The sequence below is a fragment of the Ambystoma mexicanum genome, chromosome 3p (genome assembly GCF_040938575.1).
Source record: "Ambystoma mexicanum isolate Mex_15411 chromosome 3p, UKY_AmexF1_1, whole genome shotgun sequence".
NCBI classification, from domain to species: Eukaryota; Metazoa; Chordata; class Amphibia; order Caudata; family Ambystomatidae; genus Ambystoma; species Ambystoma mexicanum.
This window is the reverse complement of record NC_090925.1, coordinates 729,093,590-729,165,678: the sequence shown is the minus strand read 5'-3', so window position 1 is coordinate 729,165,678 and position 72,089 is coordinate 729,093,590.

Below are 72,089 nucleotides of genomic sequence, written 5' to 3'. Positions count from 1 at the left end.
GATCGGAACAGTCCCTTCATAGGTACGGCAGCACTTGAGAGGCCATAATCCGCAGAGGGTTAATCTTCTGTGCATGGCACCAGACAAATAACCTCTTCCATTTGTGTCCAAAGCACTTGAGAGTTGAGGACACCCTGGCCTTTGCAAGCACCTCCTTGCAGTCCGCCGGGATATCGTACCCTCCAAACCCTAGTGCTGCAGGAGCCAGGCCTGCAAGTTCAGCGACCCGGGTCGTGGTCGAGGATGGCGCCTCCTTCTCTGGCGAGGAGGTCCGCGTCCGTTGGCAGTTTTACTGGGGGGGACATTGACATGCCCAGAAGGTTCAGGAACCAGATCTGCCTCGGCCACGCCGGTGCAACGAGGATCATCCTGTACCGGGACCGTCTGAGTTGGTTGATGAGTCGCAGCAGCAACGGCAACGGTGGGAATGCATACAGGAACAGGCCGTCTCAGGGGAAAGAGAAGGCATCGCCCATGCTCCCCGGCTGGGGAAACCTGCTGGTGAACATCCGGCACTTGGTGTTCGTCGCCGTTGCAAATAGGTCGATCTGGGGAGCGCTCCATCATTGGAAAAGTAGATCAACTTGATCCTGACGCAGTTCCCACTCATGGCATGAGCACAGCTCCCTGCTGAGCGAGTCAGCGATGGTGATCTTTATTCTTGCCAGATGGAAGGGTACTAGAAACATCCCTTGGGCGATGGCAGCAGTGCCACAAATCCTGGGCTTCCTTGGATAGGGCTGGGGATCTGGTGCCTCCCTGCTTCTGGATCTAGAACATTGTGGTGGTGTTGTCGGTGAAGATCCTTACCACCTTGCCCTTGAGGGACGGGAGGAACGACCTGAGGGCCCAGAACACGGCTCAGAGCTCCAGGACATTGATGTGTAGTGACCTCTCCTCCGGGAGCCAAAGGCCTCTTGCGCGGAGATCTCCGGTATGCGCTCCCCATCCCTCCAGGGAGGTGTCCGTCATCACTGTCTCCTGATGTGCCGGGGTCTGGAAGTCCATACCCGCCGCCAGATGCGCGCGGGTGCCCCACCACCGGATCGCTTGGCAGAAGGTCTCGTTGAGCAAGATCCTGTCTTCGAAGCTGCCCGCCGCCTGCATCCAACGGGCGTCGACGAACTCTTGCAGTGGACGCATCCACAACCTGCACAGGCGCACAAGGTAGATGCACGAGGACATCATGCCGAGCAGGGACTTGATGGACCTCACGCTGGCCTCCTCCATGGTCGACAGCCGTTGCACCTTGCCCAGGATGGCCTTCGTCCTTTGCTCCGACAGAGAAGCCAATCGCGCCACAGTGTCGAGACTGGCTCCCAGGAACAGGGCGACTTGCGACGGCACCAAGTGGGATTTTCACAGCAAAGATCTGTGAGCAGTTGGACAGTCTTCGCTGTGTGCACGACGGCGAGTTCTCTTGTCTTTGCTCGGATGAGCCAATCGTCCAGGTAGGGGTAGACGTGGATCCCTGTCAGGCACAGCGGTGCCGCCACTGGTGCTAGGCACTTGGTGAATACCCTGGACACTGACTTCAATCCGAAGGGAAAGGCCTTGAACTGGTAGTGTCGCCCTTGGACTACGAATCTCAGGAACTTTCGATGTCTTTTTAGAATGGGGATGTGAAAGTAGGCATCCTCCAAGTCCAGTGACAATAGGAAGTCGCCTTCCTCCAGCTGTCCCAGCACGTGCTGGAGGGTGACCATCCAGAACTTCTGAGACTTGATGTATTTGTTTAAACGACGTAGATCCTGGATGGGTCGCCAGCCGCCGGTCTTCTTTCTTACGAGGAAGTATCGTGAGTACACTCAAGAGCCCCAGAGCCTCTTTGGGACAAGCTCGATTGCTCCTTTCTTCGGCATCGCCCTTACTTCCAGCAGCAGTTGAGGGATGTTTTTTTCCTTCCTGGCCATGGGCCAGGGCATCCAGCACCCATCGGTCAGTGGAGATGGACTCCCACACGCTGACGAACTTCGCCAGCCGGCCTCCCCCTGGGGTGCTGAGCTGGGGGCCCGACGCTACGGTCGGTTCAGTCCTGATTGGCAGCGGCCTTGCCGCCTTGGCCTCCTTGGCGATGACGACGAGATCCTCCTCACTTGATGCGTCCTCTGTAGGCCTCCTGCGACGATGAGCAGGCCGCCTGGTGGTACGTCGAGGAGTCGCCGCCGAATCCTTTGGAGGCACCTTGCTTGCCTCCAGAGTTCCAAAAGGGCAGCTGCCATTGTTGCAAAACCCCCAAGGCCCGAGTCGTCTCCGTGTCGGCCTTGATGGCCTGCAGTGACTCGTCCACTGTCTTGCCAAACAGGTTGTTCCCGTCGAAAGGCATGTCCAGAACTCTGGTCTGCACATCTTGGCGGAAATCGGTTGCCTTGAGCCAACCACGCCGGCGAAGGCAAACGCTGTTGCCCATCTGACAAAACCCGGTTTCAGCAATGTCCGTGGCCACCGTTATGGCGTGGTCTGACGCCACGTCTCCTTCCTGTAGGATCTCCAGGGCATCAGCCCTCTTGTCATCCGGGAGGAAGTCTAGCAGGGGAGCGATCTTAAACCACAGCTCCCTGTCGTAGCGGGCAACAATTGCGAGGGCGTTGGCTGCTTTAATCATCGTCGCCGCCGACGAGATGACCGGCCGTCCCATGGTGTCCAGTTTCTTCCCCTCACCGTCCGGCGGGAAGGTCGAAGTTGAAGCCGCGCCGCTTTCTTCTTGGCCGCCGCGGAGACGACTGAATCCGGTGTCGGCTGCGCCCTAAGGCACATGGGGTGAAATTCGGGACCCGGTACTTCTTCACGACGGGTTCTTCAGGAGCGACAGCCCCTCGTCCCAGATGTCGTCAAGTAATGGACCCGAGACGACCATCTTCCTCTTGGCCTCACGCCGTTGATAGAGGAAACCTTCCTTCTTCTGTTCCTCAGGGCAGAGCTGGAAGAGCTCGGGTGCCCTGGCGATCATGGCGTTGAAGGAGCCAATTTCGTCAAGTGGGGAGGCCCAAGGAGGTGGTGATGTAAGGCCCATCCCGTCGTCACCACCATCATCATCCGTCCCCGTCGTGGCCGTCTCCGCTCCCATGTCATCCCTCGGATCAGGAGAAGGAGATGAAGGCTGTGAAGGCCGTGAAGGCTGGAAGGGCGGGGGGGGATGAATTCTCCTCCGCTTGCTTGGAAGGCTTCCCGACTGTCCAGGCTCCGCTGGATCGTCTGTTGTGGGTAAGGGCAAACTTGTCCTTATCCCCATACACAAGGCCTGGATCACCATCAAGATTGCTCCCGAGTTGTCCTGTGGCCCAGGTACCAGCTGCGACGGGCGCGACGGTTGGGGAGTGGAATCGTCTGCCTCCACGGGCTCCTCATCAGCACCACCGTCGCTTTCTTCGTCCGCCTCGTCGGGATCCCTCCCATGGGACCGGACCTCCTCGAACTTCTTGTTCAGGATCTTCGTGACTCCAGCCAGCTCCTCTTCAGAGGCTGTATCTGTGTCCGTGATGGCCACCGTGCCCCCCCTCTTTTTCCACCGGGGTTTTCATGGGGGTCTTATCGATAGGTTGTAAAGAGGATTCCCTCCGCAGTGGCAGGGAAACTCTAGGCCCCGAAGTCGCCTCCACTGGGGTAGCCTCCACAGGCTTCGCAGGGCCGCCACGACTCCTTCGATAGAGGCCTTAGCTGTGTGAATCAGGGCCTTCGTGACTTTGGGCGCGTTTGAGGCCTTCTTCTTGGGGGGAGGGTCACCGCCTCTCTCCCCCTCGGCTGTCACCGTCGGGAACGACCGGCGCTTCTCCCGAAGCTTACCCAGGTTCTCCGATTTCCTCTTCCCCGAGCCAGAGCGTTGGCTCGTGGTTAATGGCATCAGTGAAACTGCGCACTGCCTGGCAGCCAAGGAGCCCAACTGATCAGCGCTCCTGGTGCCCGCAGACTCGCAGTGCTTTGCCTTTTGTTGGGCCCCTGTCACCGGAGTGCCCTCAAAGGTCTTAGAAGACCGCTCAGACTTCTTCTTCTCACCTACCGCTGGGCTCTTCCCTTCCAGCTAGTTGGTGAGGCGGATACGCCGATCCTTCATAGTCCGTTCCGACATGTTCTTTCAAAACGCACAGTCCTTCTCCACGTACGTTTTGTCTTCGTGAAGGCAGTAGAGGCATCTGGAATGCTCATCCTCCTTGAAGACATTCTGCAATCCGCATCCAGGGCAGCTCCTGAACAGCTTGGATCCGGGCGGCATGTTTCCTTTGTCCTGGGCCATGTCCACGCGGGGTAGGCCTCAAAGATCCTCTGGAATCCTCCAAGAAGCGAAACTCGATGAGAACTTCGCCCTTGAGGGGCGTAGAAAAATCCGAAACGGATCCGCATTGATCAGAAGTAGAAACGGTTAAGCTTGAGGCTCGATTGACTGAAAAAATTAGATTAAACTCTTTGAAAAATCGCAAAACGCAGTAAAAGCTCGAGAGCTATAGTATGAGGACTCCCAACACTTGAACGTGCGGTAAAAATCTGAAGATGGCTGCCAGAGGAGGGGCTTAGGTAGAGGGCAGTCATTGGCTGGGAGCAGTATCACCCAGAGACCAGTGATTGGTTATTAGGAGAAAGATGTCAGGTTGCCCACATCGTTGTGTGGGCGGACCCCTGTTGGGTCCCACAGGACATGACGTCCCGGACGTGACGTCAGGGGAAGGGGGAGGGACGAGGGCGGGTTCGGCAGTTCCGCCGAGGTATTGAATAAAGTAGGTTGTACGATACTCCGGGCTCCTGCGTATCATTGCGGCGCACGCGCAGGACCATCGGCCCGGGTTCGCTTCAGAGCGAAGCGGAAACCCAACACTGGCGACGAGCGGGCGCGGACCCCGCAGGCACCGTGACGAGGTCTGCGGCCGAGCAGTTCAGCGCATCGGCGCACCTCGGGCACGGCTGCCGACTCTGCACGGCCCCGCCTCCCGCATGACAGAGGCCTAGTATTCGGCCTGCAGAAACTGGGTGCGCCGCATGAGCCAAGCCCCGGCTCCCGTGTGACGCAGCCCACAAGCCGGGACACGGGCGATCCAATACCGCTGGGGCACTCGCCACGAGCGGCCCCGCCTCCCGATCACGAGTGCGTCGTATGAGAGCGGCCCCGGCTCCCGTGTGACACCGCCTGCAAGCCGCACAAAGGCGCCCACGGGACACGGGCGCTCCGGTACCGCGGAGGCACTCGCTACGAGCGGCCCCGCCTCCCCACACGTGGGTGCGCATGACAAGACGTGTCACCGCATCTGGCACATAGCTGGGGACGGGGGAGTACAGAAGGACAAAGGCCACACCACGAGGAAGCCATAACGTGGAGGAAACGTCACCGTCCCAGCACAGCCTAGACTCCACAGCATAGAGCTGCACGAATCTCTTACTGCTGTGCAGCCATGTCGGACACAGCGACCACCCCAGCGTCCTTCTCAGGAGGAGCAGGACAGGCATCTGGAAGCGTTGACACAGCGCAGGACAACAACCAGCGGGCACACCAGGAAGGAGCGGCCCAAGTCATGCACATGCCCAACCCGTTTGAAATCAGAGACACCTCCAACCTGGGGCCCAGATGGAACATATGGTTACGAGACTTCAAGTTTTACACAGGGGCCATAGGATTGACGGACGACACGAGGCTGAAAAATACACTGTTCATGGCAGTGGGACCAGCGGTAAGAGACATTGCAGGGGAGTTGCTGAACGTAGACACCGTCACATATGGAGAGCTACATGCCAAGCTGTCCGAATACTTCGCACCACATACAAACGTGGATTATGAGCGCCACATGTTCCACACAACAAGACAGGATAGAGGGGAATCCATAGACAGTTTTGTGATGCGACTACGCATCAAACTGAAACACTGTGAATTTCACAGGTACTCCAATGAAGAGGCGCTCAGGTCCCAAGTAATAGCTGGATGCCTCTCACAGCCTTTCCACAATCAACTGTTACAGAAACAACGGTCACTAGAAGAAATTCTGGCGCTGGCCCGCATGGAAGCAGCGGTGGACTCGCAACTGGACAGCCTCGGCAAAGTGTCCATACACCAATCCAGTGACAACGCTGAAGCAATCAATAAACTATACACGCACCCAAGCCAGACCAACAAACACCCCGCTGCCACATGCTTCAAATGTGGCTATGAATATCCACACACGGGTACATGCCCGGCCATAGGACAAAAGTGTGCCGCGTGCGGGGGAATGGACCATTACAGGGCCATGTGTAAGAACGCCCCGATTCACTCAACGCCCAAACACCGCTACCAAGAAAGGCGCAGACCCACACCACAGAGCCCGCCCAGGCCGGCAGCGGACAGCGAAAGGCGGCATGCCAGGAAAGAAGAAGGAGACCGCAGAAATCGATACACACGCGAAGACAAACGGTCATCTGAGGACACTAGAAGATTACACAGGCGGCGTTTCGTAAGGTATGTGGAGACCCGATCCCCCACCAGCACAGACACCCTCTCGTCAGAGGAGGACCAGAGAAGGAAAGGGTACATGTGGGCCCTACAGGACAACACGGCGGCCACCCAACACAGCCCCATCCTGACACTCCAAGTAAATGACACACCACTGAAGTTTCTCGTGGACACCGGAGCGACGGTCAATATCATCAGTGAAAGTGCATATCAGTCCTTGACCACCCCGCCAAAGATCCGAAAAGCCACAGTTGACATATACCCCTACGGATCCAGGACACCCCTGCCATGCAAAGGCATGATCACAGCCATATGCACACACAAAGGACACTCGGCGAAGATCCCACTGTACATCCTAGACACAGAAGCCAACAGCGGGTGCATACTGAGCTTTCGGACAGCAGTGGACATGGGACTGGTACACATCTTATACCAGTTGATGGCCCACAAGTACTTCACCAAACCGGACTCAATTGAACAATCATTCCCTAGACACTTCACCGGCCTAGGCAAACTACGCAACCGGAAAGTGCACCTCCACATGAACCCTCAGGTCAAACCGGTGGCTCAACACTACCGAGGCATCCCGTTCAATATCCAGAGACAAGTAGAAGAGGAGCTGGACAAGCTCATCGAAATGAATGTTATAGAACCCGTATCAGGCCCGACGCCATGGGTATCACCCATCGTCCTTGTCCCGAAGAAGTCACGGGAAGGATCCATACGGCTATGCGTCGACATGCGCAGAGCCAACACAGCCATCGAAAGGGAGCGACATCAAGCGCCCAGAATCACGGACATGATTCACCTCCTCCACGGGGCGAGGATCTTCTCCAAATTAGACCTCACAAAAGGCTACCACCAAATTGAAATAGCACCAGAATCCCGTTACATCACCACGTTTGTCACTCATCTCAGCCTGTTTCAATACAAAAGGCTCAGTTTTGGCATATCCTCGGCCGCCGAGATCTTTCAGGAGGAGATTCACAAAGTGATCAGGCACGTTCCCAACTGTCTGAACTATTCGGACGACGTTCTAGTATACGGCAAGTCACAGGAAGAACATGACCTGGCACTGCACAGAGTATGTCAAGCGCTAGACGATGCATGGCTCACCCTAAACAAAGCCAAGTGCGAGTTCTCCGAAGGGTCGCTGAGGTTTTTCGGGCACATCTTCTCAGATAAAGGCATGAGACCCGACCCAGAGAAAGTGGAAGCCCTCAACTCAGCCATGCCCCCTGCAAACACTACCGACCTCAGATCGTTTCTGGGACTAGCCAGCTACTGCTCCAGGTACCTGAAAGACTATGCCACAGTCAGCAATCCCCTACGACTACTCACCAGGAAGGACACGCCGTTCACGTGGTCGAAGGAGTGCCAAGCAGCGTTCGAAGCGATGCGAAAGGCCATCACACAGGCAGAGGACATGGCGTACTTCGATGCCGGCCGTGACACCGAGCTGATAGTGGACGCCAGCCCGGTGGGACTAGGCGCCATATTGACACAAAAAGACCCCAAGGAGCCACGGACCAAGCACGTGGTAGCATACGCCAGCAGGAGCCTGACGATCACAGAACAGGCATACTCTCAGGCGGAAAAGGAGAGCCTCGCGGTCGTCTGGGCTTGCAAATACTTTCATCTATTCCTATTCAGCAAAGAGTTCACCATCATCACGGACCACCAGGCACTACTCACCATATACGGCAGCCCAAAGGCCAGGATGCCACCAAGGATTGCCAGATGGGGCCTCCGCCTACAGGACTACAGATTCATCATACAACACCGGCCAGGAAAGGAGGAAAACCCAGCGGACTATCTCTCCCGGCATCCCATGCCCACGACGGCGTCTCAACCGTCCATAGCGGACGCGTACATAAATTACATCATCCACCACCTACAACCATTTCCGGTTGGATGGCTGGAGCTGTCCATCCAATCAGAAGCAGACCCAGCGCTGCGAATTGCCCGGCACTGCCTGCAGGTGGACAAGACGGCCCTCATGAAACAGCAGGCCATAGGCGAATCGGCCACCACGGAGGAAGACATCAAGTGGCTGGATCAAGTCCGCGACGAGCTGACCGTAGTGGAGGATAACGTCATACTAAAAGGATGCAAGGTCATCGTCCCGAGAACGCCCCGGGAGAGAATAATACACCTAGCCCATGAAGGACACAGGGGCGTAGTCGCCACAAAGCGCCTCCTACGCCAGAAAGTCTGGTTCCCTCAACTTGATCGCCTGGTGGAAAATATAGTGGGCAACTGCCACGTCTGCGCGCAAGTGGCACCCCCGCCGCACCCGAACCCTTTACAATCCTCACCGCTGCCAAACAAAGTGTGGGAAGAGCTGGCAATAGACTTATTCGGACCACTGAATAACGGGACACACGTGGTCGTGCTCATGGACGAACACTCAAGATACCCGGACGCCCAAATAGTAGAGAGCAGCGCCACAGCATGTGTCATTCCAGCTATCGACAGGATGCTCTCTGCCTATGGCATCCCTAAGATCATAAAGTCCGACAATGGTCCCACATTCATCAGTCAAGACTTTCAGCAATTCGCAAAATACATGGGGTTTCAACATCGACGCATAACCCCCCGATGGCCACAGCCCAACGGCATGTTCGAGAGATTCATGGCCAACATAAATGGGACCCTACAAATAGCCCGCGTACAAAACAAGCCATTCGAACAGGCCCTTAATCAACTTCTACGAGAATACCGGCACACCCCCCACAGCACGATAAGTGTATGCCCGGCAGACCTGATGTTCCGAAGACCAATCACCACGCGACTACCTGAGGACCCGAGACCACAAGATCCAACACCGCTGGAATAAGAAGCGCAAGCAAACGACACCGCGAGCAAAGCAAAAACAAAAGAGATCACAGACAGGAAAAGGAGGGCTCGGGAGAACATAATGCAACCAGGAGACGAAGTATGGCTAAGACAACCCAAGAACAGGAAAGAGGAAGCCACCTTCGCACCCACACCGCTGGTCGTGACACACAAGAAGGGTTCTATGGTCACTGCACAAAGAGATGACCACTCAACGATAACCAGGAACAGCTCGCATTTCAAACGAGTCAGACTGGCTCCAACAGGCCAATGGACCTGGGACAGAGATAGCGATGAGGACAGACCACGCGAAGAAGCGTATCAGGGAGACGGAGAAGAGTCAGAAGGCGAAGCGCCCCGCTCCCCACCCGCCAGGGATAAACCGACCCCGAGCAAGGCAACATGACCGCAGAGGAGTCGCATGAAGCCGATGCGACTCATCGAGGAGATGGGGTAAGAGGGGAGCCCCTCAACTAACATGTTAAAAAGGGGGGAGATTTCAGGTTGCCCACATCGTTGTGTGGGCGGACCCCTGTTGGGTCCCACAGGACATGACGTCCCGGACGTGATGTCAGGGGAAGGGGGAGGGACGAGGGCGGGTTCGGCAGTTCCGCCGAGGTATTGAATAAAGTAGGTTGTACGATACTCCGGGCTCCTGCGTATCATTGCGGCGCGCGCTCAGGACCATCGGCCCGGGTTCGCTTCAGAGCAAAGCGGAAACCCAACAAAAGACAGTTCAGAAACAAAACTGAAACTGATTTTTTCTTTACCGAGGATTCCCAGCCTGAAGACAGGGAATATTCATGAGCATGTGAATCCATGCCAGACCCCATGCTGGAGAAATGGCAATTCCTATTTGGGCCTGTTTGGACCAGGAGGACTCAGGGCCCTAACCCCTGCTCAGACAGCAGGTAAGCAAGCACCCACACGTGTTTACTTCCTCTGTCCCCATAGGCCACCCCCACCACCTCTGCCCCCCCCTTGATGTTCCCTTGTGCCCCCACCCTTCTCGCACACAGGTGTTGCCTGTTTTGCTTGATTCTTCTACCCAGCTCCTCCTCCATCCCCTTCCTCCCCCTCTGCAGGAGTCTGTCCTGATACATTCTGGTTTGACCATCACCGTCTTGTGGCCAATGCTGAACTTGACTTTTATGGACTTCATTGTTTCCCAGTGCGTCACCCTTTCTCAACTCTCATGCTGGACTTCCTTTGCATCTTGTACACATGGTGGCCCTGAATCACGCTGTTCCCATCTTCATCTTGTATCCTGGCTTACAACATTATGTGTTGCTACTGACTTCTGCAATTGCACTCGCCCTCCCCTCTTGCTTCTCCACTCTTTTTGGCTGCTTACTCTCTGTTCTCTCCTCCTCTCCCTTTTCCTATCTCTTCCCCTCCTCCCCTTACTTTCTTCTATGCACTTACTCTATCAGAATTGTATGTGGACATACTATGTTAGCAACCTCATCTGACTCCTCCCCCTCCCCTTACTTGCCCCCCTCCATCCTCCAGCACTATCTGAAATGTCGTCAAGCCTAGTACGATAGTCGCTTGTTTTGTTCCTCCCCTCCCTTTCTGCACCCCTTCTTCCCCTTACCTTTTGTTTTCTCCGGCTCTACCAGAAATGTCATCAGGCCTAGTACGGTAGTCGCATGTCTGTTTCCATTTCCTTCGCACTCTCCCCCTCCCTTCCTTATCTATGTCTTAGCACTTGTACTATCTGAAATGTCATCAGGCCGACTACGATAGTTAATTTCACATCCTTACTGTTCATGGCCTGTAAGAATGTCATTGTATTTTCCCTTTTTCCCTCCCTGGCCTTGAAGCGCTTTGAAACACATTGGCCCTCTTTCTGAGTTTGGAGGTAAGTACTGTCCCTTACCGGCATGGCGCAAATAGCGTGTCCGAGCTGGCTGCAGCACAAGCTTTGCGCCTTGCCGGTAAGGGACATAGCGCCATGCCGCAAAAGGGCCCCAAAAAGCCCCTACCAGCATGAATCGCACCGTAGACAACACTACCGCCATAGTCCAACGCAGCATTAGCGGTGACCGCAAATAGTGGTCACCATACTTTACGGTCACCGCTATTTACAGTCACCGTTAAATAGCGGAACCGGAAATAGCGTCATCGCACAGGAACGTGAAGGAGCACGGCGGCCATCTTTAAAAACACAATCCATTGCCATTCTCACCACACAGGACCCCTGGCACACTGGTGATCGACCGGAAAAATCCTACAACCACCCAGTAATGCCCAAAGCACCAAAGAAGGGATCTGCCCACCTCCGAAAGGAGTGGTTGAGCCCAGATGAGCTGCAAATGCTCGTAGGCACCCTACATGAGCATGCTGGGACTGTGTTTAGCAGCAACATGAGGAGGGAGGCTGTGTTGCGAAAAAAAGAAATCTGGGCACTAGTATGCCAGAAGGTGAACGCAGTGGGCAACACGTCCCGCACGGTCAAGGATCGCCGCAAAAGGTGGGATGACCTGCGGCTGAGGGTGCGGAGCATCCTTTGTGCAAACCGAACCCGGGCCTTGGAGACCGGAAGAGGACCAAGTTCTCCAATGAAGCTCACACTGTAGGAGGAGACATGTGCGACCATGATAGGGCCAGAATCCATCAAAGGGGTCAGAGAAATGGAGTGTGGCGCCACGTCATCCGCTGATGGAGGTGAGTGTCCAAAGTAAAAACTGCTAAGCCAAATGTGATGAAAGTCACTGCTAACGTCTGGCCAAAGAGTGACGCCATGGTAGGCCACACACACACCCCCTGTAAATTATGCCGAAGCAAGTGAGACACAAGCCAGTGCATGGTGCAAGGCCGTAACGTACATGACACATACCAGACAAAGTTGCAAATACCATGAGGCACACAGCGTCCTTGATCCAAACAGTGTGCATGTCAGACAGCACATTACCTGGCCAACATGAGTGACACCGACATATGCCTGCATTTACCACCCATGTATGGAATGACGTGCCGTTCCCTACACAAATGCTGATTACCCACAACTGTGTGGATGTGCAATCGTACGTACAAATGTATGTATGCTGGCTATCCAAACACCACTCATGCCGTCACTCTCTTTCACCCACATAGCCAGTGAGCATGACAGTGAGGAGCATGACAGCAACCGTCCCACCACAACCAGGGGCCAAGGCAGGGGCCGCTGTGTCCCAGCGAGGAAGCCACCATTGGGACATATACCACCAGCAAGGCCCGTGGAGGGTGCACCAACCCCACCCCCGCCCCTCGCTGCACTGCCTGCAGACACCTGCCCAACACCACGGTCGGAGGAGTCCAGTGTGGCTGGGGAGGTGGCAGCCACGGCCCCCCTCGCAGGTGAGGACAGCCCCAATGACATCTGGGGCACCATTGAGGACGACTCTGTGGAAGTTGTCCACACCCCTGCAGATTTGTCAACCCCCCAGGTATCCTTCAGTGACTCTGGTGATGACAACACACCAGAGCAGTCTGTGCAAGAACAGACACAGGGACATGGCAGTCCTGTATACAGTGTTAAGCGGAAACCTGTGCAGTTCCCTCTGGGACCACTGCAAAAGATTTAGGCCTACAGGTGTTTGGCAGTAAACCCACTTGGTAGCAGTCTGTACCACACAGATTCACTTGGTAGCTGTGGCTGAGCAGTCAGACTTCCCTCAAGAAGAGTTAGGCAGTATGTGGAGTATACAAAATAGGGCAATTTACACAGTAGAACAAGCAGACACGGAACAGAGCTTGGGTGTAACGATATATAGTTATTTATTTATAAAAACACATCTATGAAAACACACTGGCACTAATACGGCAAACAACTTCAATTACAATTACTATAATTATCTCACTCTTCTAACAAGATTTCGACAAGTCTAGGTTCAACGGCACCACCTATTTGCAGACAGAGGTGAATGCTTTAACCTAGATGGCACTCTAATATTCGTTAGAACGGGAGAGAAAAGGCAGGGTATGAACCCAACTCAGTACCAACTCTTTTACGAAGCAAATGCAAGGCAGGTAAGGCAGGGTCTACTGTGGATCACAAAGTTCAGAGGCCAGGCCCACTCGGAAAGAGGCAAGGCGATATGTCCCAAAAAAGTATCACAGTGGAAATGCACTTCGAGTCTTTGTAGCAAATTGTCACAGAAAGGTTGGACCAGTTTAGAACAAAAAGTTAAGAATGTCTGGAGGCGACCCAATGGAAAGGTAAGGATTAAGACACCTCACGCTAACCGTCACCAGGGAAGCCAGGCGGACATGGTACCTTGTATGTGGAGAGACAGCTCGGGCGGGGGCAATTGTTCCTGGTGGTGGATGCAAGTTGGGGCTTTGCCAAGAGATGAGATGATCTCGTCGTCGAAGGAAAGTTGAAGATCGTTGCACCACCAGGGAAGAGACCAGCCGCGGAGTGCTCCATCACAAGGCACCACCTTTTGGTCGCGGTATGGGCTAGTGGCTATCCGGTTGCCGGGGTGCTCAGCACGGGCAATTCGACCACTATGCCCTGCAAGCAAAGAAAAAGAAAAGGGACTGGCTGTTCCCACCAGTCAGAGGAAGAAGACTCTCCAGCCGGGAGATCTCCTCTATCGTTGGGAAGTGGTGAGTCGGTTCAGCAGGGCTCCACAGGAGGTGTCGTCGTTGCAGGTCGGCTCAGCTTTACCTTCGTCGGATTCTTAGGTCCTGTGGTGACTTCTGAAGATCCAGTCCCAAAAGCCCTGCTTTTATGCAGCAAACCCCCATTCATTCAGCCTAGCTGTCAATCAAAACACGCGAAGTGGTGAGCGGGGTGGCTCATCACTTGGGCCAATCACACCAGAGTGCGACTTGAGTTGGCAAGGCAACTCAGTCCAGGGTGCCTAAACCCCCTCCCACACCTCCTGTGGTACCCAGACAGAATGGCACCACTCTGGAGGACTTCTGTGTAGAAGCCCGCCAAAAGTGGAACAAAGGGCTCAACCTTTGGTTCGGAGTTACAGAGGTGAACACAGATGCCATTTTAAAAACCGAGTTCTGGCAGAAAATACCGACCGGTAGATTTATTTAAGACAAATAAACTGGCGGTATGTTAGAGACTAACGGGAAAAAGTATTAGCCTCCAACAATGGGAAGAATCCCATAGAGTTATATTTGGGGTCGAATATAACAAGTAGTTTCCACTGCCACCAGCCAAAACTCGACGAGGGGGGACGGGACAGTGCCCCCTTGAATAACAGACCCAGGGGTAATCGAATTACCCCTACTAGTACGTCCACAATAGGATGGTTTGTACAAGTTCTGTTAGTAAATTTAGGTCTAGTAAAGCCAATGGTGACTTTACATGCCCTGGGAGACAGTAGTCCGTCCCAGGGTATGGAGTCTATGGTGGGGATCCTCTAGGACACCCCAGTGTTACGGCACAGAGGGTGCGGTGTAACACACATTGCAAAACACATGAGACCCTATGAAGTAAAAGACCCCATAGCCCATAGAACACATTGACTTTCACAGGAATTAACCACATTCATGCCCAAGAGTGGGAGAAAAGAGTCTCACTCTTGGCAGGATGGACAAAAACAAACTCCAGAAATCCAGCAAAGCTGCTGGGGGACTCACTAGGTTAGGAAATTCAGCCTAAACAGAGAATTCTCCCTAACACTGCCCCCCCCCAGACTAAGGGACAGGAGGATTTAATCCACTACTGGATGAATCTCATACCTCTAGTCAATGACATATCCTAGAGAGACCATGAGCATTTTGGTGGTGACACCCTGACCTGTGCTCAATGGTGAAATCAAACCCTTGCAGGCAGATTGACCATCTCAGTAGTTTTGGGTTTCCCCTTTCATTTGCATTAACCATCTCAAGGGTTGGTGGTCAGTCTGAATGACAAAAGTAGAACCATACAAGTATGGCCTAAACTTCTTCAGAGCCCACACGATAGCAAAGCATTCTCTTTCGATTGTTGCCCGGCTTGTTTCAGGATCCTTCAGCTTGCGGCTGATGAAGCAAACGGGGTGCTCCCTACCTTTCCCATCCAGTTGACTGAGTACGGCACCTATTCCTACATTAGAGGCATCTGTCTGCACAATGAAAGTGTGGTGGTAATCAGGAGCTCTGAGTACTGGGGCTTGGCAAAGAGCCTTTTTCAGGTTTTCAAAGGCCTGATTGGACTCCTCGTTCCATCTAACCTTTTTAGGGAATTTTGGAGAGGAGATGACATTCAGAGGAGAAGCTATGGTCCCATAGTTCTCAATGAAATTCCTGTAATACCCAGTGAGACCTAAGAAGGCTCTCACTTGGGTCTGAGTAGTAGGTGTTGTCCAATTTTGCACAGCTTCAATCTTACTGAGCAAAGGCCTTATTTCTCCACCTCCTACCTCATGTCCAAGATAGACTACCTTACTCTGTCCAATTTGGCATTTACTCGCCTTTATGGTCAGATTGGCTCGTCCAAGAGCATGCAAAACATCTCTTAGGTGGATTACATGTTCTTCCCAGGAATTGCTGAACACTGCTATGTCATCCAATTATGCCATGCAGAAGTCCTCCATCCCATTCAGAACCTGGTTTACCATCCGTTGAAATGTAGCAGGTGCATTTTTCAATCCGAAAGGCATCACCTTAAACTGGTATAAGCCGACGGGGGTAGAAAATGCAGTTTTCTCCTTGGCATGGTCTGTCAGGGCTATTTGCCAATAGCCTGACGTCAAGTCAAATGTGCTGAGGAACTTGGCTGCACCAAGTTTATCCACCAACTCATCTGTTCATGGCAAAGGGTGGGCATCAGTCTTGGTGACTGCATTAAGAGCTCTATAATCCACGCAGAATGTAAGTTCTTTAGATCCCGCCTTTGGTACTAACACAACTGGGCTAGACCATGGACTAGTAGAGGGCTCTATTACCCCGAGATTAAGCATCTTGCTGACCTCACCTTTGATGTGGGTTTGTACGTTTTCTGACATTCGGTATCCTCTTCTTTTGACTGGCAGACAGTCACCAGTGAGTATGTCATGCTGGCCCCAAGGGGTCAAGCCTGGTGAAAGTGAGAACAGAGAGGCAAACTGATTCAACATAGATTTGCACTCTTCTTGTTGCTCACGTGTCAGATTTGAAGAGAGATTCACTCCTTCCATTTTTTCGTCTAAAGGTAAGCCTCTGAGGAGATCCGGAAGAGCTTCACTCTCTTCTTCTTCCTCTGATGATGCTAGAAGCAACGCTCCTACATCAGGTCTCGAGACATACGCTTTGAGTCGGTTGGTGTGGAAGACTGTCGGAGCCTCCTTGGGATTGCCCAAGTCCACCAGATAGTTGACCTCTCCAGGTTTACCCACAACTCTGAAGGGTCCTATCCATTTGTCTTGCAAGGCCCTCTGCCTTGTTGGGATCATAACGAGAACTAGCTGGTCTTGAGTGAACTCAACCATGTTAGCCTTTTGATCATGCCAGTGCTTGACCAATGCTTGTCCAGCTTTCAAGTTATCACTTGCTTCTGTCATCATGTGCGACATTCTCCTCCGGAGACCTATCACGTAGTCTGTCGCTCTGACTGGCTTGGGGGAAGGAGCACTCTCCAACCCCTCCTTAATCAGGGCCAATGGACCTCTGACGGGATGACCATAGAGAAGCTGAAAGGGAGAATAACCTACTCCCTCCTGAGCGACTTCTCTATAAGCAAAGAGAAGGCATGGCAGCAGAAGGTCCCACTTTCGTTTAAGGGGTTCTTCTAAAGCACCTATCATGCTCTTCATGGTTTGGTTGAACCTTTCTACCAACCCATTGGTTTGTGGGTGGTAAGCTGTTGAGAACTTGTAAGTAACTCCACAGGTTTTCCACATGGCTTTCATGTAGTGGGACATAAAGTTTGACCCCCTGTCAGAGATTACTTCCTTAGGAAACCCGACCCTGGTAAAAATACCAAGGAGGGCCTTAGCCACAGCCGGAGCTGTAACAGTCCTCATAGGAATTGCCTCGGGATACCTAGTAGCATGGTCTACTATAACAAGTATAAACCTGTTGCCTGAGGAGGTTGGAGGATCAAGGGGACCAACAATGTCAATCCCTACTCTCTCAAATGGGACTCCCACAACTGGGAGAGGCACTAAAGGTGCCACATTCTTGGAGCCCACCTTACCAGAGGTCTGGCAGGTGTGGCAGCTCCTGCAGTGTTTTTCTACTTCGGCCCCCATCTTTGGCCAATAAAAGTAGAGAGAGAGCCTTTCCTTAGTCTTCTTGAAAATCAAGTGACCAGCCAAAGGAATCTCATGGGCTAACTGCAAGAACTGTGGTCTGTTCTCTTGGGGTACTACAAGTCGTTTGTAGTCTCCAGGTGCAGACTCGGTCGGTTCACTGTAGAAGAGGCCATCTTCCCAGTGCAACCTGTATTTCCCAGGCTCTTGCCCTTCAGCCTGAGCTTCTGCCTGGTGGTGAAGACCTTCCAGAGTTGGACATTCCCTCTGTCCCTTACTGAAGTCCGCCCTGCTGGGTCCACCTTCTGCCAGTAAAGACTGCAGCTCAGGATGGTCAACAGGATCCAGATCTCCAATGAGTTCCTGGCCTTCCATTAGCTCTTTCTCAGAGTCTAATTCTACCACACAGGGTTGTACCACCGTCTCAGCCTCAGCTGGAGGGGGAGTTATGGATGTAACTTTGGACAACCGCGGGGAAGTCCTTGTTGGCTGGACTGGAATGCTGGCTGCTGGTTTTGGGATAGAAGTCTTGGGTTTCCCTTTCGCTTCTGATTTCTTTGAGACAGCAGCTGACAATTCCAGTGGAGCAGGAGTGATATCTTTCTTCATCATCTCTTGGGGAGTACCTCTCATGGTTCTCTCCCTTGCAGGTCTGGTTAGCTCCTGTAACCGTTTACTAGGAGGTCTGGGGGTATGAGATACAACTCTGAGAGTTTTTAAATCGTTACCCAACAGAACGCGTCCTGGTACCTCACTCTGTATGCTGACAGGTATCTTTACAGTCATGTCGTTACACTGGATGAGAACTGGTAATTGGGGAAGCATCTGCACAGGCCCTCCAGCTAACTTGGTGAGGCGTATGGGTGCCTTAGTAACATCCTCAGCCTGAAAAAAAGATTTATCCACCACAGTTATGCTGGCCCCAGTGTCCCTAATGGCAGGAGTCTCCTGACCATTCACCTGGACACTGTCCTTATAATACTCTTTAGTATTATCTGGGATAGAATTATAGACATCTAAATTCTGTTGTTCCCACAAACCCAGAGACACTAAAGAAACATTGGCTGAGACTCCAGTGGGTTCATCAGCCAGTAGTAGAAAGTTTCCACTTGCCATTTGGACTTCCTCTTCTGGAGCGAAGGCTAAGGAGACAAGCTGGACCCCTGAAGGTTTACCCTTGCATCTGGGATCTCCTTTCGCATGGTCAGTCGAGCCACAAACAAAGCATTTACCGAATGCTTTCTGGAATGGTGGCTTGTTCTGGCCTCCCTCCGGTTTGGCACCAGAAGGTACACTATTCTGCTGTGGTTTTCCTTGTGGCTTACCCTTATGGTTTTGTTTGGGGCCCTCTTTGGAATTTGAGTTATTAGAATTCTCTTTTGAGTCTTTTTTAGTCTGTTTTCCCTCATCCTTCTTCTGAGTTGCCCCAGAATCCTTATGAGTAGCCCTGTTGGCAACACACAAGTCAGCAGCCGTAGCTAGCTTCCTGGAATCCAATTCCTTCGAATCAGCCAAGTGCTGTCTGAGCTCAGGAGAACAGGTATCATAAATAGACTCCAACATAAAAAGATTCTTCATACCCTTATAAGTGTTCACCTTGTAACCCTTAATCCATCCCTCTAGGTTTTTCAAGCCTTCACTCACCCAGGTAGCCCAAGGGGTACCATCATGCTTTTTGAGGGTTCTAAACCTCTTAAGATACTGGGAAGGGGTCTTCCCGAACCTAGCTATCAAAGCTAGTTTCACACTTTCGTAATCCTTCTTATCCACCTCCCCCAACTCCATTACCACATCAGTCGCAACAGGGGGAAGCCTAGAGAACAACCAGGGAAGTAACTCATTCCCTGTGATGTCCTGGAGCCCATGATTATATTCAAACAGTTTTAACCAATCCAACACATCCAATCTCGGTTCATACATACCCACTAATTCCTTAGGTGTCCGGGGTCGTTTGGGACTGGAACTTCTAGAGGAACCAGAGGAGAGAGAAGCATTTTCCACAGACAACTTTTTTATCTCTAACTCATGATTAAGTTCTATTTCTCTGAGTCTTAACTCAGCTTGCTTCTGCTCAGCTTGGGCATTCATCCATCTGAACTCTAGCTCTTGGTTTCTTTCAGATTGGGCTAAAAACCGTTTGTACTCTAATTCGAGCTTCATTTTTTCAAGTTCAAAATAAGCAGGGTTACATTTGGGACCTGGTATGGGCCCCGTAGGTACAGTAGGTAAGGGAGACAGAGGCTCAGAGTGGCTAACTTCATTAGGTTCACTTTCCTCTTCTGTCTCATTATCAAGACTTTGATTCAGATCAATACCATCACTGTTTTCTACATTCGCTGGAGAAGTTGGTTCCTCTGAACTTTGGATTTCCAGCAATCTCGCTATGAGTTCTACTTTCTTGCCTCTTACAGAGAGATTCTCTTGTCTACAGAGAGCTCTCAAACTCTCAGTATTTTCACCTGACAAGGGCTCTTGACTGTAAACTTCCATAGTAGACATGTTTTTGAAAGTTGCTTTTTAGTGCTAAGCTTTGTGGTTAGTTATCCTAAAGTGTTGAAAAGCACTCTAAACTGTATACTCGATACAAATCCCACCGCTGTACACCAGTGTTAAGCGGAAACCTGTGCAGTTCCCTCTGGGACCACTGCAAAAGATTTAGACCTACAGGTGTTTGGCAGTAAACCCACTTGGTAGCAGTCTGTACCACACAGATTCACTTGGTAGCTGTGGCTGAGCAGTCAGACTTCCCTCAAGAAGAGTTAGGCCGTATGTGGAGTATACAAAATAGGGCAATTTACACAGTAGAACAACCAGGCACGGAACAGAGCTTGGGTGTAACGATATATAGTTATTTATTTATAAAAACACATCTATGAAAACACACTGGCACTAATACGGCAAACAACTTGATTACAATTACTGTAAGTATCTCACTCTTCTAACAAGATTTCGACAAGTCTAGGTTCAACGGCACCACTTATTTGCAGACAGAGGTGAATGCTTTAAACTAGATGGCACTCTAATATTCGTTAGAACGGGAGAGAAAAGGCAGGGTATGAAACCAACTTGGTACCAACTCTTTTACGAAGCAAATGCAAGGCAGGTAAGGCAGGGTCTACTGTGGATCACAAAGTTCAGAGGCCAGGCCCACTCGGAAAGAGGCAAGGCGATATGTCCCAAAAAAGTATCACAGTGGAAATGCACTTCGAGTCTTTGTAGCAAATTGTCACAGAAAGGTTGGGCCAGTTTAGAACAAAAAGTTAAGAATGTCTGGAGGCGACCCAATGGAAAGGTAAGGATTAAGACACCTCACGCTAACCGTCACTAGGGAAGCCAGGCGGACACGGTACCTTGTATGTGGAGAGACAGCTCCGGCGGGGGCAGTTGTTCCTGGTGGTGGATGCAAGTTGGGGCTTTGCCAAGAGATGAGATGATCTCGTCGTCGAAGAAAAGTTGAAAATTGTTGCACCACCAGGGAAGAGACCAGCCGCGGAGTGCTCCGTCACAAGGCACCACCTTTTGGTCGCGGTATGGGCTAGTGGCCGGGTGCTCAGCACGGGCAATTCGACCACTACGCCCTGGAAGCGAAGAAAAAGCAAAGGGGCTGGTTGTTCCCACCAGTCAGAAGAAGAAGACTCTCCAGCCGGGAGATCTCCTCTGTCGTTGGGAAGTGGTGAGTCGGTTCAGCAGGGCTCCACCGGAGATGTCGTCGTTGCAGGTCGGCTCAGCTTTACCCTCGTCGGATTCTTAGGTCCTGTGGCGACTTCTGAAGGTCCAGTCCCAAAAGCCCTGCTTTTATGCAGCAAACCCCCATTCATTCAGCCTAGCTGTCAATCAAAACACGCGAAGTGGTGAGCGGGGTAGCTCAACACTTGGGCCAATCACACCAGAGTGCGACTTGAGTTGGCAAGGCAACTCAGTCCAGGGTGCCTAAACCCCCTCCCACACCCTCTGTGGTACCTAGACAGAATGGCACCACTCTGGAGGGCTTCTGTGTAGAAGCCTGCCAAAAGTGGAACAAAGGGCTCAACCTTTGGTTCGGAGTTACAGAGGTGAACACAGACGCCATTTTAAAAACCGAGTTCTGGCAGAAAATACCGACCGGTAGATTTATTTAAGACAAATAAACCGGCGGTATGTTAGAGACTAACGGGAAAAAGTTTTAGCCTCCAACAATGGGAAGAATCCCATAGAGGTATATTCGGGGTCGAATATAACAAGTAGTTTCCACTGCCACCAGCCAAAACTCGTCGAGGGGGGACGGGACAGTGCCCCCTCGAATAACAGACCCAGGGGTAATCGAATTACCCCTACTAGTACGTCCACAATAGGATGGTTTGTACTAGTTCTGTTAGTAAATGTAGGTCTAGTAAAGCCAATGGTGACTTTACATGTCCTGGGAGACAGTAGTCCGTCCCAGGGTATGGAGTCTATGGTGGGGATCCTCTAGGACGCCCCAGTGTTACGGCATGGAGGGTGCGGTGTAACACACATACCAAAACACATGAGACCCTATGGAGTAAAAGACCCCTTAGCCCATAGAACACATTGGGCCTCATTCCGAGTCCGGCGCTAAACAATGGCGGTAGTAGCGCCTTGGTCGGCACCGGACCCGTACCGGCACCGCCCTGGTGAAATGGGAAATTACCGCCCTATTCCGAGTTGACCAGGGCGGTAATTTCCCAATCCCCAAGGCTCTTCCCCATTCCCAAATGAGCCCCCATAGGACTCAATGGGAATGGGGAAATTGCAAATAACGGTGACCGTACTTTGCGGTCACCGTTATTGGCTAAAAAGCCCCTTTGCGCCCTCGTCCCTAACGCCTGCTGAAAGCAGGCGTTAGGGACGAGGGCGCAAAGGAAACTCGGAATGTGGCGGTAAGGGATTACCGGCACCGGTCTCGTTAACGGTGACCGGTATCGCTTACCGCCATACTCGGAATGAGGCCCATTGACATTTACAGGAATTAACCACATTCATGCCCAAGAGTGGGAGAAAAGAGTCTCACTCTTGGCAGGATGGACAAAAACAAACTCCAGAAATCCAGCAAAGCTGCTGGGGGACTCACTAGGTAAGGAAATTCAGCCTAAACAGAGAATTCCCCCTAACATACAGTCCCGTTGAGGATGCGCTGGCAGGACATGGCAGCCCCATCTCCAGCAGGGCCACTGGTTCAGCCGCCGGAGACCAGCGTGCTGACCAGCTCTCTGAATTTGTGCAGGACAATCGGCAGGCCAGGGAGGAGTGGCGTGCGGATTTGAGAGCACTGGGGCAGTCCATCACTGACAACACAAACCGCCTCTGCGAGGTGCTCGGCCGCATAGCCAATGCTTTGGAGGCTGCTCTTCCTGGCCAACAGCCTCATCATGAGGACACACCGTCCACGAGCAACTCCACTCAGACCAGCCCGGTCCGTTGGTCGCTCCGTGCGGAGCGCCGACAGGACATGCCTCCCCCTGACTCCGGGAGCGCAGAGTGGCTGTACTGGCAGCCTCATGTGGGCTACGTCGACCCTATGGGTTGTTGTGGTGGGAGGGGGAGGGGGTGAGGGTGTGTGGGGGAGTTGTGGTGGGAGGGGGAAGGCGGTGAGGGTGTGTGGGGGAGTTGTGGTGGGAGGGGGTTGAGGGTGTGTGGGGGAGTTGTGGGGGGAGTGGGGTGAGGGTGGTGGAGGGTTTGTTTTTCACGTTCATATTTTCACTTTCGATACACCAGTTGTGTTACAAAATAATAACCAGAGTGGACATTCATCATTGCGCATGTGTCATTTAATCTTGCAGAGTGCATAGTGTACATGTATCCCCACACCCAGTGCCTTATGTCCTAACATTATGTCACCCTCTGCTGACTTGTGTGTCAGAAATATTGTGCAATCACTGACTGCCGCACAGCACGTCCCTCCTGTGCATCGGCACCATGATGATGTCCTGCCACATCTTCCTCCTCCCCTTCATCATCACACAGGTGGTAGCAGTTCCATGTCAGGGGGCCAGGGCACGTTTCGGCGGATGCACATATTGTGCAGCATTACACATGCCATGGTGATCTTGGCCACCTTCTCATGGCTGTAGAGGAGTGCCCCACCCGACCGGCTGAGACAGCGAAATCGTGCCTTCAACAGGCCAAAGGTCTGCTCAATCACCACACGTGTACGGGTATGGGAACGATTGTAGTCCTCCTCGTGCCTGTTCTGTGGGTTCTGTGGGTTTCGGAAAGGGATCAGCAGCCATGGCTTCAAGGGATAGCCACCATCACCTGCATGAGAGGGGAATGAAGGTAAATGTTCGCACATTCATGTTGGACAACTGTACTAGTCTCACATGGCTGCAGGTAATTTGTGCCCACATGCACATGTCCCTGGATGCATTGACCCCATTTCAGGTCCCGCTATGTGTCCTGTGCAATGGACTGATGGTGTGGGTTGCATCTTCAAGATGGTTCATGGTGTGCACTGATATCTTGTTGCACATGCATCGTATATGCATACAGCAGTGTTGGAGTAAAATCACTGATGAGTTGTGTTCTGTAAGATTTGGTAGTAGGGAGCGTTGGCTGTAGTAAGGACTAAATTGGGCATTCTCCACTGATCAGTTCCATGGTGACATGCAGCACTCCTATGGGTGTGCCGAACCAGTGATACACTGTGGTATCCCTGGTTGACTCAGTTCAATGCACATGTGGTGATATGCTGCAGACAGCAACATAGTGCATACACAGTGCATAGTGCAGGATGACCTTACGGTGTGTGAGGGCCGCTGATGAGTGGTGCATGTGTTGTGGGATGTGGGCTGGTTACCTGTTAGTCATGTAGTGATAGGTGTCGGCCTTACTTCATCACTATGGGATTTGGTTGTCATGTACGTTTCAGTTGCTTTGGGGCACAGTGTTCGGTGATGTGCACATCGTGCACTGACGTCAACATTCCCAGCCAGGTGGAGTATGCATCCCCGACCCCCATTCCCACCCAGGTGGAGTATGCATCCCCCCATTCCCAGCCAGGGGGAGTATGCACCCCCCACCCCCATTCCCACCCAGGTGGAGTATGCATCCCCCCATTCCCAACCAGGTGGAGTATGCATCCCCCACCCCGATTCCCAGCCAGTTGGAGTATGTATCTCCCCCATTCCCAGCCAGGGGGAGTATGCATCCCCCACCCCCATTCCCACCCAGGTGGAGTATGCATCCCCCCATTCCCAGCCGGGTGGAGTATGCATCCCCCCCATTCCCAGCCAGGTGGAGTATGCATCCCCCACCCCCATTCCCACCCAGTTGGAGCATGCATCCCCCCCATTCACACCCGGTTGGAGTATGCAGCCACCCACCTCACAACCCCGATGCACTGCCATGGCCCAGTCAGGCAACTCACCAAGCAGCCATTCACGTCGTCCAGCATGTCGCTCCATGAAGCGTGGTAGCGTGGAGTTCCGCAGGACCAAAGAGTCATGAGTTGATCCGGGATATCGGGCACAGCAATGTGTGATGATCTTGCTGGCATTGCATACCATCTGCACATTGATGGAGTGGAATTGCTTGCGGTTGCGATACACCACCTCCATGCCATGCGGGACCACCAACTCCACGTGGGTGCTGTCGAGGGCGCCTACACAATTTGGCATGCCTGCCAGTGCATGGAAGGCAACTTTTGTATCGAATATCTCCTGGGGAGTCCGTGGAAGGGATATGTAGTCCCTTGTGTGCTTGAGGAGGGCATCCAGCACTTGGTTCAGTATCCGGGAAAATAAGGGTTGTGATATGCCATGCATGTGCCCCACTGTGTGCTGGTAGGTGCCCGTGGCAAGGAAGTGGAGCACAGACACTACTTTGAGTAGATGGGGGATGGCGGCGCGTATTTCTATGAGGCTCACTATTTCGTTGTGTATCAGGTCCACTATGGTGGTGATGGTGTCCCGGTCAAGCCGGTACAAGGTGTAGATTTGCTCAGGGGTTCGATTGAATGGAATGGCTCTGATACGAGGGATTGGGGGCTGACGGGGTGGTAAGGGTGGCTGCACTGGTGGTGCATGCTGGGCCTGTCTCACCCTCCTTCTCCTCCTTCTGCGTCTCCTCTGTGGTGGCGGCTGTTGTTGTTGTTGTTGAGGCATTGCAAGCAGGGCCTCCAGCTCCAGTAATGCTACTACTATTGGTATCATCCTGGTGTGGGAGGGGGTGTGGTGTGTGGGTGTGCTCCTTTTGTAGTGACCCTGACTCCATTGCCTCCACGTGTGCTGACTGTGTGCACCTGTGGCACTTGGAAACACTGCTCAGGGTTCTTTACGCCTGGTCGGCGATGCTGGTATTTATACCATGCTGGTATGCACTTTTTCGGCCTTCAGGAGGTGCGTATTTCTATGAGGCTCACTAGATTGTCGTGTATCAGGTCCACTATGGTGATGATGGTGTCCCGGTCAAGCCGGTACAGGGTGTGAATCTGCTCAGGGGTTAGATTGAATGGACTGGCTCTGATGCGAGGGATTGGGGGTTGACAGGGTGTTACGGGTGGCTGCACTGGTGGGGCATGCTGGGCCTGTCTCACCCTCCTTCTCCTCCTGCATCTCCTCTGTGGTGGCGGCTGTTGTTGTTGTTGAGGCATTGCAAGAAGGGCCTCCAGCTCCAGTAATGCTACTACTATTGGTATCATCTTGGTGTGGGAGGGGGTGTGGTGTGTGGGTGTGCTCCTTTTGTACTGGCCCTGACTCCATTGCCTCCACCTGTGCTGATTGTGTGCACCTGTGGCACTTGGAAACACTGCTCAGGGTTCTTTACGCCTGGTCGGCGATGCTGGTATTTACACCATGCCGGTATGCACTTTTTCGGCCTTCAGGAGGCCGTTATTTGCATGTCCGCCTCACTTGTGATCCTCTCCGGTTAACGGAATGCCGCTAATGCCGGCATGGTGTGTCGCGTGTGCGCGCCCTGACCGCTATTTACGGCATCATACTTTACGATGCCGTTAATAGCGGTCTGGTTGGTCAGAATAATCTGTAGCGGTAAGCAATGCCGGTAATCCTTTACCGGCATCGTTTTTCCCTTACCTCCAAACTCGGAATGAGGGCCATTGTGTAAAGGCGCTATATAAATAAACTATCATATCATATCATGGTCTAATGTGGGCTTCCTGTATGACTTCATTAGGATTGTTCATGTTGAATGGAAATATTTCTGGTGACATTTTAAGGCAACCAGCATGGCACAGAGGAGCTAAAGAGTCCATTTTGGGTTATATTTTTTCAGTGAGAGTCTTTACTTGTCTTTTAATTGGCTAAAAGTAATTGAAGCCAAACTTAGCGATCATAACCTTTTATCATGTAGCATTGACATGCACATTAATATGAGTTTAAGTGGTGGACCCGCAAAGGTATCAGTTAACCCTGGCAACATTAGAATTAAGTGGAGTGATAATCAAATAAAACAAATCACTAGCAAAATAGCTGATGTACATAAACAATCGACATTTGAATGGAAATTTGATACATTCACTTCTGATTGGTTGTACTCTTTTATTAATGATAAGATCAAAGAAACCTTTTTTGGTGGCACAGATCAAAAACCGGGTTCCAAATGTAATAGGCAACACCTTTCTTTGAGAGGATAAAGATTGTGAGACGAATGATCAATAAGATTAAGAAGAATGGTACAAGTTTAATGCAGCAGACCATCGGAATTAATAATGTGCATCAAACCTATAAAAACTGGGTACGACAGCATCGCTATATATTGATGATACAAAAGGGACGGTGAAGAAATGTTGGGAATTTTAGTAGGAAAGTCTGACTTGAATTTCTGAGCTATTATACATTATTTAGAAGGAAAGCAAGCAGATAGACAAATTAGTCCCATCTCTGAACAGGCATGGGAGAGAGATGTTGGGGATCTATACTCTAATAAGTCTCCCCCTGAGAGTAATCTGGATCTTAATATGGAGGATAAATGGTCCCTCAGTTGTGAACAGGAGGACATCCTGGAAATTATTAAGAAGCCGGTCCATTTCTGGCTGTCAGTCCCAACAATCTCTCTAATCTACTTTTTACGTTGATACCTGGAACTTGTTTTTCTTTTCAACCATTTTGTTTATCTTTTTCAAGCAGATTATGAGGGATTTTATGATTCTCCATTCTTGTCAAATCTCTTTTATTATCCCCATATTTAGGGGTATTAGATCGGACCCTAAAAAGTACAGACCCATCACCATAGTGGATGCTGATAGCACGATATTTTCTTCATTAGTGTTGATTAAGCTCGAAAAGTGGGAAGCGAGTTCTGGTAGACTGAAAAAATATAAAAAGTGGTTCCGTAAAAACTGTGGCACAACTTTGAATGGCTTTTTTAATTAAAATGTTTTCAGGCATGGATCAAAACATGCAACTTCATCTTTGTAGCTTCAATTGATTTGTCAGATGCGTTTGACCTAGTCAACAGGTTCTATGTGAAAAGACCTCATTATTAAGGTCTCATGAGAAAAAGACCGATTTTTATTGCCCGTTTTTCTTTTTATCGTACATCCCGAGACCTTAATTATGAGGTCTTTCCACATAGAAACACTTTTATTTTTTACATTTAAGGGGTTTCACCCTCGACCCCCCTTTGATTCTCCCACTCCCCACTCCCCACCACCCACTTAACTGCACTATTAACTCGCCCCCCGCACCTGCGTTCCTCCTGCCCCCCCACCCAAGACTCCCCTAATCCAAAACACATACATACACACAAAACTCATACCAACACACATGCACCCACACACTTACCTGTTCTCCTTGTCCTGTGCTTTTGGGTCCCTCTGAGCTTGTCAGCCCCTGCGCGCACTCGTGTGCCACATGGGCGTGACAGTTCGATTCAGAAAGACCGCTCTGCATGGTCATAGATAGGTCTTTCTACATCGATTTATTGTGGAACTTAGGAGTCAACAGGAATCTGGTATTGCTTAAATTAGCAATATGCGATAACCCTGCAGGATTATTGAACACCATAAGCCATCTCCATAGAGATTGTAATATCCAAGTTAGAATCAGTCATTTTGCTCATCTGCCAAGAATGATTCCCACTTCCTCTGGGCTGAGGCAGCGTTGCATCCTTGCACCCTGCTTGTTTAACGTATATGTCTCTGACATCGATTAGTCATCAGCATACGCCAACCAAGAACATTTTAGGCCTGCCATTTTAGGTGAAAAAAAAGCTGCATTGTCCAACTTGGAGAATCTGACTTTTATTTTACCAAACATTTTGCATGGTTGGCATATGTTGATGACCTATTGCTTTTTAATAGTACAAAGATTGGGCTTCAGCAATTAATTCATGTGTTCAATGCTTTTACTATTGATAGTACGCTTAAGATGAATCCAGTAAAACCCTAAATTGTTCATTGAAGTACAGCAAATAAATATCCAGGATTCACATGGTTCTTAAATAATGTTAAATTGGAAACTATGAGTAATATTATTTATCTGGGGTTTCCTGTCACCTCCAAACCGAATAATTTTAATGTTTGGGAATTTCTCTGTCACAATGCCATCCTTTTGGCAGGTCAGATGTGCAACATGAATACTAATTACAGCACATTTTCAGTATTGAAAATACTGAAAATTAGCTTTAATTAAATGTTATGAAGGTATGGTTGTCCCAAAACTACATTTATGGTGTCGAGATTGCGCAACCCTGGGCAATGGATACGCTGGATTGTCCTGAGGCTCTGATATGGTGCAAAGAGCTCAAACTTCCGAACTGTGTTCCGGCAGTCGTCATTTGTTTTGAGCTTGGTCTCAAATATTTGTGTGTAAGAGTAAAATGGAAGATTCTGCTGCTCTATCGAAAATTCCTTGATCCACCAAAGGACTCGCTATTTAATTACTTACGGTAAAGGGCTTTAGTGAGAACTCGACTATAACGTTTTCTCAGTTATGTATTAACATTTTGTGAGAAGCTGAAACCACTAGTGAGGCTAGGTCAGGCTTTGGTAAGGAATCCTTATTTTTTTTATTTTTTTTTTAAAACACTTTTTATTGGCATTTAGGTAAGTTTACATATCGAGATTGCGTTCAGTGAAGGTGTTCATTAGCCAAACAGGGTGAAAAAGAAACAGATAACAACAAGAAATAACAACAAACGTGCACAGTCTCTTGCGAGGATGTCTGTGTTCAGATGGTGTTCCGGAGGGAAGGAGTGCGAAGCCAGGGTTCCGGGGCGTATGAATGTTCGAGGTTCAGGTACTAGGTGGTTCTGTAGTTGTTTGATGTTAGGGTGGGCAGGCACCTCAGGGGGGCTTGTAGTCAGCAGAGAAGGGTATGTCGCGGAGGAGGGCTTTCCACGCCTCAAGGGTGTTGTTCACGTCGGCTGTTCCAGTGGTAGCTCCATCCTGCCAGGCCCTGGTCTCAGCTGCGGTCCAACGCTCTAATTCTCTGAGCCAGTGTTGGTATCTCGGGCCTGGTTTAGATTTCCAGGCCATAGCTATGGTTCTTTTGGCTAGGATGCAGGAAATGCCCATTAGCTTGACTACTTGTTTGATCTTGTTCAGTCTGGGGTATGCTCCGAGGAGGCATTCCTGGGGGCCCCAGTTGTATCTGGTAATGCCAGCTTCCGTGCAAGTTTGCTTTATTTTAGACCAGAATTGTGACACCCTGTTACAAGACCAGAACATGTGCAGTAGGTCTGCTGGGGTGGTGTCGCACCAGGGGCAGTTTGATGTTGTCTTTTTGTTAAAACTGGCGACCCTCTTCGGGGTCATGTATGTTCTGTAGAGAACATTGAGTTGGATTTGTCGGAATCTGGTGTTCCTGGAGACCTCCTTGGGGTAAAGTAGCACTCTCTCCCATTCAGTGTCCGTGAGCGTGACCTGGAGGTCGAGTTCCCATCTTTCTTTTAGTGCTGCACTTTTAGGGTTGGGCCTGTCTATTAGTCGGCCGTAGAGGCGGGTTATTGGTTTCCAGCCGTCTGAGAGTTCATGCATCTCGTTAAGGAGGGGGTTAGGGTTGGGTTCTTCTGGCCATTCAGGCCATTTTGACTTTGCAATCTGTCTGAGACGATGGTACCACATGAATTGGCCTCTGTTTAGTTCCACTGATTCCAGGATCGTTTTGAATTCTCTGAATTTGGCGTCTTCGTACATGTCGCCCCAAGTGTAAATCCCAGCGCTCTCCCATTTTCTTGCCACTTTGAGGTCTGTTATGGATTGGCATGCGTCCACAAGGATGGGGGTGTCAGGAGAGTATGGGTGAGTGATTTGCTGGATAGAGCAGGTTCTAGTCCAAATTTGTCTACCCAGCTGTACAATCATAGGGACTTCTAGTGTTTGTTTAAGTGGGTTCCAGAGTGATTCTTTGGGAAACAGATTGGAAGATGTTAGCCTTAGTAGTCCTGATTCAGCATTTGGGTCGTCTTGGAGCCACTTTGTGACGTGGCTGAGTTGGGCTGCCAAGTAATACGTGTGTAGGTCCGGGAGATGTAGCCCCCCCTGTTTATGTCGCAGCGTGAGGATCTTCAGGGGTAGCTTATGTCTGGCTGGGCCCCACAGGAAGTCTCTGATTAGCGAATCCAGTTTCTTAAAGAAGGATATAGGGATATAGTGGCAGACATTTGTGAAGTAGTAGAGGAATCTCGGTAGGATAATCATTTTCACAATTGCTGCTCTACCCATCATGGCAAGTGGCAGCTTAGACCAGAACTTCATGGAGTTGCGAAGTGCTTTTGTTGCTTTTTCAGTGTTGTGTTCGTGGGTGAGTTCTGGGGTATGTGTTATGTTGATTCCTAGGTAGCGGAACATTCCTGATTGCCACTCTATCCCCACCTCTGGTAGTTCTTCCATGCTTATCTTGTTGAGTTTGGCTAGTGGGAATGCACAGGATTTAGATCTGCTAAATTTGATTCCGGAATAGCGGGCATAGTTGTCCAGGACATCGAGTAGAACTTGCACATTCACTTGTGGGTCCTTTACGTATAAGAGTACGTCGTCCGCATATAGGGAAATTATGAAGTGTCTGTTGCCCAGTTTTATACCTGCATCAAAGAACTGTCTCCTGCAGTAGATGGCGATCGGCTCCAGTCCTAAGACGTACAACATGGGTGACAGCGGACAGCCCTGTCTGGTGCCTCTTTGTATCGGCCAGGCTTCTGATATTATTCGTCCGGTCTTCACTCTGGCCCTGGGTGAGTTATAGAGGACCCTGACCCATTTCACAAAGCCTTCTCCAAACCCAAACTCGTTCAGCACCTCAATAAGCCACTCCCAGAAGATGGAGTCGAAGGCCTTAACGGCGTCTAGTGATAGCACCGCCAGATCCTCAGCGCTTTCATGGGTTTCGGCTATAACATGTTGTAGCCTCCTCAGGTTGGCTGTGGTATTGCGTCCCGGGATGAACCCATTTTGGTCCTCATGTACAATGGTCCCAATCACCCTCGCGAGCCTCTTAGCCAGAATGGTGGTTAAGATCTTGGTGTCGTAATTCAGCATCGCTAACGGGCGATAGGAATCGCAACGTTCGGGCGGCTTGTTTGGTTTGAGCATGGGGATTATAATGATTTCCTTCATGGTGCTGGGGAGAATTCCTTCTTCGTATGCTTCCGTGTAGACTCCCAATAGTATTGGAGTAATGATGTCTTCATAGGTTTTGTAGAACTCTGGGGGGAGTCCATCACTCCCTGGGGATTTGCTGGTAGCTAGAGATCTGATCGCGTCCTTGATGTCGTCGGCGGTGATCTCAGTGTCCAGTGCTGCGCGCTGCTCTTCGGTTAGTTTAGGGAGTTCGATCTCTTCTAGGGTGGCTTTGATGTCTTCTGTGGGTACTTGCGTTTCGTGGGAGTAAAGCTCGGAGTAGAATTCTGCAAAAGCGGTGTTGATGTCAAGTTGTGATTTGTGCGTGATTCCACGTTCATCCTGGATCTCGGTGATGTAATGCCTCGGGTGTTCTCGTTTGCACAGCCATGCTAGTAGTCTGCCTGGTTTGTCGGCCTCTTTGTGTGTCTTGGTGGTGTTAGTTGCAAAGTCGAATTTCGCCAGTCTGTCCCATGCCATTCGGCAGTCGTTTCGGAGTCCCCGCAGGGTCTCTTCCCCTTCAGTGTTGGTGTACAATTGGGATTTGAGGCGTGTTATTTCTGCTTCGTGTTCTTCTAGTGTTTCCTTCAGGCGTCTGCGAATACCTCCCGCTCCAGAAATGGCTTCGCCCCGTGTTACCACTTTCATCGCCTCCCATAGCGTGCTCCAACTCGATACTGAGCCTTTGTTATTGTCTATGTAGTCTTCGAGTTTAGTGCCAAGGTCTTCCTTAAACTCTTGATCAGTGAGTGCCATGGGGGACAGTCTCCATGTCGGGATCGGGGGCCTGGGGCCATTCAATCTCCACTGCATGACCAGCGGCGAATGGTCAGATATCGATCTGCCTAGGTATGTGGCATCGACTACCAGGGCAGCCTGTTCCCTGTCGATGAAGAGATAGTCGATCCTTGTGTGGACCTTGTGGGGGGCAGAGTAGTAGGAGTAGCTCCTTTCATCTAGGTGTTGCGCTCTCCATATGTCCACCAGGTCTAAGTGTTCCAGAGCGTTATTGAGGGCCATGGCGGCGGCGTTTCGTGGTTGTTGTAGGGGCACCGACCTGTCCATCTCGCCATTACTGGTGCAATTGAAGTCGCCTCCCCAAATGAAGGTGCCCTCCCTGTGGTGGGCTATTTTGGGGCATAGCATTGCGATGTGCGATGGTATCCCGTGTTGCGGGAAGTAGGAGTTGACCAGGCAAATTGCGGTATTTTCAATGGTCCCCCAAAGTATCAGATATCTGCCCTCTTTGTCAGCTTCCGACCCCTGTAGGCGAAACGGAACGCTTGGGTTCACCCAAGTGAAGACTCCCCATGCGTATTTGGAGTATGCTGCTCCTTTTCCAGTGCCACCCCATCTCTCTGCTAGTTTGGAGGAGGATTCCGCCGTCAGGTGGGTTTCCTGGAGCATAGCTATGGAGACCTTCTGTCTGCGGAGGTAGGAATGAATACGATTTCTTCTTAGGTAGGTGTTCATCCCGCGCACATTCCACGTCAGTATCTTTAGTTGTGATGTCATCTGGATGTGTGGGTGCTCTTTTTTATCCCCTCTTCAGAGGGCCTGCCCAGAAGGTTTGGGTTCGTGATAATGCGGTTCAGCAGTCGGCCCTCGTTCCTGCCTGAGTTTAAGTGCTGTATCAGCGTCTTCTGTTGTCCGGCCAAGTGTGTAGATGTGGAGACTGTGCTTATAACGTAACAGGTAACATAACTGTAACTGGTGCGCCTAGCGGCTGCATTCATTTTGCTGCGCTCAGGCGCTCTCGCACCGTCGGGACCCATCCGGGCGTCAGGCTCGAGTGGGGTCGGTCAGGCAACTGGCCTGTCCTGGTCTGTTCACGGGGGCGAAGTCCTGGGTCCGGTGTGGGGCCAAGTGAGAGCTGCGTTAGTTTAGCGAACTGTAGTGTTGATTGCTTCCGCACTGCAGAGTGCATGTGTTTACCGCGGGATCTTGCGTCGGCGATTGGGCATGCGACCAGGTGCTTAGTTTCAATCCTTAGTCTCTGGGGTGGGTGTCTGCGCCTTGGGCTAAGTTGTTGTCCTCCATCCACATGTTGGCTGCCTCTGGGGTCTCCAGGAAGATCGAGCGGCCCTTGTAGATAACTTTTAGTCTGGAAGGATAAAGCAGCATATACTTTAAGTTTAGGTGTCGCAGCCTGGCTTTGATTGGAACAAATGAGTTTCTCTCTCTTTGTACTTTTGGGGTGTAATCTGGGTAGACGGATATTTTTGTGTTGCCGCGTACAAGTGGGCCAGTCTCCCTGGAGTGTCTGAGGATGACTTCTCTGTCCTGGAAGTTAAGTATTTTAGCTATTATTGGGCGAGGGTGCGAGCCCGGAGGGGGTTTCCTTTGGAGGGACCTGTGTGCCCTCTCGACAGCGAAGGCTTGCGTGAGTTTGCCTGCGCCCACCTCTTGTTGTAGTAGAGCCTCTATGTATGCAGTCGGGTTCGGGCCCTCGTCACCCTCGGGGATTCCGAGTATCCTGATGTTGCCCCTTCTGGCACGTCCCTCGGCATCCTCAGCCCTCGCCTCGAGGAAAGCCACCTTCTTTTCGAGGTCCGTCACCTTAGCCCTCAGCTCCATAGTGTTTTCCATGGTCTCTTTGATGGTCGCCTCGGAGGCGGAGACCCTTTCCGTTAAATTCCTGGCATCCTGTCTCACTAGCTGAATGTCTGATCTAAATTTGTCGATTTTGGTATCAATGAAAGTGCGCAGGGATGCTATGGCCTCCAGCACTTGTGTTTGGCTCTCGGTGGGTTCTGCATTTTTCGGTTTTGGGGGATCAGGGCTGGGGGGGTGTAGGTCGGCCGAGCTTCTGGCCTTTGTGGAGACATAACTGTCCATCGTAGGAGGTTTTGATCTGCCTCTAGCAGACATGGCGTGCCTGTGGGCTGGGTGCCCTCCCTCGAGTATTGCGGGGGTGTTTCGATCCACCAGGCAGCGTGGGGTGGGTTGATGGAGTTAATGGTTCTGTGTGAGGATGAGGGGGGGGTGGGCGATGTTGGGCTCTGGGCTCAGAGCGGCGGACGCTGGAGCCGCTGTGGAGTCGAGCGTCAAGCGGGGCCCCCCTTATCTCCTCACCTCCTGGGTGGTGGTCACCAATGCCGGCGCGTCGACGCTGCTTCCGACGGCGGCCAGGATGTTCCTGGGGGACGATGCTGTCGCCCGGTCCGCAGGAGCAGGTCCAGTAGTTAATGGCCGCGGTCCACGCGCGGCTCACAGCGCCCCGCGTGTCGTTCGGGGCTGTGTGGGAGTATGTTCCCCAGGGTCTTGTCCGCCGATGAACTGCATCTCCGTGTGCTGGATTTCTCAACGATGGCGCTTCTCGGCAGCGTTAGGACAGCGCGGGAGCCGCCATCTTGAGTGCAGGCGGGGGGGAGGGTTTGTGGAGGGCAGAATTGAGGTTCCCCGGCTCCGATTCTTTTCGGGATTGTTGTCGCCGCTCGGCGGCGGTTTCCGCTGTGTTTTGTCCTAGTTTGTGGTTCGGAGGCGAGCTGCAAGCGGTCCGACGAGGATCGTAACGCGGCGTCTCGGCCGGAGCTCGGCGTCTTAGCCCCCTATCACCATGAGCTCCAGGCCACGCCCCCGGTAAGGAATCCTTATAGCGTCAAAGTAGCTATTTACTGTAAGGATTGGGTGGATAGATGTGATACAACCCCCAGCTATGCTTATTATGCTCACTTAAGGTGTGCACATAATAAGATTGCAGTTTTGCCTACATACCTTAGGCGGTTTTCAAATGACCAGAGTCGTGGAAACTTTAGGAGATTTAGGTTTAATCTTCTTCCTACTAGTGAAATTGTAATCTGCTCCCTAAGGAAATGTTTTATTGTCATTTTTGTGGTGATAAAAATTAAATAGAGAATCTGAAACACTTGATCATGAAATGTCCTGCTTTGCTTACACTACATACTTTGCATTTTAAACATTTTGTTTCCAATTTGGAGTTTATAGGTGTAGAACATTTGTGGCAACGCCTGTTGGGTGGAAATCAAATTTATATGGTTTTATCTGTCTGTTCTTAGATATCTTGCCCAACTAAATTTTTTTTAATGTCATATGAATTAGACATGACTTGTTAGGTTTACATTTCCGTGACCTTTTAAAGTGCATGCATGGTCGTTATATTTATTTTTCTTTTCTGCTTATCTTTGTTTGTGGTATACATTGTAAAAGATTGATATTGTATTCGCCATATACAACAAAAAAGGTTTTAAAAATACTTAATTACTCCATACTCAATGCCTCACATTCTTCCAAGACGTGGAATAGACTCTGCACAGTGTCCATTGTTACAAATTTTACAAGTTAATTTCTCACACATTTTGTCCTTCTCTGCCGCTGTGATCTTAAACATGTATATTAAATTACATTATAGTATATCCTGATATATGCTCTTCTTTTCCTGGCCTGGTAACATTTAATTGAATCTTGGGGTTAAGGCACTTTATTCCATGAGCTTGATGTATTTCTGGGCTCTTTTCCTTCCCATTCGGGTCTTTGACATGCTATTATCTGTCACAATTTTTCAATTTTGATGTGGCCCTAATCTTAAGGGTTTCTAAAGTATTCGTCTCTAAGTCAAGTTCATTCAGGGGCATAACCATTTTAAGGCCCAGCCCTCCTTTTTTCAATCTAGGCTATCTTTCAACTCTTCTTTAATTGTACACAGTACAGACGTACTCTTATGGTGCCAGATATTTATCATTACATTAATTGCACAACACTTTGCCCTAGAGGCCTTGACGTTAGGTGAAGATCCAACCACAAGAATTCCATGGAAGTATTGTTTGGTTAGCTGAATGCCTGTCTCTAGCAGCCCCCCTGAATAAGTCTTGTTCAGCAAGTGTTGTTAAATGCCTACATTTCTAAGCAATAGAGGACTATTGTTGAAATTTGAACTTTATGGGATTATGTGAGTGGTCATAAGGTCAAGCCACCATGTCTTTGATTGATCTGGTAAATACCTGTCAGGGCCGTATTCACCTTTTTTTAAGGCTATTTGTGTCTGGTGATCTTTCAAGGCTTCTTGCTTGTTGAATGCAATTCTCAAGTACCTATAGCTCTTTCCCTCATCAATTCTGTGATTAGCCACATAACTCTTAAACATATGAGCTGTTTTACTGTGTCCAAACAAGAATTCCATTGTTTTTACATATTTATTTTCAAATAAATTCCTTAGCAAATTCTATTATGCAATTCATAAGGCTCTGCAAGCTTATTGGTCTGTTCAATCAAGGATTAATATATCATCGGACTAAAAAGGGCCCCACAGTTTTCCCTAATTTCGGGGAAAATGTTCTGCATTTTAATAAGGTAGCCGATAGATCAGCAATGTATACATTGAAGAGCAATGGCGCTAATGCACGTCCCTGCTTCAAGCCATTATCCATAAACATCGCCTGCGTAGCCTCTCCTGCTCTTGATAGTCTGACTGGGACCACAGTATTCTGACCTGCTAGAATATTCCAGCTTGACAGTTTTTTCCATAGTTTCTCTCTGTTTACACTATTGAATGTGAAAGGGGAATCTATGAATGGGTCATATAATGCCTTTGTCCACCACGCATGGTTTTATTCAGCTTTAGTTTCAATGCTATTATATGAGTGTCAGTTGGCATTATTGTCCTGCACTCCCTAGCTGAGTGGGCTCCTCTAGCTCACTCACCTTTTACTCACAGGAACCCTTTTGGGACACCTAAAGATTCCCAGAGAATCTATGTAGGGTAGCGCTGGACTTTTGAAGACTAAGTATATGGTGTTGGACTGCCTTATAAGTGTAATGCCTACCTTCTGATTTGCGCGTTCTCCAACTCTCTACTTGGGACAATGCATTTTATCATATATTAACTGCTTGTGATGCTAAAGTAGTGTGTAACCCATTGTGAGTTACCCAACTGTGAGATATATATATATATATATATATTTCTATTCACTGAAAAAACTTTGTTAAAGGGACGTTATGGTTAAGTTGCTCTAATAAAAACCTATGAAATTTAATGAAAAAGTTTGTTAAAAGGTCGTTATGATTACAAGTAAAACCGAAACCCCCCAGAAATTCGCCAGTTATGGTAAGCTAAGCAACCATAACTCGCGCCACCACCGTGCACTGCTAAGATTAACACCCAGGACATTAAAAGATGACATCACAAATGTGATTGATGACATCACTGATGACATCACATGTGAAATACATTTTGATGAAAAGTCCCTACAAGGAGTTGTGCTTATATTGTTGGTAACAAGAACATTATATTATTGGTAACAGAAATCCTTTTCCAAGATGGCCACCACGGAAAGGGAAGGCGGGGTTCCACACAGGGCCCCTCTTCGCTTTCCATGGCAGCCTGCAGAAGGCGAAAAGGGAGCCCTATGATCATATTACCACAAGCACATTTTTCTTTCATTTCAAACCTATCCCAATTTCGAATAACTTTACCACAAAGCGAGTCCCAGGTGGATATGGCCACTTTAACCCCATGTTTTGTTCCTCATGGTCATGGCCAGTAGCCAGATTGTCGGGATCATGACCTTATTCCATGACCCGGACAATCTGGCCACTGCCCATGGCCACAGGCTACACCTCAGTCACCAAAGGTATATCACTATTTTGTGTACTTACATTATGACACTCGTCAAAAAATAAAACTTGGGCACGTTTGCAAAATCATGCTTTCAGGTCCTTGCCAATGCTCCTTGTACAAGTTTGCTGGAAATGCACCCATGTTTCATTTTTTTCAAAAGTGTCAAATGTATGCACATGCAATCGTCATATAACCTAGCCCCCACTTTACAAAATCTATTCAGACTTTACGAAAGCATTTATATCTAGATCTATAATCTTTTTGCAAACCTTTGTGTAGATTTGTCAAATGGCACCACATTTATAAGCCTTTCCAATATTTTGGGACCCCTCTCTAATTTTGCCCCCTCTTGACAAAATCCCACTAAACCTTGCAGAAACATTTATATCTAGATCTATTATCAGCTTGCCAAATTAAGTGTAGACTTATCAAATGGCACCTCATGTATAAGCCTTTACATTATTTTGGGACCTCCCCTCTAATATTGCCCCCTCTTGACAAAATCCCACCAAACTTGGCTAAAACATTTATATACAGGTCTATTATCAGTTTCCCAAATTAAGTGTAGATTCATCAAATGGCACCTCATTTATAAGCCTTTACATTATTTTGGGACCCCCCTCTGATTTTGCCCCCTCTTGACAGAATCCCACCAAACTTTGCGAACTCATTCGGAATCAGGTCAGAAATATAATTGCAAAATTGCATGCACTTTCATTAAGTGGCGCCAAAGTTATAAGCCATCCAAGAACTGCTTTTCACCACCCCTGTAATGCTGAGGTGTCTGTGAAATTCTCAGGATTGTCCCCGAATATCCGGACTGTTCGCGGACTTTGACGGCGAAAAACACCTGTTTTTTTGCTTCTTGCAGCCATATCCCATCCCATCCTCATCACCCCTCACTTCCCCAGAGATTATTTGATAAGTTTGACAAATGCAATGTTGTGGGTTTATATGTTTTTACCGTGATGTCCGCGGACACCGGCCACTGTCCGTGAATCCAAGATGGCGGCGTTTACAAAAACTGACGCACTTCACGCTTTTCACCATCCAATCAGTGGGCGGGTCTGATGTCTGTGGACAGCACGTTGCCCTCTAAGCCAATCGGAGTCCTGTCCGTGGACCAAACAGGGAAGTGTGTCCACAGAGCGGACATCGATATCACACATTTTTTTAGACCTACTTTTTGGTTGTTTTAAAAAAAAACAACTGGACGGATTTCCACCAAATTTCTAAAAGCACTCTCCTGCTGCAAATTTGGTGAAAATCAGTCCAGCAGTTTGGGCTGTAGGCGTTAGCAAAGTTTTTTCTCCATTCAGTCTATGGGACAAAAAGAAATTTTGGGACCTCCCTCTATAACTTTCCCCCCACCCCCTTTCAACAAACCTCACCAACCTCTGCAAAACAAAATCAGAGTGGGCCATATACTTTTTTTTACAAAGTTTGGTGAGGATTCGTCCATGGGGAGCAAAGTTATAAGCCGCCCAAAAAGTGCTTTGCCTATGGGTTCAGCAACTTAACCATAACTACATGGCCGCTAATGCAGGCCATGTAATATATATACATATATGTATACACACACACATAGGTACATTGATCATTTTACTTACCTTTGACTATTTCATGTGTGCCTTGGTGTAGTACTGTAATAAATGTGTGTTGTTCTGTACTTATGAGTACTTATTATTTACTGCGTATGTTATGTGTTAACAGTACTACATTACAGTTTCCTTTGCTCCTTAGTTTTGCCTTAATGTCTGTCTGTGCTACTTAAGTCAATGGTTTAGCTCAGCTGGGGTTGTGAAAGCCTTGCTAGCTTTAGGTTGGCTCTTCCAAGTTCTACCCTAGGTTGGTACTTTGAAAAACCCTCCCAACATCAAAGTTGACAGAAGGCAGGTAGCCCAAGTTAGCAGGTAACCCAGCCGAAAGATGGCTCAGCATGTTGGGCGCTCGCTGCTATTTGTTTGTGATCTGCTGGTTACAGGTTCGAATACCGGCAAGGCCAATTTAGCCTTTTATCCTCCCAAGGTCGATAAATGAGTACCAACTCTGGTTGGGTGATATTGTATCTATATATGTTCTATGTAAAGAACTTAGGGGTGTTATATTTATTTATTTATTTAATATACTCATAGCCATTCGGCTTTGTACATACAAGAAACACAAGACATAGTAAACACATACAACATATAATCATTATCATTAAGTGTCCTTTATGGTACGTCCAAGAACACTCAGGTAAGCAGGCAGTAGTAGGTATGCAGTAGACAGAGACACTGGACTTTTAACACCATGGGGAATTTAGCTGATATTGAGCAACTGACACTCATGGAACACTGAGGGCAGAACACCCAGGGAACATTCCTCTCAGGGAATGCAGCAGTCAGGCACCCAGGGTTTAATTCACCCAGAGACAAGGAGGAAGAGTAGGACATAACATAAGCCCTTCCACTAGTGGAGTCTCAATGTTAGTCACCGTTGGTGCTTATTGTTGTTGAATGCATGGAAGATGATGAAAAAGATGCACAGGTCTATGATGGCTGGAACAAATATTGAAGCAAAAGCCAGAGTGCCCCAACATTGTGCTATGGATAAACACCAAGAGAGGCCAGCTCAAAGATGCTTCACAGGGGGGACAGACAGGAACTGTTGAAACATCCTCTGAATGCCTGAAACATGACTATAACCGGTTTGAGGGAGTAGTAGGGTGGGTTCTTGGGTAGGAGGGCAATCTCTTGGAATGGATAAACAAATCAAAGTCTTGGAAACTGGTATCACATTTAAGGGAAATGACAGGCTCTCTCTCTCTCTCTTTTCTCTTTCTACCTCTAATTTCCTTATCTGCCCCTCCACCCCCTCTGTCTGTGATATTCTGCTGAGATCCTCGCCTCCCCCTCTAGGATATGAGGGAACGAGGGCAGACCCGGGAGGGGGCAGTGTAGCCATCCCTGTAGCTTGGCTGTGTTTAACTAATCGTGTCTGCTGTGGTATGAGAGGTAAGGCACGTCATTGACTTTTGAAAACTAGAGCCTGAGAGGGGGACTAAGGCTGTACTTGTAGGTTTTTCTTATAGCTGATGAGTCAATGGTTTTCCCGCGTTTTTTGAAGTATTTATGTGACTTGTTAAGTCTTTCTTTGTGCGCCACGCTTTCAAATAGAAGCGTAAATTGTAAATGTTTCGACAAATCTTATCCCTCGAGCTGCAAAGGAAAAAAAGATGTTTTCATTCAATAATTGATATATATGCTCAGGAATGTATGTCGCTTGGAATATTTGTCACTTCGATGGGAGGATCTTGTCTATTGATGGTGTAATCATCACTTCTTGATGAGATGACTCAGCTGAGAAGTCTTCATTATCTCCTTAAAATTAATTTACTTCCCGCAATGCAAGAATGCCACTGGTTAATTTGCCGTGGTTGGAACCCAGTCTGCTGTCAGCATTGCTTTTGAACATACGTTTTTTTTCAGAGCCTGGGATTCAATAAATGTCATGCATCTTTGATCATGTTTTTCAAAGTATGTTTACAAGTTATTAATTAATAAATGTTATGAATTGATTTTATTTCACATTGATATTTGTCATCAAATTCATTTTTGGGAGATTGCTTTGGGATTTTGTTTGATTCATACCATTGTTTTATTCTGTATTTTGTAAGGGAATTAAATTGTTATATTTGTATATCTTGTGTTGAAATTGTTTTTAATTTACCTAAGATTATTGGTGTGTGTTGTTTGTGGTCTATTGGGAAATTGCTTGTATTGAGATCCTTAATAACGAGTGTTAGATATTTTAAAGTAAATTATGTAATAACAGTATTTGGGATTTATTCCAAGGAGTCAATAATTGTTCATACATTGTATATGACGAGTGACTACATTTTCTTTAATATAAAACGGGACAGAGCGCCAACATAAAAGTAGGACTGCAATTTGACAGTGGTTTAAAAACTAAAGAAGGACTACACTTCAGTAGGGCAGAAGCGCATTGACTGACACGGGATCTCCTCTAGTTTTTAATGGCATTACTATAGCAACAATGACATAACTTAGAACACCAATCAAGATCATCTGAATTTGAAAAACGATTGGCCCAGGTGAAGGTCATACCACTGAAGCATTATTAAATGGAATGGACTATGAAAATGTGCCAGTGCACAATTCTTTCACCATGTTATTGCGGGAGAATGACGTTAGAGAGCCACCTATAGCAAATATACCAAGTGGCATTTGTTATCTGGGCTCCATGTGGAGAAGGGTTGGTTTCTGAAGACGACCCTATGGCTCATCCTCTCCATCACCCTATGGCCCCATATACATGACTTGCTCCCTGTTTGCTAGACCTACTCAAGACCCCTGTGCCACGTAAAGGCAGTAGCCAATTGCCCACAGTACCCACCACCCACATTTCAACTTGTTTGCGGTTGCAGCTGCAACTCCCACAGCCTTGTTAGGGCTGATGGGTGTACTACCCAGGGCAATGTGTGATTTACAAATACCAATCAACATTAGATGAAATAAAATAATAGCTGTGTCTTGAAATAAGACATTGCATGCTTAACTGCTCCTTTAAGCACATCATTTTGATTACCAAATTCCTATGATCTTATAGCTGCCAAGTGGAACGTGTTGACCATCAATCCACAAAAATTAGAGTGAAAGAGATTTCTTCCTGTAGTAAATTGATGGACAAATGCAGATCAAATCGCCTGTCAAACAGTGCCACAAGATCTTGTCGCATAGGTCGGCAATCAGCACGGGCATTCCTCCTTGGCAATGGCCTTTTCTCTGGTCTTGCATTAGCCATAGTAATGCTGGCTTCTGACTCTCATGTCTTTGTCCTCTCTATGCTGAGAGCCCCTCTGCCCAGCTAAGGGCACAGCAACTGTGCAGCAATGGTCGCAGTCACGTGCTAGCATGTGTGAGTGCCTTTCAGTGCACCACATGCTGGCTGCACACCAGACTAAAAAGGGCCAGTCTTAACAGGTCCTGCAAGTCCCCACTTAGTGCCGCAGAGACAGCCAGATCACTGGTTCTGTGTTTTTACTGCCAAACCTTTCACTGCTATTTTACCAAAATGTTTTTTTTATTTTGACTGAATGCTTACCTGGTTGCATCTTCAGAATGCAGGGGGCAGGGACCACCATATAGCACTCCACCCCTCTTCAATCAATATCCCCTTTCCTTTACCAAATTCACTATCTTTTTTGTTTATTAATGTATGGTTGGTGGATTTCACTACAGTGAAAATGGTATCGGGTAACTTTTCTTTTTAATGCATTAATGATGCACCGTCCAGGCTATTAAACACTTTACCCAAATTTACAAGGACTCCAGGTAATAATATATAATTATAGCCCTCCTAGACTATTTGGGGAAATAATTTTGGTAGACAGGAAAAAGTCGTCAGGACCTGACGACATTGTCACAGTGACATTGTTTCATGGAACCATGACAATTATGCACTGAAAAATATATGTAGTGAATATTCAGCAATTAAATCACAAAGTACCACACCACTGACGCTGGCAAAGCCATGTGCTTTCCTACGGAACTAGATTCCCCTTGTACCACATCTCCCTGGCTGTTCCCCACACCACATGCCTGAACCAACCACACTGCTGTGGCAGGGCTGCCATCTATTACAGGTGTAGTGACAATATCATGCAGGCTGACCGAAGCAGTATGCAGGCATTGTAAGCAAAAACACCCAACTCTGTTACCTTCTGGTGCATTTTCATTCATTACAATTGTTAACTAGCACAGCAGCACGTGCATGGGTCATCCGGTTCATGAATCACAATGTTGTTGCTTGATGTACTACTAGGACTGAATGACAGCTAAATAAAAAAGTTATCAAAACCCACATCATAAACCGGGTCTGAGACAATAACTGCTAGTGCTCGGAAATAAGTCCTGGACTTAGCCTTGGCAAACACCTCCACGCATTAAGAACTGTTTGTCCATACTGTAACAAATATATGGGTTCTGCAGCACTTTCAACCAATGTGTGACCAGCACACAACATGACTTAAAGGGTAATTAATGGAATGATGGTGCGCCGAAATGTGTGGCGCAAGTGTGATAAAACCAGCGCAAGCGTGCAAATCACATGCAAGCATTTCATGGAAGGCCCTGCGCGTGGCTTTCCCGGGAGGGGCGCCAAATCTGCACTTACCTTACACGTCACTGCCTGTTTCCAAACGCCACAACTTCTAGCGCACACACCTAAAAAGGGGGCGGAACACACAGAATAGGGAACAATGCGTGAAAATGTGAGCGTAACAGGGAAGTACTGCTGGGAAATACACGCAAGGCCCACACGCTCACTAACAACACGTATTCATGGAATCAAAGAGAAACCTGCGCATGCCAAAAGACACGCACACGCCTAAATACGTCCGCCACACGAAAGCAGGCGAAAGCGCCCACGCGCTTTATAAAAGTGCTTGCAAACAACAAACAAGCATATACAGCTACAATGAATGTCCCATTTTTCTCAGCAGTGATCCTGGGACACCGCAGCAAGAGGAGAATAGCCAGGCACTGCATTTTCTTGCCAAGGACCAGCCTTTTTGGGATACCTGATGACCAGGTCTATGGCAGGTATAGGTTTCCACCTCATATCATCCTAGACCTGGTCACTGAGTGGGAGGATGACCTCACATCACCCACCTTGTGCTCCCAAGCACTGAGCCCCTTGGAAAAGGTGGTCAATGTCCTGCGTGTTTTGGCCACTGGGTCATTTCAGCAGACAACTGCCATAGTAGGGGTGTCTCACAACCCACGCAGTCACGCTGCCTACACCAGGTGTTGGCATTCATGACTACACGACCCTCAGTCTGCAGGCACATATACATGCCCAGAACACCCACAGAAAGGCAAGACGTGGTCCAGGACTTTTACAGGGTGGCACACTTCCCCAGAATGCTCACTGCCATTGATTGCACCCATGTGGCCCTACGTCCACCTAGGGCCACTGAGCACATCTATCGCAACCGCAAGCACTGGCATTCCATCAACGTGCAGGTTGTATGCGATGCCGAGGGAATCATCTCCTCTGTCGATGCAAACTATCCTGGGTCTACCCATGACAGTTTCATATACAGAATGTCAGTCCTACACCGGGACCTGGAAGCTGGGAGTCATGGCAACACATGGCTCATTGGTGAGTACAATGCCTGTGCGCATGCATGCATGTGACACACAGACAAATAAACAAACCCAACTAATGATAACCATTATTGCCTCACCAGGGGACAGTGCCTACCCTCTGAGCACCCACATGATGACACCAATACGGAACCCCACCACACCACCCCAGGTAAGATACAACGCAGCCCATATTGCAACCCAGGGCATAGTAGAGCGCACATTTGGAGTGCTAAAGTCATGTTTCCGCTCCCTTGACCGCTCTGGTGGGCAGCTACTATATGCGCCCCCAGTAGTGTGAGGATCATTGTGGCAGCATGTGTCCTGCACAATGTTGCAACCCGGCGGGGCGTACTGGTGGACATGGTGGTGCCCCCCACATCCCCACCCACATGCATGTCCACTGCACATGGAAGGGGAAAGGGCACATGGTGAGGCAGCCCGTACCCAGATTGTTGCTACATTTTTCACCTAAACTCCCCCCCCCATGGAGTGCACACAGGCCTGGCACATTCCAGGTGACAATCGATGATGACAAAGGGACAGTCAACTGTCAGAACCTAAACACCCTGAGAATGTGTCCTTTGAATTGCAGCATTGTGTGCGCCCCTAGCCACTTAAAAAAAACACAATCCTGTGTGACCAAAAGGCACACATGCAAGGCACAGATTGCAAACCCCCAATGCAAAATAGCACATCCAAATGTTGGACAGGTTGGACTTCAGACTGGCCACAGATATGACAGAAGTTTAATGCCTCTGTGTAAGTTACTGTCACACAGTGCCATCCTTGTGAGCCCATGGAAAGGGGAAGCAGGAGTGGCATATGTGTCCGGACCCCAAGCCAGAAACACAAACACAAGACAAGCCTGTATGCGCCCAGCCGGAACACACAGTGGATGCCATCAGATACCACATAGCACCACACTGCAACATAAATGAACAATAGACAAACAATTAAAATGGCCCTAGTGGACCCAGAGGGGTGGGGGGCCACCCAGGAGGGGGGAGGTGCAGGGTGCACCTCACCACCCACATGTTTCGATGTTGAGAGAAAAAAAAATCCTCCATGGGCTCATGGTCTTCACGGCATGACCTGAGTGAGAGATGGGTCATCGTCGTTGTCACCCTTTGGATGTATATCAGGAGGAGCACGTGGCACAGGTGCCTGACCACACATAGCCCCAGCAAGCCCTTCCATGGCAGCAAGCATGCAGGCCTGTTGAGCCTGGTTCTGAATGAATATGGCACAGAGGTGCCTATGCACCACACCACGTGTAACACAGAGATCTGCCAGGGAGGCCTCACGTGCCAGACGGACCTCCTCCTGGCTTGCACGGAGCTCAGCCAAGAGTGTGCGTTGAAGCTGCACCATACTCTGCTCTGCCTGTTGATCCTGGGCCATGATGAGAGCACCCAGAGTACTTCTGTGGGAGGAGTAATCTTCACTCAGGGCTTACCTGTTGGCCTGTCCCTCAGCAGCAATAGCTGAGCGCAGAGCCACCAGTTCAGCCCGGCGGGTCCTGTTGGATGCCGCCATGCCCAGCCTGAGTGAGCAGCACATTGTAACGCTCACCTGATTCCCGTAGAGGCGCCGGTCTTGACTGGGCGTATACCGTATCTTCAAAGGTGATGTGTAACACACGGCTGGCTCTTTGGGCTGGACCTCTGTGCACTGTATGTCTGACTCGAAGGGTAAGATGTCTTAGGTAAGTGAACGCTGTGCTCTCCATCTGCCTCGGGGCAGGGTGCTGTAACCAGTTTCTTCACTGGATAAGGGGAGCAGGCCTCTTGACTTCAGAGGACTGCTGTCCGTCGTTTACTGCACGAACGGTAAGTTTCGAGTAATTCTAATGTCTTTAAAGTCTTTAGTAATGATGTCTCTTGTTTTGCAGGGTTCCGGCGATGGCGTATGACGGGCTGAAGTGAGTTGAAGATGGAGCCCGTGTGATGAATAGAAGCGCCTGGAAGCACGTAAGTAAGCGCTTGTTGCCTGCTTCACGATGCGCTCTAACTGTCTTTTTATTTTGCAGGTACAAGTTCGGAGCGGCTGCAGGGTGCCGGAATACCCACTGGGTTAGATGTGGAAAGGAATAATGGCACGTGAGTATTAAAGTTCCCCAATGTCTTTAAATGCACCTTGTTTTGTCTTTCAGATGCGGGATGCAGCGCCGAAGAGTTTGTAAGCCTTTGTCTTTCAGATGCCGGAATGCAGCGCGAGGCGTTGGTGACAGCCGATGGACCAGGTAAGTGAAGAGCTGTCACTGAAGACTGTAATGCTAACCTGTTCTTTCTTGTCTTTATAGGTGTTGCTGAAGACTGGATTCAGGATGGTAAGCCTTTTTCCTTAGGCCCAGGATCAGATGCAGAAGACACGATGAGCGTTCTGCTGCAGAGGATGCAGAATAACACAAAGCAAGATTCATCCATCGGGTGTGGTTTAAATAGCCTCCTGTAGTGCTTAGGTGTCTCCTTCCACAGCCACGCCTAGGTAAGAAAAGAGTTCCTGCTTTCCAGAAGAGTTCCAGTGTTCTGAATCTAGGGAGTGGCTCCTGCCCCACCCAACAGGAAAAGTAGTTCCAAACAGAAGAGGATCAGAGGCTCAACTGGCAGGCAAGTAAGCAGCATGGTCTGCTGCAGGTAAGTCCACCCAAGCATTATGAGCACGGCGCTTCCAGCGCTGGGACTGGGCATATTTATGAGCCTGGTGCCACTGGCGCCAGGACTGGGTCCAAAAGGTCCCAATTGGGACTGGTTGGCACTCGGAACCTGGGTTATGGATCTGCTTCCAAGGGAGTTGGGAAAACCCTGACCTTTTGGAAGCAAAGATCATGACAGTACCCCCCCTCAAGGCCCCTCCCAAACCGGGCTTCTCCGGGGGTTTTGGCTTGTCAGGAAATGTTCGGTGAAATCTTTTGATTAGGCGAGGAGCGTGGACATATTCAGCAGGTTCCCAGGATCTCTCTTGGGGGCCGTAGCCTTTCCAGTCAATTAGGTAAAATAGTTTAGATTTGGAGATCTTGGAGTCCAGAATGCTTTTGACTTCAAACTCGAGTTCTCCATCAACTAGGATAGGTTTTGGAGATTTAGTTAGTCGGGTTTGAGGTTGCACAGGTTTTAATAGAGAGACGTGGAAGACCGGATGTATCTTCATGTGCGGGGGCAAGTCCAACTTGACCGCTACTGGGTTTACTATGGTAGTGATGGAATAGGGACCAAGGTATCTTGGGTTGAATGTGCGTGGCCCTTTTAGAGGTAGTTATTTGGTGGATAACCAGACTTGATCCCCTACTTGATATTGAGGGGCTTCCTTCCGATGTTGATCTGCTCCTTTCTTGTATTGTTCTTTAGCCCTTTGAAGGTGAGAAACAGCTTCCTTAAAGGCTTGGGTGATTGTAGAATGCAGGTAGTCTACTGCTGGTGTTTCAAGATCTTGGAGGGGATCCAACTCCGAGGTTCGAGGGTGACTGCCGTACAAAAGAAAAAACGGGGTTTTCCCAGTTCCCGAAGGGACAGAGTTATTGTAGGCATATTCGGCTATCCAAAGGATGTCTTTCCAAGTTTTTTCAGTTTGTTGCAGCATGCAGCGTAAATACTGTTCCAGAGTTTGATTGGTCCTCTCGGTTTGTCCGTCGGTCTGAGGGTGGTGACTGGTCGATAGTCTCACATCAATTTGAGCCGACCGACAGCAACTTCGCCAAAAATGAGAAATACATTGACTACCTCGATCTGAAATTAGAACCGAAGGAAAACCGTGCAGTCGGACGATGTTTTCGAGAAATTCTCGGGCCAGAGTTGCTGCTGTTGGCAAGCCTTTGAGCGGAATGAAATGCGCCATCTTGGAGAATAAGTCCACGATTACTAGAATCGTATTGTATCCGGAGCATGGAGGTAGATCGGTGATGAAGTCCATAGAAAGCGTATGCCAAGGGCGAGGTGGGATGTCAATAGGGCGTAAGAGGCCTGCTGGTCTTTCCTTTTGACTCTTGTTTTGGGCGCATACTCCACAGGACATTATAAAGTCTCTGATATCTTTTTTCCAAGACGGCCACCAGAAGTAGCGCTTGATCTTTTCTGAGGTCTTGGCCATACCGGGATGTCCTTCCATTAAAGAATCGTGATAACAAGAGATTACTTTTTTCTGTAAATCTGTGCTGGGTAGGTATAATCGTTCTTGGAAATACAATAAGTTGTCCTTTACTGCAAAGTCCTTTCCCTGCAGATGCCAATTCTGTATGTCTGCTGGAGTTACAAGTTGCCTGGCTTTATCCTTAACTTCCTCTATGAATTCTGTGGCGATTACACCCAGAATTCTTTGTTCGGGAATGATTGGTACAGGTTTAGGGTTGATCAAGTGTTCTTCCACTCCCATCCGAGAAAGGGCATCAGCTTTACCGTTCTTTGTACCAGGTCGATAGGTAATTATGAAGTCAAACTCAGCAAAGAATAATGCCCAACGGAGTTGTCTAGAGGATTGGGCTTTTGCGGTTTTCAAATATTGCAGGTTTCGGTGATCCGTAATCACAGTAACGGTGTGTCGGGCCCCCAGCAGATAATGCCGCCAAGCCTTAAAGGCAGACTTGATAGCCAGAAGTTCCTTGTCAGTAATCGTGTAATTGATTTCAGGAGGTGAGAATTTGCGGGACCAAAATGCCACGGGATGCAACTGATTGGTTACCGGGTCCTTTTGTGATAGAACTGCCCCCATGGCAAGGCTTGAAGCATCAGTTTCCACGATGTAGGGGAGTTCGGGGCAAGGGTGTTTTAAGATTGGTGCAGAGATAAATTTAGTCTTCAAATCCTGGAAAGCTTGTTCCGCCTCGGTAGACCATTCAAAACGTTTGTTTTTCTTTAACAAGGCAGTGATGGGCTGGACTATTCGAGAGAATTCGGGGATAAACCTGCGGTAAAAGTTAGCGAAGCCTAACATGCTTTGCACACCTTTTACGGAGGATGGTGATGGCCATTTGAGAACTGCATCGACCTTCTTTGAATCCATACGCACTCCGCCAGGTGATAATATGAATCCCAAGAATTCAACTTCAGTCACGTTGAAAACACATTTTTCCAACTTAGCGAAAAGTTTGTGTTGACGCAATCTTTCGAGGACCATTTTCACGTGTTTCTGATGAAGAATAAACGAGGATGTCGTCAATGTAAACAACAACACACACATCTATGAGTTCTCTGAGGACATCGTTCATAAAATATTGAAAGGCGGCCGGGGCATTGCAAAGTCCGAAGGGCATGACCTGATATTCAAATAGCCCATACTTGGTGCGGAAGGCCGTCTTCCATTCATCGCCCTCTTTTACTCGTACCAAGTGGTAAGCTCCTCTAAGATCCAGCTTTGTATATAAGCATGCTTTTCTGACTTGGTCCAGGAGTTCAGGGATCAAAGGTAACAGATATCTATTCTTAACGGTGATCTGGTTCAGGGAGCGATAATCTATACAAGTTCTAAGGTCTCCTTCCTTTTTTGGAACGAAGAACAAAGCTGAAGAAGCAGGGGACTTGGAAGGACGAATAAACCCATTTGCCAGGTATTGATCCAGGTATTGTCGAAGGTGAAGGTTCTCAGACTCGGTGAGGGCATAAATTCTGCTACAAGGAGGAGTAGATCCAGGTATCAGGTCTATCTGGCAGTCATAAGACCTATGAGGAGGTAGAGAGTTAGCCTGATCCTTCCGGAAAACATCTTGGTATTCTAGGTATTCGGGAGGTAACTGGGGAGTCTCTGAAGAAATTGCTGCCAGTGCAACACCAGGTGGAGGGTGACAAGTAGAGACACATTCTGGAAACTGGACCGTTCTTGCTCGCCAATCGATCAGAGGATTGTGTTTCTCTAACCAAGGTATTCCTAGAATAATCTGAAACTGAGGGGCCTTGATCACATCGAACACGATCTTCTCATGGTGTCCATCTTGACTTACTAGCGTCACCTCTTGAGTGGTATGCGTTACTGGCCCGGAGGCTATCTCCGTACCATCCACCGTAGTAATGACGTCCTTTACAGCCTTGGGACAAAGAGTTAGATTCATCCTCAAAACCATTTCATGATCCACATAATTGCCGATGGCACCGCTGTCGACGTAAGCTTCAATTGCATGTAATCGATCCGGATTATCAGGGCTAATGAGGACCATAGGTATCACGAAATGCGAGGTCACGGAACTGGTTTTCACGCTCGGCAAGAGGACCTCTATTCTTGTCGGGCGAGGTCGTTTCCCTGCTCAGAGTTTGTAACTTTGGTAACTGCAGCTCCTACTGCCTTCTTGGCAGGTTTCACCGGACAGTCTCGAAGAAAGTGCCCTGAGTTTCCGCAATAGAGGCATAATTGCAACTGTTTTCTCCTTTCCCGCTCCTTTTGTGTTAGAGGACCTTTCAGACCCCCTATTTGCATGGGTTCCCCGGAGTCTACTCCTTTGGAAGGAGTTGGCGGTTTGGAAAATACTCGAGCATCAAACTTGGAACGATCGGCCTTCCTGTTCTGCAGTCTGTGATCTATTTGAACGACTAAGTCTATATAGTCCGAACAATCTTGTCGGGGATTCACTACTTGGGCTAACACATCTTTGAGCTCTCCACATAGACCTCTATAAAACAGCGTAATCCTTTTGTCCTCAGGCCATTGAGTTTCCACTATCAGTCTGTTGAAAGACGCAATATAAGCCAAAAGGTCTTGATTACCTTGTCGCAACGAAAGAAGCTCATTGTCCAAGGCCTGCCCCTGTGAATGTCTTGCTAACAGTTTTTCCATACTGAGCTGAAAAGCTTGAAAATCATGGAGGACCGGATCATCTTGATTTACTAGAGGGATCGACCAGTCTGCCGCATTGCCACTAAGGTACGAAAGCACGAAAGCTACTTTAGCTTGATCAGTTGGAAAGGCTGCTGGCCGGCATAAGAAATGCAACCGGCACTGATTGATAAATACTACAAACCTCTTTGGGTCACCAGAAAATCGTTCGGGCGGAGCCAGAGGTACATTCCCAGGTAGGTTGATCTGTACTGGATTCATAGAGGATGTAGAAGGAAGATTTCCCCCAGATGCGGGTAACGGGGTCTGTCCGGCTTGTGACTGTAGCAATTTTCTAGCGAGATCATCTGTTTGCTCCTTGGAAATAATCAGTTCCCTTCTTAGAGCGTTCGTTTCCTGACGGGCTGCATGCACTTCTGCCCTTAGTTCCCCAAGTAACTGGGCTAGCTGGTCGGTATCCGAGGTTTCCATAGCGCCTGGACGGGAGTTTTGTGGTAGGCTTTGTGTTCTGTAACGCTCACCTGATTCCCGTAGAGGCGCCGGTCTTGACTGGGCATATACCGTATCTTCAAAGGTGATGTGTAACACACGGCTGGCTCTTTGGGCTGGACCTCTGTGCACTGTATGTCTGACTCGAAGGGTAAGATGTCTTAGGTAAGTGAACGCTGTGCTCTCCATCTGCCTCGGGGCAGGGTGCTGTAACCAGTTTCTTCACTGGATAAGGGGAGCAGGCCTCTTGACTTCAGAGGACTGCTGTCCGTCGTTTACTGCACGAACTGTAAGTTTCGAGTAATTCTAATGTCTTTAAAGTCTTTAGTAATGATGTCTCTTGTTTTGCAGGGTTCCGGCGATGGCGGATGACGGGCTGAAGTGAGTTGAAGATGGAGCCCGTGTGATGAATAGAAGCGCCTGGAAGCACGTAAGTAAGCGCTTGTTGCCTGCTTCACGATGCGCTCTAACTGTCTTTTTATTTTGCAGGTACAAGTTCGGAGCGGCTGCAGGGTGCTGGAATACCCACTGGGTTAGATGTGGAAAGGAGTAATGGCACGTGAGTATTAAAGTTCCCCAATGTCTTTAAACACACCTTGTTTTGTCTTTCAGATGCGGGATGCAGCGCCGAAGAGTTGGTAAGCCTTTGTCTTTCAGATGCCGGAATGTAGCGCGAGGCGTTGGTGACAGCTGATGGACCAGGTAAGTGAAGAGCTGTCACTGAAGACCGTAATGCTAACCTGTTCTTTCTTGTCTTTATAGGTGTTGCTGAAGACTGGATTCAGGGTGGTAAGCCTTTTTCCTTGGGCCCAGGATCAGATGCAGAAGACACGATGAGCGTTCTGCTGCAGAGGATGCAGAATAACACAAAGCAAGATTCATCCATCGGGTGTGGTTTAAATAGCCTCCTGTAGTGCTTAGGTGTCTCCTTCCACAGCCACGCCTAGGTAAGAAAAGAGTTCCTGCTTTCCAGAAGAGTTCCAGTGTTCTGAATCTAGGGAGTGGCTCCTGCCCCACCCAACAGGAAAAGTAGTTCCAAACAGAAGAGGATCAGAGGCTCAACTGGCAGGCAAGTAAGCAGCATGGTCTGCTGCAGGTAAGTCCACCCAAGCATTATGAGCCCGGCGCTTCCAGCGCTGGGACTGGGCATATTTATGAGCCTGGTGCCACTGGCGCCAGGACTGGGTCCAAAAGGTCCCAATTGGGACTGTTTGGCACTCGGAACCTGGGTTATGGATCTGCTTCCAAGGGAGTTGGGAAAACCCTGATCTTTTGGAAGCAGAGATCATGACACACATGGACTGTGTTGCCTGCTGCTGGAGCTCCACCTGCCTATCAGGGGAGGATGGAATCAGCCACACGTTCCATGCCTTGAGCCAACACCTCAATTGCTCCCCCCTGTTGCTATGCACCCACCCAGTGTTCCCCGGTGACACACGGCCACCGCGTTGCTGTGCACCACACCTGCAGGGCCCAAGGAGACATGGACCTTGCTGTGCTGGCAGAGCCTGTGGCTGCAGGACAGCATTCCTCCGTCGATCTGATGCCCCAGGAACAGGAGCAACTGGTGTAGTGTGACTCTTTTCCCGTAACCACCACAGGCCGACATACCAACACTGATTGGCCCCTTGAGGGGTCCACCCCCCCTGCAGGTGTGGTGGACAGAACAGAATCCATAGCAGAATCACCCACCATTGACGGCATGGATTCATGAGCATCCGACTCAACATCAGAGCCAGAGAGATCCTCAGAGCCATACCCAGAGGCAGGCCTGGACAGGATGGCCTGGAGCACCGATAGATGTTCGTGGCCTACCATCCCAAGACCACCACTGGTGCTGGGATGGTGACCTGAACCCTCCATCCTGTCTGCAATCTCCTTCTCCACTGCTTCTGGTGCATCATCACCTGTAAAGAAATTAAAATGAGCATAAATACACTTGTCAGCAGCACATTCCACACATATAGACAACACAATATTGAGGGCCAACACATGAGGCAGCCATGTCACACATGACACAAACACTGGCATGCATGCAATGGCAATGAAATGGAAGGGGACCCTGAACGCAGACATGGATGTGTGTTAAAAGCAAAACCCACACATGTACTGCATGTTGCATATTAACTACATCACACACAACCTTCTGGCAGGCATGAATCTGTGGCAAAATGTACAGATGTGAACCAAGAGAAGGCAGGTAGCATGGCCATGGCACAATTTCCAAATAGCCACAGCAGTATGTCAAATAGAAGTGTCCATTACACATGCTAAATGCATGTCAACATGCACTACAAGAACATTAATATCAATAAAAGCACACGTGTCACAGTATGCAACAACGCAAGTGCCTTGAATTACAGTGGTGAAGGGAGGCAAATGGCAGGTCACTTTGACAACACACCAGTGAATAGGCATGTTGAAGGGTGAAACATGGCTCAGAGGTGCATGGGTGTAGTGCAGCACATGTGTGAGTCCTCTACCATCAACAGAACTCGAAATGTAGTGATGCCAATCGTGTGACATGACAGCACTGCAAGGGCAAGTGCAGTCATCATGTGCAAAGCAGATGAGAGGGGGACAGAAAGCAGAACACATGAGGAACCATCACAAGTACATCTATGCAGGCAGAAGACACAACACCAGTCGCCTGGAAGCAGGGTGCCTGTAACAGAGGGAGGCCTTTGCCCGACACAGACAAGGGCCCATAAACATGTGCATGATGATGAAGTGACCCTGAGTGACTATGACATGGATGAGCAAATACCATGAGACGGATAAAATACTGGAGATGGGGTACAATGAGTAGCCTGCCACGGACCCATAGGGGCTTACAGGAATGCAATGGTTCATGAATGATCACTCATGTGCACTCCAAGCCTGTGCCATCTGCATGGTCCAAGGGGGACACCCTGCATCAAGGACAAAGGATGTACCCCACAGCACAGCTATGGCAGGGTTGCACAGGGAAGTGTGCCTGTACACAGGAAAGGGGAACAGCCCATAGCAGTAGTCCAACACGGAAATTGCCAGTACCATGGTGACAGTGAAACAAAGGGTGGTGGAGAGGCAAGGATGCATGCCCATGAGGAGGAGCAGCTTGCAGGGTGACCTCACATAACCGTCAGTCATGTGACGACATAGGCTGAGTGTTAGCTGGAACTACAACACAGGCTACATGCAAACTTGTCAGTGAGCCTGTACATGGACACGAGAGGCTGCCGAGTGACTTGCATGTAAGTAGGGTGCATGTGTGGTGATGAAGACTGCCCCTGTGTGCAGCACATATCCTGCATGCAGACTGAATGATGACAAGCACGCATCAGTAAAGCATTGCATGTGTCACACATGGCACTCATCAATGCATAGCCTGAACTGACACTCAATCACAACACATCACACAAGAAAAACACACATGGGCTGGACACACACGCATCAAGACTCACCAGACGTTGCATCATAATCCTGCATCTCTCCCACTCCCTGGATAAGTCCCTGATCGCTGAACTCTGCAGCGATTTCCTCGTGCGGATTGAGTTCATCCTCCACTGGTGGAGGCCCACTGCCAGTCGCCAGAGTCAGGGAGTAACTAGAGGCCCGCTTTTGTTTTTAACAGCGTCGTAGGTCAGTCCAACGCTTGTAGCATTCCTGAGCTGTGCGCCTCTCATAACCCTTTGCATTTACACCATCCGCAATGAACTGCCAGTGGACCTGATGCTGGGTAGGCGTAGAATGGCAACCTGTGCCCACCAGCATATTGCGGTTGTGTGCTAACACGTAGTCCACAAGGAAATCCAGCTCCTCTTTATTGAAGGGCTTCTTCCTTGCCGTGCTGGAGGCCGATGCCGTGCCTGGGGTCCCTGACTCATACGCAGAAGCACACTTCCTCCTCTTGGCCAGTTGTGCGGTCAGTTGGGACAGTGGCGATGGTGGACTGGCCAATGGGAGATGGATTTGGCATGAGGACGGAAGGCCTGGATAGAGTGATTGGCTGCTGGGTGCTGTTGCCAGGACCCAGCAGCACAACTGCCTCAGTGACAAGGGCTGTGACCGACAAAGTCCTGGTTGGCAGACTTACTGCCTGGGTGGTGTTGGCTGCATCTGCATATGCAGCTCCCACCACCTGGCTGCTTGGGGCTTGATGTCAAAACAGTTAGCTTGGACACACGTGGCTTGGCCTTCCTGCCCTGAAAATCTGCCTGGGAGTCCTGTGGCAAGGCAGCCTGCGCTGGCTGACCCCGAGCATGGTGCCTGGTGTTTGCCACAGCTGCACCTGCAGCTTCCACCACCTGGTTGCCCATGCTAGCAGATGACATTGCCTGTGGGGTCAGATGTGCGCTGGGGATTACTGTAACAGCAGCATCTCCCTGAGGTGCTGGGGGTGGTAGCATGGCTGTCCCAGCAAGTTGCTGGACATCCTGCCCCAGTGGTACACCCTGGCCACGTCCCCTTCCGCGTCCACCTTGGCCTCTCTGGACTCCCTGGCCACCCCGGCTATGTGCCATACCACATCCAGCCTTGGGAGGTCACCCATCTTTGCCACCCTTCCCTTTTGGTGTCCTCCCAAACATGGCAAAGATGGTATGTAGCCAATGGGAGGTGCACACAACAATTATCCTGGGCAATTGGGGTGAAGGGGCAGGGTACGTGGTTAGACGTACCCCTGTGCTCCTGCAAGGCTGTCTGTGACCCCTGGTGATAAAAGACGGGTCACGCAACACTCAGGCCCCCCAAAAAATGATATTAAACGTGCACGCAATCACCGGTAGCCCATGTGCGTGGAATAAACCTCCCGCAGTACGCTGTGGCACCCAGGGACACAAAGAGCACATACGCGTGGAACACATGGGCTACTCTGACCTGGAAAATGGGTGCGCGATACACAGGGGAAACCACAGTGGGAAAAATAAGCTTGCGCGACTCACTGTCTGCCTTGCGTGAAAAACAAAAACACACGTGCGTGTGCGCGTATGCAACTCCCCAGCCAAAACATGAAGTACAAACTTTAAGCGCTGTGAAGAAATCGGGTGTGAACCCACAAGAAGAAGAAACACACGCGGTCGGTCTCCACGAAAAGCACATACAGCGAACTGCTGACCCGCGCTCACCTTTAGCCTATGCAGAGGGAAACGCCCATGCGCGTAACGTCATTCGCGCGCTTATGCGCTAAGGGCCTTTCCTTGGATTTCACGCAATGTCACGCTGACGTGCTGTTTTTGCACATGTGGTTTCACTCTGCATCAAGCTGGCCATGCGACAACACACAGAAGACCACGCTCCTGCCCAGAAGGCCATTTACCTGCCCCCCAGAGCCCCGAGGAGCCTCCTACGAGCCATCTGCTGCTGCCTGCCTGCTGCCAATGTGCCCTGCTATTTGGTGCCTACACATCAGCCATTGCCAGGGGTCCAGTTGCTGTGACCACCCCTTCTGGAACAGAAGACTCCCGACTGGTGTACCATTGCTCCACAGCCCAGCCCCAGGACCCAGTTGCCCACCCACACCTGCCTCGGGGGTTGCCATGTCGGGACAAACACTATCTGGTAACAGTGACGACCCCCCGTCAGGGATGCAGAGGGCTGCCTGCTTCCCTGCTAAAGAAGTTGGCATCCTGGTGGATGAAGTCCTGGGTAATTATGATGCCCTCTTCGGACAAGCACGCGCCGACAAGGATGGACGGGAGAGGATCTGGTTGGACATCGTGGGTGCCATCAACGCGGAGGGGGTGGCACCCCACGACTGTAAACACGTTCATAAGCGCTGTGAGGACTTCAAGTCCAGGACCCTCAGGAAGGCCCGGTGCCTCTTGTACGCAGTGGATGCCGGGTCCAACTTACCACCGACCAGATGAGGGTCCTGGAGTGCTTTCACCCAGCGCTTCACCTCCAGGTCCTCGAGGGGCAGACCCGTCCGGAGTCGAGCGGTAAGTGTCCATGCGTTCTCAATCGGCATAGTGCATGTTGAGGTGTGGCAGGAGTGTGCAGCTTGGACATATGTCTGACATGGCCCATGTATGGATGTGTATGTGCAGGGACAGGACCGTGCTGCATGTGAGCCCAGTCATGTGTGGTGCACATCAATGGTGTATGTGTACCGATGCATGATGTGCAACTGCATGTGAAGATGCACACATGTTTGCATGCCTCTGTATGTACTCAGCCATGTTTGGGGTGTGACACATGGATGCTCATCCAACCTTCATGTATGTGCACGATGTACATGTGTGTGTGTCTGTTTGGTATGTGTGTGACTGTGAGATGCCATGTATGCATGTGACATGGACATCTAGGTACCCAATTGGCAGATGTGACATAGTTGACGATGATTGCACTGTGACAGGAGGTAGAGATGGCCAGATGCATGTCTGTCTTTTGGCGTGTGTGCATGTGAATGGCATGCTCCATGATGCTTGTGACATCATGCCACCCTTAGGATGTTCATGCAGTTCCATGTGAATGGATGCAGATGCCTGTTGCACGTTCCCTGCTTGCCTGTGCATGTGTGTGGGCTCAATTGACCTGAGTGATGGGGAGTGTGATGCCGTCTGTGATGTTTGACACTGCCACTCATCTGCAATAGTTATGTGTCTAGCAGACCATGGTACTGTGTCCTGATGCCCTGTTCTGTCTCTCCCCGTCTGCAGCGTCAACTGATGAAGAGGACGGAGACGGCGCTGTGGAGCACAGTGGTAAGGATGCCACCGCCAGCCGGAGACACAAGGCCCTGCCCCCCTCCCAGGTAATATCTTCTGGGAGTGAGGCGACTGGTGCCACGTCCATGGCCACATCTGCCAAGGGGAGGTCCAAGAGGCCAAGGTTGGATGTGGACTCCTTGGCAGAAGAAGGGGCAGGTGAGCCCCGACAGGGGCATAGTAGGGAAGATGGCACAGAGTCATCCAGGTTGGTGGGGGGCAGGGGCGTAGCCAGGATTGTCTAACAAGTGGGGCCTGAAGCTAATGCAGTTGGGCTACCGCAGTGCCATTAACATCTGTAAATGCCCTCACAACTCTAGCGAGTGGGCATTTGCAGATTGTGGGTGGGCCTTGCCCACTCAAGCCCTACGCTATCTACGCCTCTGGTGGGGGGTGTGGTTGCGGAGGAGGCTGTATCAGACCCACGCACGGGGACTGGAGGGGATGGTTCAACTGGTGCAAGTGGTGCAGTCCAGGGGCAGGGCAGGAGGCAGCACAGGTCGCCGTGGAGGTGCCTGTGTGTAATCCTGTCCCTGATCCGGTGACTGCATCATCCTGCACCAGCAGGGATGCCTCTGTCCAGGCCCGTTTACAGGTAGGGGATGTGGCTACGTCAACGGACCTTCCTCTACCTGCGGACGAGGCAATCCGTGACATGGTTGAGCCTGTCCTAGTTGGTGTCGCGCTGCACACACGGGTGATTCAGGATGATGTGCGTGGTTCCAGGCAGGACAACGCACATCATTTCGGACACAAGTGTGGGCGCGTCGACTTGCTAAAACAGGTTGTTGGCACATGGTTCCTCTGTGTGCTGGATGCTCTTGCGACCCCCTCCTCATCTGCACACCCTATCCATCAGTCATCCTCCATGCCGTCTTCCCGCCCATGTGCCACCTGGGCACCCTGGGGACCTGCCCCATCCACCGCGGCCAGGCTGATGGAGAACACATCCCTGCCACAGTCGGGAGTCGGAGGACCAGCAGAGGTGGTCACCCCCGCAATTGGACCCCAGCCGTGGAGGGTGTGCAGGCACCATCAAATAGGGCATGTGCAACAAGGCCTGTGTGTTTCCATCTTCCCAGGGGCAGTCGTGGTTGCAGAGGCAGTTGGCATTGAGGCGGTGGCAGGCTCGACGTGGGAGGCATCAGGCCTCAGAGCCATCTACATCACGGGGGCAGGCATCGGCCGATGGGCAGGAGGATCCTGGACTACGTGTGTCTTCCGTGTGGCTGCGGTTGGGCCAGCAGATAGATGCAGAGTGGTGGCGGGCGGAGAGGGCATGGCTCACGATGGTCAGGGCGGAGAACTCCATGCACCGGGCATTGAGGCGGGCATCGTTCCTTGAGGAGACTCGCAAGGAGTTGGTGGAGACCATGGCGACGTCCCTGCAAGCCCTCGAGGACACATCCCAGGTCCGCCTCCGGGACATCAACTTGGAGTTCGATGATGCCCTAGCCAAAGACATTAACATCAAGAAGTGAGCCGTAGGACTAGCCCGCTGCCATTGTATATAGTTAATTAGGCTTAGGTTTCCTTTAGTTTAATTTTTATTTTGGAGATGATGGATTTTGCTCCACTTTTTGTACATAGTTGTTTTTCTGTAGGTATTTTGGTAGGTTTAATTTGGTTTTGGGATCATGGACCCTGAGAACTTTCATTGTATGTAGTTGTGGAACTGTGGGCATTTTTATTTTCAGATTTTTCACACCCATGCTGGAATATTTTTATTTCATTTACCCTTTGGATTATGATTTTCATTTTTCAGGACATGGACCACTGGGATTTTTTTCTTATTTTTTGATGACATATTTTTGGGAATTGCCATTTCAGTTCTGTTAACTTTCATTTATCCTTGTCATTTTTGGTTTTCGTTTGTGAAATTTCTTTTAATGTAATACATTTTCATCTGTTCATATGTTTCGGTTGTGTGCTCTCATTGGTTTGGTGCATGTGTCAGTCGTCATTGCCTCAGTCATGTGGCGGTGGTGTGTGGCCATGTTTGGCATGTCTTTGTGTGCATGCATGTATGCTTCTGTGCATGACATGCTATGGGGTCTGTACTGGGAAGTGGAGACAATGGATGGGTGTGGATTTGCACTGTGGGGGGCAGTGTGGGATGGCATTTGGGTGGGGATTTGGTACATGCATGTATGTTGTGCCAATGTGTTGGTTGGGTGGACATGAGTGGGGGCCTGCTGGCAGGTTGCCGTCACTGGTGGGGGTAGAGGGACATGAGTCGGGGCATGCTGGCAGGTTGCAATCACTGGTGGGGACTGGGGGGACATGAGTCTGGGCCTGCTGGCAGGTTGCCGTCACTGGTGGGGGGACATGAGTTGGGGCTCCCAAGTGCATGGTGCCATATGGGCTGCCTCTGGGGCATGGTCACGGGTGTAGGGGGGTCCCCTGTGGTGTGGGCTGCCTGCGGGGCATGGTCAGAGCTGATGGGCTTCCTGCGGGGCATAGTCAGGGGTGTAGGAGGGTCCCCTGTGGTGTGGGCTGCCTGTGGGCCATGTGGAGCCACCCACAGCCTAATCGCGTGAAAAGCACACTCGCATACCCCGGTATACATGTACCCCACTCGCGCCAGCCTAATTGCTTGAAAAGTGCACTTGTGTACCCTGAAATACACGTACCCCGCTCGCGCCAGTGAAATCGTGTGAAACGCACACTTGTGTACCCCGGAATACACGTCCCCCCTAACCATGCCCCGCAGGCAGCCCATCACTCCTGACCATGCCCTGCAGGCAGCCCACACCACAGGGGACCACCCTACAGCCCTATCCATGACCCGCATGCAACCCGTCGCCCCTGACCATGCCCCGCAGACAGCCCATCCCCCTGACCATGCCCCGCAGGCAGCCCATCACCCCTGACCATGCCCCGCAGACAGCCCATCCCCCCTGATCATGCCCCACAGGTATCCCACACCACAGGGGGGACTTTTTCCATGCAATTTGCCTGGTGCAGGCGGGCTACGCGTATTGCAGGGGGTGGGCGAGGAGATTTTCACGCAATTTGGCTGCCCGTGCATACTATGCGTATTTGCAGGGTTATAGTCGGCCTTTTCCACGCGATTTTGTAGGCGCAAGTGGGGTACGCATATTCAAGGGAGTGCGTAGGGACATTTTCACGCGTTTTGGCTGTCGCGAGCAGGATATGCGTATTCAAGGGGGTGAGCAAGTAGATTTTCACACGTTTTGGCTGCCGCGAGCAGAGTATGTGTAGTTTTTCACACGATTACAGTGTAGGGGGCTTGTAAGCTGGTCCAGGGTTAGCACGGCCCTTTGCGCCATATTGGGGATTTATATGGCTTTTCCTGGCGCAAGGGGCGTTCTTGGGGGCGTAACTGGCGCTCCTGGATGTTCGCTACACCACGGCTGCAAATGGCTTGGGAAATCCATAAATACGCGGTGCGTGGAAATGGGATTTAGCGCATGCGGCTGGCGCACCCTGGCGCACACTCCCTCTCTGAGCCAGCCGCGTGCGCTACGTCTGCGCTGGATTCTATGAATTACCCCCATAGTGTGTTGGTGCTTACAGAAGAAACAGATGATTGGTTTTAATCTCAGCATGTCTCTTTCCCACAAGGATAGACATTTCATGGGACAAAATGGTGTATTTCTTTGGCTACAGAACCTATTAAAAAAAGAAAATAATGCAACTGTCCTCTTGGCCTCCTTCCACTCCTCTAAGGCCATCATTAATGTCTATGCTAATGGAACCGTCTTGGTCCAAGGCCCTCAGGCCAACCTTCACCTCTTTGATAGACGTTTCCCGCGCCTCATCAACTTCCTTTCCTCTCCTGCTGTCCCCCTTCCTCTATCCTCGGCTACCTTGCCTTCACCCTCCCTGCCTGCCCCCTCTCTCTCTCCCTCTTCACCTCCGCAGGGCGTACCTCTGATCTGTACTCCTCCCCGGAAGTCCTTCAAAGATGGCAACCTTCTCCACATTGCCACACTTAATTATCGCTCTGCTGTCAAACATTCCTCTGATATCTGCCGCCTTCTTGAGAAACTGGACCTTGACGTGCTCGGTCTCACTGAGACATGGTTCACGGCCAGCTCTGTCGCCAGCTTTGACACACTATTACCTGACAGTTACAAGATCCTCTCCGTGGCCAGGCCCAACCGTGTTGGGGAGGTGTGGCCCTTATCTTCCCTGAGTGGATTCCTGCCACTGTTACTCCCACGCAGATCTACTCCTCTTTTGAATGTCTTGTCTGCCGACTCTCTCTCTCTCCTATCCATTCCCTTACCGTGGCTACTATCTATCGGCCACCTGGTCAAATCTCCTCCTTCCTCTCTGAGTGGTGGACCTCTCCTCCTCACTCCTGTCCTCAACCACTCAACTCCTCCTTCTTGGAGACTTCAACATCCACCTGGATGCCTCCAGTCCCCCCTCTGGACTCTTTCGTGACCTCTGCGACTCTCTCTCACTTTCTATCCTCCCGTCTGGGCCGACTCATTCTGCAGGGCACACTCTTGATGCTCTGATTTCCTCTGACCTTCCACTCTCTGTCCCTCTCTCCACTCCTCTCTCTTGGAGTGATCACTTTCTCCTATCCTCCCACCTCAACCTCCCTACCCCACAGGCAAAGCCACAATCTTCACTGCCACCTACCTTCTCGGTCATCCGACCCATGAAGCGCGTGTCAGTTGAGGCTTTTGCTGCCACCTTCTCGCCCCCTCCTCTCCCTTCAGCTGACTCCCACCCTGACAGAGCCCTCTCCACTCTCCACTCTGCTATATCTGATACTCTTGATATCCTTGCCCCTGTCATGAGAATCCGCCTGAAGCCCAAAGCCAAATGCAACTCCTGGTATGACTCGGATCTCGTCACCCTTAAACGCTAGTGCAGGGTGGCAGAGAGGAAATGGCGGGCTTCATGTTCATCCTCTGACAAACTGGCCTGTCGCCTGCTCCAAAGGCAATACTGGCTCTCCGTTTTCTCCAAGAAGAGAGCCCTCATCCAAGCTCGCATCTCTGCGGCATCTAACAATTCGGCCGAACTCTTTAAAATCTGCAAGGAGCTGGCCAACCCTGCTGCAGTCTCTACCTCTCCTGTCCCCTCCCAGACCCTCTGCACAGCACTGGCCTCTCATTCATTTCAAAAACTCAGGACATCCTGTCCTCACTCTCCTCCTCTCTCCTCCCCCCTCTATTCCCTGCTCTCCCTCTGGCCCTTCTGAAGCCACCCCTCCTCTCCCCTTCTCTGCTTTTCCCCTTTTTTCTGCTGACAAGGTTTCGAGACAAGTCCGATCTATGAAAGTCTCGTCAAAACAGGTCCACCCCTGTTCCTCCAAAACTATCAAGGACCACATTGACGCCTTGGCCCCTGCCCTTGCTGACTTCTGCAATCACTCTCTCACCTCTGGAGTCTTCCCATCCCCTCTCAAGCACTCCCTTGTGCGCCCCCTTCTTAAGAAACCCTCTTCCGACCCCTCCTGCCCAGCTAACTATCGCCCAATCTCTATCACTCCCTTCCTGGGCAAGCTCCTGGAGAAACTGGCCATCTCCCAGCTAAATCTCCATGCTGAATCTGTTGGCAGTCTTCATGACCATCAGTCCGGCTTCAGAGTTGCCAGAAGCACGGAAACTGCTCTCCTGAACATCCGTGAGGACCTGCTCTCGAACCTTGACTCTAAAATTCCATGTGTTCTCATTCTGCTTGATCTCTCTTCTGCCTTTGATACTGTCAACCATACCATCCTGCTCAACCGTCTCCGTGATAACCTGGGTATCAATGGTCAGGCTCTGGCGTGGCTGACCTCTTTCCTCTACATTGGACCCTCCCAGGTCCAACTGGGGTCTTTCTGATCTGACATCTTTTTCTCTACCTGTGTTGTCCCCCAGGGATCTAACCTCTCCCCCTGGCTATTCAACCAGTATCTGGCACTTCTCGCCCACCGCATCGCCGCTCTCTGCCCCAACTTTCAGTGCTATGCAGATGATACCCAGCTCATTTTCAGGCTACCCTCGGCCTCCTCTTCTCCTTCCCTCATCTCTGACTGTCTTTCTGCTATCCAGGACTGGTGTGCCGCCAATGACCTCTGCCTTAATGCCAGTAAGACTGAGATTCTACTCATTGCACACCCACTCCCTCCTTCCCTGCAGCTCTCTGGCCGGCCTCCCTTGGCCCTCTTCCTGTTCCTACCTGCAAGGCAAAAAACCTCGGGGTCATCTTCGACTCCACACTCTCCTTCTCTCCTCACATATCAGACGTCTCTAAGAAGTCACACGACCAGCTACACCTCCTCAGAGGTATCTTCCTTTCCTCTCCTTCCCCCAGAAGCTCACTGTCTCTAGAGCCCTGGTTCTCTCGAAGCTGGACTACTGCAACAGCCTCTATCTAAATCTGCCTGCCTCTACTCTCCGCCCTTTGCAACTCATCCAGAACTAAACTGCGAGACTTGTCCTTGGCCTGAAGCCCAGGGACCGTATCTCTCCAGGACTGAAATCACTACACTGGCTCCCAGTGACTGCGAGGATCAAGTTCAAAACCCTCTGCATTGTCCACAAGGCCGTCTGGGGCCTTGGGCCAAAATACCTTCAACTCTCTCTTCCTAAATATCTTCCTTCTCGAGCTCTTTGCTCATCCGCCTCCAACTCCCTCAGGGTCAGCCGTTTCTCCAAGCAACGAGTTGGTGGGAGATCTCTCTCCGCTGCAGGGGCCTCCCTCTGGAACAGCCTTCCTGCCTCTCTGAAACTTGAGGAGAACCATCTCCGGTTCTGGAAGCACCTCAAAACCTTCCTCTTCGCCTCCGCTTTCTCTCCCCCTCTCCCCTGCTAAAGTTACTAAACTGCAACGAATCTGCAACTGGGCCACTCACCTTCTCGGTCCTTGGCCCAGCCACTCTCCCCTGCACTGCCTCCCTGGCACCCCCTGCACTACGGGACTGTGTCTGTATCCCTACAGCCCCCCTTCCCAGCACTTGTCTGCATTTACCTCGCACTTGCCACGAGCAGGCCCTTGTTATTTTCCTGTAAGCTATTAACCCTGTACTGCACTTCCCCTCTTCCTTCCCCTTGCACTTCTCCCTTTCCCCTCTACCCTTGCACCTGCGCGATCTGAATGACACCTGGCCTAGTAGGATCATTGTCTGTCTCCCCTTGTTCCCCCCCGCCTCGTCGCGCCTTGAAACACTTGTGTATAGGCACGTTACAAATGCCATATCATATCATATCATAACTGTGGCCTTTTTAAAATGTTACACTTGCCTTACTGAGTAAAGCACATTCTTAAAACATAAAATAACTTTATAAATGATTTCCTATTGTTCCTTCTCGAAATACTACTATGACAAAGGGAGCAAGTAGCAACAAAGCGGGTTCCTGTCTATTCTTCATAAAATCAAAACAAAAATTGGCAACTTGAAAATGACCAAAGATCTTTATATTTGACAAATGTGTCTGCAATAAAAGGGTTGTCGTCTTGAATGACTAGGTGCATAATGCACACCCGGATTGGTGCTCATTTTATTTTTTGCAGCACTAACCCTAGCATTAAAGTGTTTGTAGTCATAAACCATCTATATTCTTTGGACAGACCCAGACTTTGGGTGTGATGAAACAATTGCTGTGACATCTGTCAGTTCTTTGTTGTCCGAAGCCTCTTTCAGGAGATAATGGTTTCTCTTTCCAAAACCATGAGTATCACCACGAAATAAAGAGAAGAGGAGTCCATACTCAGGGTAAGGATGTCTCTGTACATGGGTCTGTGTGCATGCCCGGTCCGCAGGCATAGCTATCTAGTATATATATATATATATATATATATATATATATATATATATATATATATATATATATATATATATGTATAGTAGACTAGTCCTTAGTAGCCATTTGCTGCAAGTGCACCTCCAATTCTGAGCCACATCCGCAAGGCATTGTGGGTATGCAAATTAGCCCAAATGCAAGCCTTTTCTCCGGGATGTGGTCTTTGGCTTAGAGAGCAGTGCTACTTTATACATAGCTGCATCAACCCAAGACAGGCATTTTGCAAGGCTGTCAGGACAACTCCATACCTGCTTTTACCCTTATATGGAATCATCAACACAGTACAGTCCTGACAGCCTTGTGGTTGGATCATTGGGTCATGTATACAATACAACAAGAAACAGTACATTATAAACATATACACTAACAATATACATTATTTCCTAATGTACTCCTGTGAAGTACCCCTATGTTAAAAGAGAAAGGGGGCAAAAGACAAAACTGATGGTTCTTGCTGCTTTCCACTGAGGGTTCCTTGCTGCTTCCCATAAAATCAAAGAGCATTTTGTGAACATAAAAATGACTACTGGCCTGTATAGTTGACAAATATTGTGATAAAAGAGCTGACGCTTGAATTACTAAGTCCATAATGAACACTGGGATTGGTGCTTCTTTCATTGTAACCATGAACCTTGTGCACTCATTTGGACAGCCTCAGGATTTATCTGAGACGATAAAATAGCTGAGACATAGGTCACACCATGGGGGTCTAGGTCTCCCTGACTAGGAGGTGCTGAGAGCGGAGCAAAATCCTATGCGGTTGTGCAAATGTCGGACACCCATGCATCGACATCATTAGAGAATTATGTACATAGCCTAAGATTTGCCCGCAGTCAATGAATTAACAAAAATACAATGATTCAAACATAAAAAAGTTAAATTATAAATAAGTCAATGCCAGTTTCAAGCCACCAGATGTTTTGAAGAAAATGCATATTGTATATGTATTCATTGATTTAATTAATTAATGTAATGCTGCCATTGAAATTCAGGACTTTAATATAATTAGGTGCTGGAAAAACCCAACAATGTATTCTCTATATTATATTTTACCTTTGGGGAATTACAAAACAAATAAAGCCACCCATTAGGCGCGCACGTGATGATGTGATTGCAAACAAGGGGTGATAGTGACATACAATGGGCGATACAAAGGGGCATCCTGACACACCGGGTGGTCCCTCATCTTTTCATTGACGTTTAAGGCAGTGCCCCAGCTCGAGAACTACGTTTGGTCCCTGCCAGGACTGGGCCTGGTTAGCCCCGGCCCTCCTAAAGCCCAACATTACTATGGACTGTCCCTGCCTCAGTGGCCACAGAAAAAGTACCCAAACTACGATTCTGCTCGAACGCCAAAAGCCATCTCTCAGGTGCTGACTGACTGATACACGGCCTCGCCTTCACCGGAGCCTCCTGGACTGTCCCCGGCCTCCCCGTGCTGCCCCCCTGTGCGCTGAGGCAGCGTCGGGCAGAATGAGGTTGAGGGCCAGAGGGCATCTCCAAGCACCCCATCCCCCACTGGATGTGTTGCCCTATAATGGGAACGCGAGGGGGCGATGCAGAAGGATAAGTGGTGGGCAGAAGATGTCACTTTGCCAAAGCAGTCCGAGGGGGCCCAGGAAAGCGCTTGATAATTAGGACTCCCCGCTGTCTATTTTAGCTTCTAAAAACAGATAATTACAGTCAGAAACAATCTGCGTTCCACCCTACATTTAATAGTAAATAATGAAGCATTGCCAAGGAAAGGGCCGTTGGTGGCTCTGTCAGGCCTGCTAGAGAAGCCCCAGGAGGCTACAGCGCGCGACGCTACTGCTTCCCTATGAGGAAACGGTTAAGCGCCACATACAGGTGAGACCATCCAGTCTATTAGCCACAGCAGTGGCGCAGCACCATTGAGCTGACCAGGACTCCTTAAATTGGGGGCGGGGGTCTTACAACACGTCAGGGCGGCCTGGGCGGAGTTGGCGGTAGGGCTAAAGAGCGCCCTCCACGTGATTTTCACGCACTAACGGGGTTCCACATTTATGGATTATGGGGATTGGACCCCTTGTTTTCACCTAGCGTCTATGCTATATAGATCTTCTTATCAATTGACTTTTCCAAGGTTATACCATTGGTGGTATCTATCCTGCTTTAATTCTCTCTAACTATTCAGAGCATCTATTCATTTTCCCAGTGGACTCATGCCTTTATAACGACTGGAGAGGTCGAAACACGTGTCGGCTGTCCATGAATAATAAATCCTGCATATAAGCAGACAACCTTGTTTTCACTTTCTGATGTGACTGTGTAATTTTTGGAATTGCGCATTGGATCTACCTTTACTTCATATTTTTTACTTCAAGTTTCCTGGTGCCTACTAGGGGGCGCCAGCAAAAGGTTTCCAACGCAGCAGATCCACATACGTATATCAAATAGTGGCATTCACTAGCGCACTACTACTTCACGACCCCCAGGTTTTCCTTTGGCTTAAAAAGGAATCACACAGGGAAAACCATTAACCAGAGAGACTCTTTGATCACAGCAGACGAGAAGGGGGGTGGAACTTAGTATCACAGGGGAGTGAACCCGGAACTCTTTCTGTTGAGAGAAGGGTTCAGCCATATTGGTTCTGGGACACCCCTTGTTCCTGTAGGATCCCCTTACCTTTTCCTGTTACAAAGCACTCTCGTTATGACCAGATCACACAAACAGAAACGTGTTGGTAAGGACCCCAGGATTTGTTCAATAAGGTAGGCGCAGCCTACAGCAATCATTGTGTCCCACTTGGCTTTAAGAGAAGGCTGGAGCCGTCTTTCAGATCATCTGAAGACTTCACTTGAAGCATGAAGAAGAACTCACCCTTGCACCCTGGCTGAAGGTATAGCCTGCCTTAAAGCTTCTGCCAGTGAAGGAAGATCAGGAACACTCAAAGAGGGAAGCATGATCCCTCCCCTTAACTTCTCCCAGGGAACAGAGGGATAAAAGAACTCAGAAGACCCTCCAGTTTCTTCAGGACCGGTACCCAGCCAGCACACACATGCTCCGATAGGCTCTGCAGCAAGCTCTCTGGACAGGGAGTGCCAGAGGTCTCTGAACCCGAAGCCAAGAGCAAGGCAGCTGCCTGCAACACACTCCGTAGCTCTGGGCCATCTGCCTTAAAGGACAAATCAAACCCATTGAAGAGGCGGGGAGAAGTGCAACGACAATCACCTGTTAGCATCCGCCTTAAAGGACATTCTCGAGCCAGTCAAGTTCCTCGATCTGCAGCTGCCTGCAACCCTGACTGCCGTCAAGCCTCGAGCTACCACTGTGAAGCTGCAAGTCACTGAATGGAACCGAGACATCTCAACCAGTGCGTCAGAACCACTGATCAGCACTGAGATGATTCCAGCTGCTCGCTGAACCGTCTTACCCCCTGATATCCGCCGCTGACTCCCGTCTCAAACTCTGTCGCAGGGGCCTGACAAGCGTCCTGAAGCCGACATAACGCTGTCCAGCACCAAGAACAACTACAGCAAGAGGTATATTGTGGTTCTTTCTCCCTGGTCCTTCCTAGAAGGCCCCTAGAGACATTTAAAGACTCTTTCTCCCTTTTTGCTGAAGCCAAGAAACCTTTTAGAAAAACCATTGTGGTTATTAACCATACCAACTACTGTCCTGTCAGTATCCAGAGTGCATCGTTTCCCTTCTTAGAAACTGGTGGGTTGTATTTAGTAGTGTTATTAGATTGTCTGTTGTGATAATAATAAAGTAGATATTTGTATTCAGCCTTGACTGGACACTCCTTTTATCATTGAGTAATAATTGTATTTTCACTGTGTTTATCACTTTAATTTTATGCTTGTTAAATCCAATCTGTTTGGATCCATTCTGGCGTATAAGAGGTGTGGGGCTGATAGATGGTTTAGAAACGGATATTCACGCCATGACCACTGGTACGGAGGAATTTGAATTGTGACATTGGTGGCAGGCGGTTGGACCTAGATGAAGCCTTGCGCACAGCTTAGTCACCCAACGATAAAAGTACTGTTGCAGTCAACGTTTAGAACACTGGCAGGTATTTTTGATTAATCATGCATCTTGACATAGAGACTGTGAAAGGCATGAGCATAAATGTCCTGCATGTACTATGTCAAGTGAGGGGACTTCCCCACAGCACCATGATTAATAAACCTGAGCTGCTGATCAGCCTCCAAGCTTGGGTAGGAGCTAAGGCGGCTGGGGAAGAGACCCCACAGGACTGGGTAGGCCCTGTGTACCCGAATGGAGAAGACCTTCCAGAAGGGTTGGTGGAAGATGGTGAGGAAGACAACCTGAGTAGCGTTTCTCGCCAACTACCCCTCAGGGAGGCAAATTTGGTTTCTCAACACTCCAGAGTGTCAGAAAGGTCAGGGGCTAGTGTGGCATCCCACATGTCCCAGGCCTTGGCACAGCCTCTAAGTGGCCCAGTAATTGTTCCTGTTGTAAAGGATGGTGCGGTTAGAAAGCTCCTGTTTCATGAGAGGACACCAGCATTGCAGGAACAAAAACAACGGACAATGTCACCATGGAGCTGTGCCAGCTGGCCCTGGAAGAGAAGAAGGAGGCAACAGATCCACCTCTATTGAGGGCAGAAATAGTGGTTCAAACCAAGGTGCCCCGGACAAGACCAGGCACCACACCCCCAAAGATTTAGCACAGGTTTATGAAGTGAGGAAGGACATTTTTGAATGGTTTGAACCATTGGAGCTTGCGTTTTTA